Source organism: Diospyros lotus, chromosome 6 (genome assembly GCF_014633365.1).
Source record: "Diospyros lotus cultivar Yz01 chromosome 6, ASM1463336v1, whole genome shotgun sequence".
Lineage (NCBI taxonomy): Eukaryota > Viridiplantae > Streptophyta > Magnoliopsida > Ericales > Ebenaceae > Diospyros > Diospyros lotus.
The window spans coordinates 14,510,732-14,571,679 of NC_068343.1; the positions used below are offsets into that span (position 1 = coordinate 14,510,732).

The 60,948-nt window shown below is 34.7% G+C and overlaps 4 protein-coding genes across 5 annotated transcripts; 1 reads left to right on the top strand and 3 right to left on the bottom strand.

The window, feature by feature from the left end:
- Window positions 1-6,019: 6,019 nt before the first annotated feature.
- On the bottom strand, window positions 6,020-8,819 carry LOC127805009 (putative pentatricopeptide repeat-containing protein At1g09680). The gene has a single exon (XM_052342164.1). The coding sequence runs from the start codon at window positions 8,718-8,720 to the stop codon at window positions 6,882-6,884; it is 1,839 nt and encodes a 612-aa protein (XP_052198124.1). The 5' UTR covers window positions 8,721-8,819; the 3' UTR covers window positions 6,020-6,881.
- A 1,082-nt stretch (window positions 8,820-9,901) lies between these two features.
- LOC127804316 (uncharacterized) lies at window positions 9,902-10,743 on the bottom strand. The gene has a single exon (XM_052341172.1). It carries the CDS (start codon window positions 10,724-10,726, stop codon window positions 10,118-10,120), a length of 609 nt encoding a protein of 202 aa, XP_052197132.1. The 5' UTR covers window positions 10,727-10,743; the 3' UTR covers window positions 9,902-10,117.
- Window positions 10,744-40,357: 29,614 nt separating this feature from the next.
- On the top strand, window positions 40,358-43,249 carry LOC127803818 (uncharacterized). 2 transcript variants are annotated; one of them, XM_052340350.1, is made up of 3 exons: window positions 40,358-40,702; window positions 42,186-42,655; window positions 42,877-43,249. In XM_052340350.1, exons 2-3 carry the CDS (start codon window positions 42,212-42,214, stop codon window positions 43,027-43,029), a joined length of 597 nt encoding a protein of 198 aa, XP_052196310.1. In that variant the 5' UTR covers window positions 40,358-40,702; window positions 42,186-42,211; the 3' UTR covers window positions 43,030-43,249. The 2 variants fall into 2 exon arrangements, with proteins under 2 accessions (XP_052196310.1, XP_052196309.1); XM_052340349.1 differs by having other exon boundaries at window positions 40,358-40,574.
- Window positions 43,250-46,894: 3,645 nt separating this feature from the next.
- On the bottom strand, window positions 46,895-51,399 carry LOC127803817 (glutamine synthetase cytosolic isozyme). The gene is made up of 12 exons (XM_052340348.1): window positions 51,245-51,399; window positions 50,130-50,169; window positions 49,913-50,016; window positions 49,721-49,769; window positions 49,512-49,618; window positions 49,313-49,400; window positions 48,486-48,614; window positions 48,312-48,386; window positions 48,130-48,183; window positions 47,940-47,977; window positions 47,682-47,841; window positions 46,895-47,326 (listed from the first exon to the last, which is right to left on the bottom strand). Exons 1-12 carry the CDS (start codon window positions 51,316-51,318, stop codon window positions 47,174-47,176), a joined length of 1,071 nt encoding a protein of 356 aa, XP_052196308.1. The 5' UTR covers window positions 51,319-51,399; the 3' UTR covers window positions 46,895-47,173.
- Between the last annotated feature and the right edge of the window lie 9,549 nt (window positions 51,400-60,948).

A 60,948-nucleotide genomic window follows, 5' to 3' on the forward strand; every position in this document is an offset into this window, starting at 1 on the left:
TTTAATGGAAGATAAATAACGATGATATGACAGTTTATATGACTGTATTTGTTGAGTGTTCGTATTACATATTAAGTGTTTATCTGAAAAAAAATAAAACAATACCCAACAAATACATTCCACATGAAGTGACACATCACATACATTTTTATTAAATATAAATAGTATTACTTTTTAAAGAGTAATAATAATTAAAAATCTTTCCTTTTTTTTTTTTTAATATCTGTGGCGTGCCACTTGTCGCCAAACTACAAAAATGTGCAAAAAGTTGGTTCCCTTTTTATGCGGGAATCTTCTTCTTATTGTACCTCAATTATAAGATTAATTACTTGAAAACTTCATCATTTATTTTAAATCTGTCTTTTTTTATTATTATTATATCGTAAAAGTATTAAAAGTGTGAAGAGTCATTCTTCACGAATCTCTCTCATCAGAAACAACTGGCCGGAAGCTCTGAATCAATTATATGCTTTAACTTTATAATTCTCAAATCTTAATTAGTCTATATATTGCCTGGAACTCTTAATTTATGGTTAATTAGTTTGGGTATTTCAAGGCACGACGGGATCTAAGTCAAAAAGTTGAAATAAAAATGCAATTAATTAAACAATCTCAAGGAGGAGTCCTCTTTTTGTTTTTGCTTGTATTTTTTAGGATTCAAAACAGTAAAATGATCAGATCATGCAACTTCAAATTAATTCTACGTACGTACACTCCCTTTCTTTGCTGTTTTATTTCTGAATAAATTATTTTCCAGACCTTCTGTGCCTTAATTTATTGGCTACCATATCTTTTGTGATCATTTAGAAAACCTTATAGTCAGCATTTTTTTGTTTATACGTCCCTTAATTATATTTGACTAAAAATAAAATATATATATATATATAAAAAAAAAACAATCACCGATGGACAACCATTAGCATGGTCAGCTATAATCCCATTGCTATTTTAGAGTGCGAAGGAAGAAGCAAAAGTTGCATTCGATCAATGGTGAGGCAATCGAAGAAAGAAAGAGACAATATTTTTGCCTCTGGTTTGAAGCATCCACATTTAAAAGCAACTAAAGAAAGATAAAAGGTATATATGGGGATGATATATATATATATATAATAATATGGAGCTACTATGTTCTAAAATTTTATTTAGATACTTAAATTTGTATATTAATATTTAATATTTTATATTATATTAATATAAATAAAAACAGTCAAAATATTAAACTTTAGTAGCTAGGGAGAAAGGCTAATTTGTTCTTTTTTTTTTTTGGGTGGGGGGCGGAATGGGAACGGTGCGTGTGAGGAACATAAATGACGATGATCCATAACTCTCATCGATCGATCTAAGGTGTCTAAAACAAATATACATATAAAATTTATGAATTATGATGAAGAAGTCAGTCCACTGTACTTGGCATAAGAAGATGGATATCTTTCTTTGCCCCAGCACATGAAACCCCATCAACCGTGTCCCCCCCCTCCCTCAGGAGAGCCACCATTGAATTTGATAAACCCTCGTCATCCACTGTTGGAACCCTCCTAATCAAGCAACTCCAACTAATATAAATATATATATATATATCGACCGGTGATTCTCTTTCTCACAAAATTGACGAGTTAATGTTTGATTTAAAGCCACGTAATAATAATTAACTTTTTCATGTTTGAATGTTTGAGTGACTATTTTATATAACATATAGTTTAAAATTTTAAAAATAAAGAATATATATTATTTTTTTAAAGGAAAAAAAAAAAAGTTACAAGAGGGAATGGGACAGAGATTTGGTTGGGAGTGGGGCACGCGGCGGTTGGATGCGTGCAATATCTGGAAGAGAAGCCATGGGGATGCTTTCCGACCTTAGCAGAAATGGACTCTTAATATATATATATATACATATATATTCCCGACACTCAATGATTAAGGTTGTCTTGTCTTCTAGTCTTCTTCCCCGCGCGGCTAGGGTTAGGGCTAGGGCTAGGGCTAATAAAACCATCTTCTTCTTCTTTTGGGTTTTCTTCTTATATATATTATATTAATAATTAAAAGGATTTAACCACAAACTTTCCATGCACGTGCCGTATTGTCGTGTGTCCGTATGTGTGTTCTTCATCATTTGAAAATTATTGTCGTCTTTTGTCACGTCATATCACCCACCACCCCTGGCCTCTTCTAATGTACAACTAACCAACACAAAATTTAATGTACTAATTACCATCTACAGGCAAAAATCTTGCTTTTCCCTCTCTCCAGATGTATACTACGTACTGGCACTGCACAGCCGCCCGCCCCTTCCAAGAATAATTCTTCATTTCCACAAGTACGCGATGCATGATTTATTTTATTGTGTGTCTGAGGAGTTTTTATTATGAGTAGATAAGATATCATCTACGTACGTACCTCTCTTGTTTTTATATATGGGTTAAAAGTGAACTAATAATAATTAATATTATTAAAATTTTAATAGAGATTAGTGTAGAACCAATAATCTAACTTAATGGATGAGATGAGACATGACTTGAGAGATTAATTAGGTTTATATATATATATATACTTTTTTAAAAAAAAAAATGAAGGCAAATATCGAATAAAACCCGGTGCACAGGACAGGAGAAATATTAATTAGCTAACGAAGGAAGACAAGATCGAGGAGGAGAATGAAGCCAAAATTATAAACCAAACGATGACAAGATATATATATAAAAGAGGAGGAGAAGTAGTAGTAAGCATGCAAAAGTGGATTGATGCTAGCTAGCTAGCTAATCGTTAAAGGTGAAGAGAATTATGAAGAAAAGCTAATTCCCTATCTGGAAGGCATTACGCATTACGCTTTCTTTGCCCTGCATGCAACTTGTGATACTAGCTAGCTAGTCCTCCTTGTCCTTATCAAATCTTTATTATTAAAAGTCTTTAACTACTGCCACACTCTCCCCATGACTTTCTTTCCTTCTCAAATTGATGCATATATATGTTTCTACATTTCTTAAATAATATTTACAAGTACTGAAGCTAAAATAATATTTCTTTTTAATTAGTGCAATATATTTTTAAGCCAAATTAAATTATGTATCATAATTAATAATAAATACAATTCTTTTTTTCTTAACACAAGCTGTAATCTAATTTGTAAAATATATATTTAGAAACAAAACCATTTTCGTAGATTCTATCTGCTATAATTAACACCAGCTGTAGACTGTGGACTGTGGACTGTAGACTGTAGCGGAAAAGAAGAAACAAAGCGAACCCAGATCGGAGACCGAAGAAAAGAACAAGAACAAACAAAACCAGCTGGCGGTGAAAGAAAAAGAGGAATAAAAAAAGGTAAAAAGCGCCGATCGAGAAGCGATGCTTGCCGATCGGGCACGGCGGCTGCATGCCGTGGCGGCGGCGACATAGTATAGTCACCATTTGCACACTCGCCGAATCTCACTTCCTGCAAAACATATATACATACGTATGCTTTGCTTTCCCTTCCACACCAACCATCTTTTCGGGATTCTTCTCTTTTATTACTTTTAATTTGCATCTGAAACTAATCTTATTATTCTTCTTAAGTATTCTCTTCGGCAATATAAACGTGGTTTTCACACTTGTTTGCTTCAAAATTTTCTGTCCAATTTGAATTAAATATCATTATTATTGAGATAAAAAAATTAGCATTTGTTAAACTGAACTCTGGAAGAAGAAAATTTACTCCGAAGGGGGATGGGATGGGGGGACCTTCCACACGTTGTCCAACATCATAACTATATATATATATATATATATATATAGAGAGAGAGAGAGAGAGAGAGATGGTCCCCTGCAGAAGCCGCGTTCTTGGTGGACAGCCCATGCCTTGCTCATGTATGTCCTAGTGTTTAGGGGTTGTTTGGTTGGTGAGAAAATCTCCCAAAAGCACATATATAGATACACGGATACAAGATACTGGCTTTCAAACAGCCATCTCACCAGTCACCTTTGTCGTCGTCCATCCGTCCTTGCTCTTCTTCCCTTGTTTCTTTTAGATATTTTGGGGCTCTTCTGGAACAACGTTCCTGCTTGGTACACGAGACTCTTCTTATTATGATTATTATTATTAATATTATTATTATTATTTACCCTCTCGGTCCAAGTACTTGGCCCCATGTTATTATTATTGTATGAATAAATGATTTAGAAACTCAGTTGATAGAGTGAATTGAGAAACCTATTTCATAAAAAATAAAAAAAAATGGTTTTATATTAATTTTTAGAATCACAATATATAATGCACAGACAAGTATTAAAATAAAGGAATAGAAAAGGCGTGCTAAATTAGGTGAGTTGGGGGAAAACCAAAGCCATATAAGAAATGAAGACTTAAGATAGCCTACCAAGCGCCCACCACTGTCACACTGTGGAAAAGGAGGGCCAGGCCACAGCTAACAGCTTTCAGCTTAATTTGTCAGTGGCAACTTTTGGGATGTAACACTGCTGGATTCCACACTTTGCAGTGCGAAATAAACCCCTCTTAATTTGTCATTTTATACATATGTACATGTTGGGATGGGATGGGAATGCTAACGCAGCTGAACCCATCACCAATCCCTTTTTTCCATGCATTTGTCCATTTCATTTGTATGCCAACCAATCCACTCCACTCTATTCCTCTTTCCATTTCTAGCTGGTTTTAGATTTAGGTAAAAGTTCACGATTGTGATGTGCCACGCACCATGCACTCCTACTGCCGACCGTTAATGGTGCGTCCTTGGTTGTCTTTATATTTTTATTTTTACGAAATGTTAATATATATATATATATTAATTGTGAATATAAATATGTCACAAATGTTGAATTTATATTTGTTGTCGAAGAGGAGGATACTCGGCTCCTCTCCTCCCTTCAACTGCTCGAGGGTGGGGGCAACTCATGGGAGAATTCGTTGGTTCCATGACAAATATTATCAACATAAAACCCTTGAATGTTATATCTTAAAATTATTTGATAGGTATTTCAAAGTCAAGATGAGAAATTATGAGGTTTTAGAAGTGGACTCTTGCGTGAATATTAATATATAGGCTCATTGAACTTTACTCCAAATTAATTTACTTTTTTAATTAATTTTCTAATCCTAATTGTTTTAAGCTTTAATTTTGGACTTCAGGCTTTTCTTTTTCCCTTTATAATTAGAGTTTGCTATAATTCCTAATCTATATATGTACAAGTGTGGATTCTTTTCGTCTGCTCCAACCTATAATCACAATCTCAGTCAATCTGACAAGCCCATAGGAGTTGAGCTCGGCCCATCCCCATTATAACTCATTCCAAACAAATCAGTATATGCTATCTGTCTCCACGGACAAGTGTCCATCCAACCCAGTTCGGACAGCTTACATGCATTCACCTGTACGTAAACGTACTAAATGGGAACATACTTGCTACAAAGTTGTGACATCTCTTAATGTTGAATACTGTTCAAAGGTTTGATGAATCCCCAGGCCCACTCTGGTTGGGGAAGGGTCAATGCCCATTGACTAGTGCTACGGTTGGAGTGGGGATCAATTTTAGCCCGAATCAGACAAGATTGATATTTAACATCCCTACCCCAATAGTATACATAATATATATATATATATATATATAATTGAATACATTTACATATATATTCATATATTCTTAAGAATTAACCTAACCCAAGTAATTATTAACACAATCACCAATTGGTTTACAAGGTTATCTTACGGCTCGCGCTGTAAAGCAGTTCATGTTGTAATTAGTTTACTATTGTAGAACAGTTACTGCTTGTAAACTTGCCAGCTGTTGAAGCAAAATTCTTGTAAGCTGCAAGGAGTAAATTTATTGCATGCAGTTGCAGCCAAGTGCACCCCTCTCCCTAGGCGGGGATCGGCTGGAGCCTGGATAGGGGTTTGGGAAGAAAAATTCTGTCTTGGTCTGGATCGGGGGCCAGGTATCGGAATCGGGGTCGGGTACCAGATGGATAAAACCCACCTGGCCCTGTTACCAATCCTAGAAGTCACCAACACTAAATCAATCATCGATCTTTGTGATTCAACAGGTTCAAATTATAAAAATAACTTCTTCATAAAAATGCAAGGAAAAATTGTGTATAATTACCGTTTCTTAACCCTTGCAAAACGAAAAATCTCTTACTATGGGCGCCCTATCCATCATCCAAAGGCTCCTGAACTTAGAATTCCAACTGATACCTGGCAGTAGCCCATCCAATCAACAGGCACCTCCAAGGTTGCAAAACTATGAATCTTGTTTGAACAATTTGATAAGTATTTTAACCTTCGAACACAACCCACAAACCACGACCATGTGCATGTATAGTCTGCGTTTGCATGCATCAAGATCAGCCAACATTGTGAACATTAACTTGTTCTCTGAACAGCCCCGTATATCTTGTGTTATAAACACATGTCCCAGTCTTCAGAGTTGCTAGGAACATCCTCATTTCCTTGAAATTCTGTAAAATCACCCCAGGCAATGCAAATCTCCAGATCGCAGCCTCCCAACACTAGCTCGAGGACTTTCAAGGCTTGTGTCTCTATGGGCATTGAAGGGTTCCAGAACTAGGTGCAAACCAAAAATCGGTGTCATTTCAGCAACTTGAAAAAACATCTTTGTGAATCCCTTTAAGAGAATCCTACAAGCAACAATGAAATTGCCCTTAAACATCTACCATGACCTTCCCAGCAGCATCAAGTTCCTCTCCAAAACCAGGGGTTGTTATTTCGAAATGGCCCTTAAACATATACCAAACATTCTTATACAAGTTTTAACTAATAGTTCAGATCCAACCATCCAATGTCTCCATAAACTACTTTTGAATGTTTGAATTTGCAAGGAAGATAGCCAACACATCTGAGGCTTTTAGCCCTGTAGATATATCACAAGTTTTATCTCTTAGAATAATGACCTTTTGAGGTTTTATTGAACCTACCAAGTAGTGATATATAAGCAGCATAATCAAGAACTAGCCCTTTCTCATTGCGTAGTTCATCAAAGTCCTCCGCTTTTCCATGCTTGCTATGCCCTTCCAGTAAAATGTTGTATGTAATATCGTCTGGAGCCACTCCAAGATTAAGCATTGCATCTAAAAGCATATTAGCATTTTTCATCTGGCCTTGCTTGCATAGCCCGTTCATAAGCACATTATAGGTTGCAACATCAGGGATGCGCCCATTACTCTGCATCTCCTTTAGCAACTTGAAACCCATTTTTATATCACCCTTCTTACAGAACACATCGATGACCATGGTAAATGTAGCATCATCGGGCCTCATCCCCGCCACCAACATCTCCCTTAGTGTCCTTTCTGCATCAATAACTAGTCCCTCTCCACAAAACCCGGAAATAAGAGCGGTGAAAGCCACGTTATCTAGCTCGATCCCTTCCTTAACCATTTCCTTCCGCACCTCCAACGCCGAATCCAGATCTCCCTCTTTGCAGAATCCGTCAATAAGTGTAGTGAAGGTGATCTTATCAGGCTTCAAACCCTTCCTAGTCATCATGTCAACAAGGTTTCTGGCATCACTCAACTGTCCATTCTTGCATAGGCCATTGAGAAGGGTGTTGTACATAATTAAATCAGGTTTCACACCTTTCCTCAACATCTCATGATACATTTCCACAGCAAAGCCAACCCTTCCATGCCTGCAGTTCCCATCAATTAAAGTAGTAAAAATAACATCATTTGGCACCAATCCTCTGTCACACATTTCATCAAACAGTTGGTTTGCATCATCTAACCTACTATCCTTGCAAAATCCGTTAATCAAGACACTGTAAGTATAGGCATCGGGAGAAACATTTATGTCCTCCATAACCCTTTTTAACCTAAACCCTTCCTCCAAATTCCCCAATTTTCTGTAACCATTTATCAACGTATTGAAACTAACAGCACTAGGCCTCAAACCCCACTTCCCAATTTGATCAAAAATCAACTGGGCTTCTTTCATTTTACCTTCTTTGCACAAGCTGTGCATCAGAATGTTAAAGTTGCACACTTTAGGAGGGTACCCACAATCCAAAATCTCCGAGTAGAACGCCCAAGCTGCCGCAGGCGAATTCGACTTCATCAACAGGTCAAGAAGACGGCCACAGGCTTGAAACGGGACGCCAATTCGGTGCTTGCGGACCAAACGGAAGCACTGAATCGCGTCAGAGACAAAGCCAGAATCAACGTAAGCGTTCATGAGAGCATCGAACACGAAATTGGATTGGTGGGTGGCTGTGGCTTCGAGAAACGACGCGAAAACGGAAGCAGCGGAGTCCTTCCCCTTTCGAGAGACGACGAATCGGATGAGATCCTGAGCCTGGGAGTGCAATTGACGGGCGGAGAGGAAGGAGGCCATAGCGCAGTAAGAGTGGAGGGTGTGGCGGAAGGGGGGCCGAGAAGAGAGCCATGTGAAGAAGGAGAGGAGAGAAAGCGGGTGGAGAGAGTGGGGGTTGAGGTTGATCAGATGGACGACGTGACGGGGTTTGATGGAGGGAATTAGCTTCCTGAGAGAGGCGTCGAGGGGCCTTGCTGGGGCGCTTTTGATGGCGTGAGAGATGGTGGCGAGGATCGGGTCCTCCTCTTCTTGGGGGCGGCGATATGGCGGCGGCGGCGGCGTGTACCACGGGGGGACTCTGACGGTGATGGTCGAGAAGGGGTGGCTCCTCCAAGTTCCTATGGGGAATCTGAGGATAGCCCATGGTGGCTTTCTTGCGCTGGGATTTGGCACGGCCATCATTTCATCACCGTCACTTCATTCGTCCATTTATTCATCATATCAAACCAAGCAGCAGCAGCAGCAGCTAGCCCATGGATCTTACTTGATAAATTGACCGCGTTGATAAACACAATATACTAGGCAAGGTAGGTAATACTATGTAACTGATTTAAATAAATATTAAATGTTAAAATTTATTAAAAGCTTACTAAATTCTAATAAAAATATTAGGAAATGTTTTCCTAAAGGCAATAGTATTAGTGGACAAACACCTGCTTGTTTTCCGTCTTCAAAAATTATTTAGAAGAAAGAATTACAAAAAATTATTTTTATATTTTTCTTTTCCTTACTCCACTCATCACCAACGACTAATAACTTAGTTTTGTTTTCGAATTGTAGTCTTTAATACCATCAACAGCAAAATGGAGGTAGTAAATTTGTTATTGATTCACAGAAAACGCGACATTGTATTGTTGCGCTACACAAGGGGTCACAGGTCTTCATCTGAGACTTTTCTCGAATTGTCGGGTTTAAGTGGGGCCCATTGGTTTATAGGAGAGGGTAACCTTCGCTCCAAAGGCACTGCTAGGCAGCACCTCCTCGATTTCCAACATTAAAGAAAAAAAAATTGGTATTGATACAATAATAAAATGACATTATACAAGCATGCGACGTAGACTGTAGCAGGTGCTAAATTTCCCTAGTGCTGCAACACATGGGACTCTCAAACTTCATTTGGCAGTCCAACAAATTGGTGTGGGCTGAGAGCCCCCTACTCTAGTGTGACATTGTATTTTCTTCTGTATGATTCCAAGCATATATTGCTGGAAATCGGAATAGCTAGCTAGGGTCCAGTTTTAAACATCACTAATGAATGCTGTCGCTACCCAAGCAAATGCCACTGTCTATTTGAAAATGGTTGCGTCTCTGTCTCAGTATTGCAATACCTAACCAAATGCCAGCCCTGCATTATTTCTGCCCCTGTATTACTTCATTCCATCTGATCCATCTAATTCTTATTAATGACTATATCATTTTTTACTATCTTTCTGAATATCCTTTACGTGTATGTATTGTATGTGTGCATCCCTAAGCAAATTTTTTATCAGCTATTATTTTTATAAATTAAACTATATTATTTAGAATCTAAGAGAAGAGCAACTAAAGTTTATAAGAGTTAGCTCCAGACCAAATAATTTAATGCTTGAATAACCCATTGTTTCTATTCAAATCCGAAGCTAGATTAAAAATCAATACCATAAATAGAAATAGGCTTATGGTAACGGTATAGCACACAAGGGTGGTTCAAATTTACAAGGAGAACAATGGACTGCTAACAGCCCACAGACTACAGATTCAAGTTCCGTGCCATGACCAAATTTAGTACGCACCCAACGACCATAACCTATACAGTATGGTCAATTGATCGATTTGGCATGGGCCGCCCGTGCCCTGCAGCTGCCCTCACCCACCACCGCCACACCCTTCTCCGGCAGCCTCCCGCCTCCTCCACCCAACTCCACCACATCATTCCTTGACCCACAAGTCACCCTATGGCTCAGCCACGACAGTCCTTTATTTCTCTTCCCGTACTTCTTCTTGCTTCCCTCGCTTCCCGGCGGCGACGAAACCCTCCGGCAATCCTCACGCCAGCCACCATAGTATTCGGTACTACTGGCCTCTATATAGTGATCGAGCTGCCGGGAGATCCTCTCGATCTCGTATTCGTCAAGAAGATCGGAGCTATCTTCAGCTTGGGTTGGAGGTAACAAAGCACTGGGCGGTCTTGACTCGTTGTGGATTGCTGCTTGTGCTTCTCTAATGGCTTCCAACCTGTACCTGGATGGCCGAGGAGAGCGAAGAGTCCTTTCGAGATTGTACTTCATCGGCCTTCCGTCGGAGCCTGATCCCCGTTGATACCATGCCCAGGTGGCCGCTTTGGAGGGGGCCGATTCCTCGATGCTTGCTCTAGGTTTCAGGCTGTGCATGAGCTTCGTTTGGAGGAGGGGAGAGGTTGAAGATGACATGAATTTTATTGGAAATCCACTTAGCTATATTACTATGGACTGACTTCCAATCTATGTTAATTAATTATGTATGTATGTATGTATGTATGTATGTATGTATGTATGTATGTATGTATGTATGTATAACGCATATTCTCAACCCCCCAATCTTTCCAAATCTAGTGAAGAGCTGGGAAGTAAACCAGGATTTTAGATACACAATTATTATATTAAAATAAAAAGACATTATAGTAATAATATTATCTTAAAAGTTTGAAGAAAGGAAATCGTATTCTCTCAAACTTTTGTTATTAAACTGAAGAAGATAAGAATGAGAATGTCACTTACCCAAAAAAAAAAAAAAAGATAAATGAGCTTGCACTGATAATTTGTTAACTAAAACACATCTTATATAGTGGGTTTTTCTTAATTGGTAAATCCACAATTAGTCACCTACGTAATTAATATAATCGTCTGTATCAAACTTGAAATTTTAACCCCAATAATTAGGTCACATAAACAATATATCCACTGGTGTGGCTCATTTCCTATTTCCTATTGTACTCTATCGAGCATTATATATACAACAACTCACTCATTATTGATTGCGCATGGGCAAGGCTCCATGTACGTTGCGATCAAAATTATTGCCCCCCACCAGATCGAGAGATGTTGCCACATTTTACTACTAAAGTTAAAAATTCATAATAATTAAATGTATTTAAAAGAATTTACATAAATAAGAGCTTACCCTTCTCATTATCGCTTGGTAACATTTCATTAATTTGAGCCGCCCATCAAATTCTTCTACTCATTTGAATGTCTCAATGCACAAAATAATTTATGGGGCCTTGAGAAGTTACACTCCACAAAATTGAATCCAAATACGCAGAAGACAAAAATTATTAAGTTATTTTTAATAATAATAATATGTTTATATCAGGCGCCAATGACGAGTCATGACACATGTCGTCTTCTTTAGATTAATTTTAATTTTGAAAGACCACTAACTATCCACAGCTAATTATTAATTATCAAAAAAATCTAAAGGTCATATCTTTATCTAGCTAGCACATCCCCCTCTATCAATAATTATTGATGATTAGAAATCAATAATATTTTTACCTGACTCATCTTATACCAGAAAAATTTTAAACGGACATTGCATTTTTATCTAAATATAAATTTTCTCTTAGTTCAAAATAATTTAGTCTCACAATATGAAAGATGATAATTCTAAATAACTCACTCTTCTCTCTTATATAAGGGCGTAGAACTCTCACAGGTAAACAAAATAGTCCTAAGCATTTAATACATTTTATTGTTCATTTTATTACATTAATTTTGAATGTCAAAGATTATATCAAAGAAATTAACTTTTTTTTTCTTTTACAGATGCTTAATTCGAGAGAGAGTTACGGTGATTGCTCTCAAATTCTTTCATCAAAAGTAATATTTTATCAATAAATTATCTTTTTTTTGTCATTTCAATTTTGATATTAGCAGGATAATTATGTTATTTATCATTTTATTTACCAACAATATTCTTTCTAGTCTTTAAATTTTTTATAAGATTAAAATTATCTTTTTATTTTATTAAATATCATTAAAATATTATAAAATAAGCATTAAATGATTTTCTATCTAAATGGATTCTAGTCATTTAGCAAAATTCATATTTTATTTAAAATTTAAGATGAAAAGAAACTGATAATTTTATAGTGAAAAATTACCGTAATAATCTTACTTTAATGACATTCAATATACAAAACTCATACATTCATTCATGTCAAGTTTCTTTTATAGGAATCATATTAGATGTACATCATTTTTGTACATCTTGAGTTACACAAAAGGATATTATGACTAAAATACTCTTAATTTTCATGCGCCTCACGCGCCTCTATATGCCTCATGAGGGACATTTTTATCGTTAATACACCTTTTTATAGTCTAATGTGTACACAAAGGTATACCAATAATATTATTCTTTTTATAAAGAGGTTTTCCAATTGTGTATATTTTATGTGGAAAGGTATACCATACGATGGCTTCTTGATGGGCTGCAATCTCATCTTTACACGTGGTTGTGTTTGTGTGTGTGTATTATACTATATATATATATATATGTATGTATGGGGTAAGGTTGCTTGTCATGTTGTGGGAGTCCCAATAGCAATATTAAATCAATTCTGGAGGTGGGCCAATTGCACTGGTGATCAGCTGCTCTACCCGAAAAGAAAAATGTCATTAAGCATGCATGACAAATTCAATCCGTCCTTGGTTAACAGAGATTAGTAGTATTGGTAGTCTAAGTTGGAATACCTTTTAAAGTTGAGGGAGTGTTTGATATATATATAACTTTAACTTGTAACTTGGGAGAGCGAGCATTCATGAATTGAGGAGGATGAGGGTGACTTTTAAACATTGGGAGACTGAGTGCGGCAGCAATGAACCATCATCACATAACATTCACACGAAAACCATACCCACCGACTTAAACAGCTAGCGACATTTCAACCCCCCCCTTAATATTATTCCTCCGATTAATCCATTCTTATAAGATACCACCACGCTGCATTTTGGTTCAAAAAATTGTCATCTTTGGCTTTTGATCCCCCTCCGCCTCAAATGTTACAGATTTTATCTTTTTATGTCACTGAGTTACGTGACACAGGCCAGATCTACAGTGAGGCCCAAGAGCAGGGCCAGATCTATGTGTGAGCCCAAGGACAGCTCACAACAAAAATTAAATTTATAAAATAATTTTTCTGATTATGTAGTATTAGCCCAGCCCAAAGTCACTCCAGCCCACCCTTCTCTTCTCCTTTCTCTCTCGACCTCCCTCTTGCTCACAGCTCACCCTCGCTGCCTCCTCTTCTCTTACTCGCTCGTCACGGTTACCCTCACTCTTTGCCTCTCTCTTGCTTTCGCTCGCCCTCGCTGTCTCTCGCCCTCGCTATCTGCCTCTCTTTCTCTCGCTCACCCTCCGGCTCTTGCTGCCTTTCTCTTGCTCTCGCCCCTGCTGCCTCTCGCCCTCGCCCCTACGCTCACTCGGCCAGTCAGCCTCGCCCTCTAACTCGCTACCCTGGCCCCTACCTTTAATTCAGCCATTCAGGTCTTCGTTTTACCCCCCCCCCCCAAACATCCAGATTTGCTTCATTCGAGCCTAGGTATGTTTTTTCTTCTTTCAGTTCTTTGATTCTTTCGATTAACAACTAAATCTCAATAGTTTTTCTATTTTTTGCCCATATTTTTTTTACTTGTTTATGCTTGATTTGTTGTTGAAATCGCTGCCTTTTTTCAGTAAGTTTTAAATAGGTGATTTTGTTGTGTCTGCTTGCCTATTTGACTACTGCATTTAGCTAGTAACTTAGGAATTGGTGTGGCTGGAAGTCTAGAATTTGTTATTGCGAATTTGTTATTGAATATTTGAATTGACAATAATAGATGTAGATTCTGTTGTAGGTAAATTTTTTGTTTCAAAATCTCATTAAGCACAAGTTTAATGAAAATTTATTGTACTAACCTTTTGGTTACATAAAAATTTTATTACATTAACTTTTTAAATTTCAGCCCCTCCCAACCTAAATTCCTAGATCTGCCCCTGTCCAAGAGACACTCAAAATTCTGTTAATTTAGGAGGCTCATAATTCTAGGAAATAAATTGATCATTTTGCCCCTACATTAAAGTGACCATTTTATTCCTGTATAAATTCTCTCCTCTCCTCCCCCCCCCAAAAAAAAAAAAAAAATTCTGGATAACGCATAACATCTCTCTCTTGCAATCTATCCCACTTTCACTCCCAAGAACACTTATGTAAATTGCTAATTTTGTAAAATTCAATTGTTTAATCTTAGATCCAACCATACTTTTACTATAAAAATGGCATCGATTTATAAAAAGATAAGTCTTTTAATTTTTTCAGCACAGATCCATAATATATACATATGTACGCGTGGTTTGAATTAAGCCAAAAGTTTAAGCTTAGATCTATGAAAATTCAATCGTTTGATCTTGTTAATTTTTTAGTATGTTGCTCAATAGGGATAAGGGTGTCAAGTGATTGCCTTTGATTCTCGAAAACCACCGGTCACGGTGGCCAGTGGCATCTGCCGGTGAGATCTTCTTTCTTGAGCTATTTATATTTTTTTTATTTTTTATAGGATACATATATATATCTTGGTAAATTAGAAGCTCTGGTAATAAATAACTAGGATTTTATGCATTCATTAGTTCAAAAAAAAAATTATTCACCAACGACAAATATTGAGAGTAAATTTTTTGCCTGAAATTAATTAAAAAATTAAAAACTTTGTGAATATGACGATCATGTTCAGAGTTCAAGAACCCAGAAATGCACATAGGGCATGCATAGGTGATTCTCTTTAGTATGTCAAAAAAGTAAGAATTTATATTTTATTATTATATATTTTGGTGTCATATTTTTTATTATTGGGCCAAATACATGTAAGTATTTCAATATATATTATTTTTTAACCTTTTAAATATTTATTTTGATGTACTTTAGAATGCTGCAATTCTAAACTCAGTTATTAACTATTATGGATTGGTTATGTTGTTGAGAATAAAATGCTTCAACAACTTAGATTATATAAACTTGATTGATATTTTTGCTCCCGAAGGAAAGTAATTTTTAATTGATCATTTACAAAAATCTTGATTTTATTCTTTGATATGATATGAATATTTATTTTTTTAATATTTTATTATAAAAAAATAAAATTTAAATGCACATTACAATTCGAAGAACTTATTTTTATATTTCGAATTAAATCCCCAAAATATCAAGTACGCCACTTACGTGACATTGATTGTTCTAAATCCGAAACTGCTATAGTAAACATTAATGTTAACCTATTTGATGTCGATTTCAATTTTTATAAGCCATCTTATCATGTGTTAAAATCTAATTAAAAACAGTAATATTAAGTTGACATTAGTTACGTAATTAACAACATTTTTTCATGTATTACTAATTATTTTTTAAAAATTAAAAAAAATTCTAATATTTAAAAATTGCAAAAACTTTTATGTACGTAGCAACAAAATTTTATAATTTGTAAAAAGTAAGTAATAATTTAAGAAAAAATATTATTAATTTTGTAAATGCGAAAATATTAAAAGCGGGCGATGAGAGTACTCCCCTTCTTCTCCGCTCTCTTGTTGTGGAAGCCAAAAGGTAGGGAAGTATTAATTTATTATTATTATTATTTTATAGATTTATTTAAATTATTTCGCTATTGATCATCACTACAAAATGGTAGCGATGTCTACTTAATTATATATTTTAAATGTCTAAAAAAAATTGAATTTATTTAAATTCTCCCAAAATTTATAATTTGAAAGGCACGTATGTAATCTCCTGTATCTCTTTTTCTTTGACATTAATTTTCACTAAAAAAAATAGATTTATATGCTCAAAAATGATATTCAATGAAATTATCGAAAAAAATAAAATTATAAAAAAATAAATATGGGTGTTATAAAGTTTGAGAGGGTGTATTGAATCTATTTGACTTTCATCCAAAACATTTATGTGATTAAACAGTATCGTTCGTTCATTATGAAGGTGACAATTGTTTACTGCCAAGTATAAAATATTAAATAAAATAAAAAAATTGGAAGCCACGTTTCTCTTATTTTAAGATTTTAAATGCTTGTGAGGGTTGAGGGTTATTAAATTATTATTATTACTATTTTCTAACCCCAAGTATTTTTGTTAATTACGGAAGAGTTGTTCAGATTTATATTATTATTACGTTAATATTCTTAACAAGTTTTTATAAAATAAACATTTAACCCCTCTGAGACAGAGAGACTGCAGAATTGCACCTTTAAAAATTGGAGGTCATTTCTGCAACTAAAAATTGAAGAGCTGCTTCCACGGCTTTTGGGACCATCTCTTTTAAAAATAGTAATGATTTTCTTTATTAAAGAGAATCGTAAGATGACCAATTTATCATTCACTCCCTTTTCTCTCTCCTTTAGTTAAAAAAAAATAAATAAACCCAAAATCTACAGTATTTTTTATTTTATTTTTTTATTTAGTTTTAAAGATGAAAAAGAGAAACAGACAAACTCTTGTGTCATCAACCTCATGTTGTTGACTATTGAATGAACTTAGATTTAGATTTTTGATGGAAAAAGAGAATAAATTTATCTTCGTCAAACCATTGTTGCTGTCTCTCTGCTAAATTATCATCAACATTTCACAATTCAAATCATTTTAAATCTAAAATTTGAAATGAATTAGATCATTTATAATCTAGAATAACAAAATTGATGCCTCCAATAGATAAAGAGGAGCAAAGGAATCCTATTGCCCTTGCTAGTAAAAAACAACAAAGGAGAAATTAACAGATAAGAGACTTGAAAAAATAAAAAAATATATATCTTTAAATATAAGAATATTTTAATCAATTATTAATATTTAACTCATGTTGACAAATGGTAGGAGTGAATGGAAACATAGCATTAAATGTCTAGGCCACTTCTTTTATTTTTTTAAATATCAAAGATATCATGATTTTTTTTTTCACTTTTCATTATGATTAAATTTAATTTTGGAGACCATGCAAGGAGGATTATGCCGAGCAGATAATGAATTCTAAAAATGTTTAGATCGATGAAGGCTGACCATGCGTGTCTAATCTGTACTCGATTGATTTTCAAAGTAAATCTCACACGCAAGTGACTAGCGCTGATTGAGGCTATAACAAGACAAGGGGTGTTTGGCTTAACTTAATAAGTTAGTGGTCTATACATTATTTGTTAAAATAAGTAAGATAAATTTATATTAAGATAATTTATTTATAAAATGTAAGATAATTTATTCGAAGAGAAAAGAGAAATAAATTTATTTGAAAAGTTTAAGATAAGAAATTATATTATTTTTTTAAATAAATTTAATAAATATAATAAAAAATACTTTTATCCGAAATATTTTCTACATCTCACTTTTTTCACTCTATATCTTGATTAACAAATACTACCTTAACTTATAAATTATCTAACTTTTTTTATTACACATTTGTTAAAATTTAATAACTTAAACGTTGCCAAGTCTATAAGCTATTTTAGTAGCGTTTTCAAAAAATTACTCTCATCTTTTTCAAATAAACTTTTGGTATCTTATTTCATTAACCAAGTAAAAGACAAATTTGTCCTCACACAACTTCCTAATTTTCAATCTACACATCTCACTGTCTTCGCTGTCACCGCCTCCCTTTAACTCCTCATCATTGCCATCGCCTCCCTTCAACTTTGATAGCCGCCTCCAAACCATCCCCATTGACCGTCGCGAGCCTCCATCGTCGCCTCTTGCATGTCCGTCGCCATTGTTCGCCTCCTTCATGTCCATTGCCATTGTCCGCCACCCGTGTCTTTATCGACACCGCTTCCTCCTCTATTGGTCACTTGTGTGTGTGTGTACGTAACATATATATTGTATTAATATGTTTTTTCAATAACCCAAAAAACAAAATTGTCCAATAAAGGAATATAGATCATAACGTATAATGAACCCAACAAGATGTTGGATTCCAAGTCCCAATATTTTCTCAGTTCATCTGTTGGTTTCAAACCCCATTGTTAGCAATGGGGCTGGAGTATATATTACACCATCAATAACAACTGGGTTCTGTTCTGAACCCATCATTGGTGAGTTTTTTCATTTTTTATTATTGTATAATCAAAAAATAATTATAAGTTAAAATATATTTTTGAAAGTATTATATATAGATTTAGTTTAGAAATAAGATTACAAAAACATATAAAAATATTTGTGTAATATTTTCGCTAATTTTTGCAATAATGTAATTGGAAAACTTTTAGAAATTAAAATATATTTTTTTGTAAAATTAAAGAAAATATTTTTTGTAATTCAAAAATATAATTTATAAAACAGAGAAAAAAAGATACGAGTGATAAAGTGGAAGACATGTATACATAATGAGAAAAAGTGCAAAGGAGAATTAGAGATAAAATAGTTAATTTATGATCCATTTTATTGTAAAAAGGAAACATTAAGCGTTACCTTATTTTGAAAGTTTTTGAGATTTTAAACATTCCCAAATTACCTTCAAAATTTCAACATTTATAAATAAAGATACAACATTTGCGCAAGAGCCCTATAAATCTTAGAATTTTAAGATTTAATTCCTATTATGTGTAAGATTTTTGTAAAATATTTTTATTCAATTTTTATTAACTTATATTTGTATTTATATTTGTTATATATATAACTTTAAATATAAACACTTTAATGATAACTAGTTCTTGACCGTGCGATGCACATGATACAATATTTAACAAAAAATATGTATAAAATAATAGTTCAAAATATGAAATGTACATTATAGCAAATTTAATATAATATATGAATTAGTGAAGAAACAACAATTTTATTTTATTGTGATTAAAGTAAATTTTGGAATACTTCTTTATATACAACATTTGTGGTCAAAGTTGTCAAAGTTGTTTGTTCATTCTCTTCATCACATATTAGCATCTTTAAGCCAATGTGTAATATCTCAAAATTTTGGATATGGAAATAAATATCAATTTCTGTATTTGAGGATTTAAGGTATTAAGATAATAATAATAATGATAATAGGGATAATAATATAACCATAATAATACTAAAAGAGTAAATGAAATTAATTTAATTTAAATGAAATTAATTAATGTGTTATATTTTTGTGTGGTTGTGCGTGAGTGCTTAGAGGTTAAGTAAAGTGGCCATTTCTTCAAAATGGAAAACAGAGAAGAAATAGAGAGAGAGAGAGGAAGCAGTGTGAGAGGGAGAGCTCGTGAGGGAGCTGGGGGCCGAGGGATCAGGTGAGAGAGAGAGAGAGCTTAGCCGAGAGGGAGTGTAAGCACCCCCGCCCGGATATCCCCAACCACCCGGACTACCCGAACGGGAGCGCCTACGGGAGGAGAAAAGTAGTAAATACAAGACAAAGACCACCCCGGCATGCATGCACAAAAAAATAAGAACAGCGAAAGTAAAGCTCAAGACATGCATGCACTATGGGTACCCCGCTAACACAGCGGTCACAAGATAAATAAATAAACTCAAACTCCTGTGCCGGCATACACGAGACTCAAGGAAAGACCTGGCACAATACGGAATGACAGAGTAAACCTTACTCAGACATCAGAGTTAACAGGGATTGATAGAACTGCCTGTACACCATACCGACTCGGCCGCTAGACGCTGATTCCCTTGCTCGAACCCACGCTGGCGCTACCTGGAATGATGGAAAGCAAAGTGAGTCGAGAGACTCAGCAAGCATAAAGAAAAGAAAGGCTGTAGGCTGAGCATAACCAGAAAACTCTTCCCAAAATAAACCCCCAGGTACACACAAAGCGTGAGACGCTACAACACGGCAGAATAGCATAATAAAACACATACCGGTCCTTGGGGCCCACACAAGACACACGGCACCCAAGTCCCATACCAACCTGCCGCTGCCCTGAAAGGCAACAAATATCTCCACAAACCTGCGCGCGCGATCCCGGGCCGGTACTCCCGTCGCCCGTCCCTGTCGGTACTCCCGACAACCGAGCCATAAGCTCCCTCTGAACGGTACTCCTGTCCGAGAACTAATAACTACCAGTAGCCATGCAATGCACATAACAATGGAATGACGTAGTGAGCATCAACGTGATACACCGGCGCCCATACATCCAAGTATCAGGCCATGCTCCGCCCACATAGTAAACTACACGCGATGCATATGCCCGTGTTGGATGCAACCTAACCAAGCTAGCATGTCCGTGTCTAAGCATACTCAATAAATGAATATCCCAATATGCAACCCGTACCCATGTGCATATCAAATCATGGACAGTAATATAATAAATCTAAACGTGCAGAAAATCACATACTAGCAGAGCTAGTCAGCAGTGCTCGACACCAGTCAACGGCCAGTGACAAGGAGTGTCCACCCGATGGTCCACTTCAAGGCCGTACAATAGTCTACCCCAATGTCACCAACAACCGACCCCTGCCCTACTGCTTGATAGCTCTAACCGAACCATAAATAAACCCGAGAAAAACTGTAAATAAATCCAATAAAATCGTAAATAAACCCGCACGTCTAGGAATCTAGTTCCCAAGCTGGTTTAGCATCATTCCCAAAGGAATGGGGGGCGATACAAACCCCCGTAGACTCATAACAAATAAACTCTAAAAGTCCTGGATTTAATTTAAATTAAACCCAATGAATAATAGTTCAACAAATAAGACTAGGTGCTGAATTAAAGTAAGAAAGATGATAAAATACGAGAAACTATGAAGTCTCTCACGGGAATTAAAGAACACGAGGAGAGGGTTAGAAACTTGCCTTCACACCACTGTTTTCTCTTTTTCTTGCACTCCCACTGCAAAGTAAAGCGTTTAATAACTATTAATAAAATCCGTGGCTCACATTAATTAAATCTAACCGTGTAATATAAGTAATTAACCATCTAAAATCCCATGTAAGCGCACTATAATTAAAATCTCAACGAGTCTCATATTTATTTTAAATTAAATCACGCTAATAAAATCCTCGAAACTAGCTTGATAAATTAAATTTAAATCAACGACTCAAAATTCTATAATTAATAAACGAGCTGAAACAGACGAAGGGAGAGTATAAAATACGAGAAATCATAGGGTTTCTCGCGGGAATTAAAGATCAGGAGATGAGGGTTGAGAACTTGCCTGGAACTAGCTGATTCCGACCTCTCTCAAGCTCCCGAGGCAAATTAAATCATTTCCTAGCAAATAACACAACCGAGACTCAAATTAATTAATTTTAATCGCGTAAAATTTATAATTTAAACATGACATGCTTCGACTAATTTTTACCCACGTACCTGATCACTTCTCATGCCGAAAAATCCCAAAATTTCTTTATTTTTTTTTTCTTTTCTTTCTTCCTTTCCTTTTCTTCTTCTTCTTCCTTTCTTCCTCCTCTCCGCGCCCACTGTTCCTGCGCCTGGCTTCTTCTTATTTTCTTCTTTCTTTTCTTCTTCTTCCTTTCTTCTTTCATCTTCTTTTTTTCTTCTTCTTCTCTTCTTTTTCCTTTCTCCTTCTTTTCTTCCAGCGGCCGCTGCTGTTCATCATCTTCCCCACGCGCACGCTGCAATCGGCCATGGCCGCCGCTGGTCGCTGCTGCTTCGGTCGGCCATCTTCTCTCCCTCTCGAGCTCTATCTCTTTCTCTCGCAGCTTCTTCTTCACTCGGCCGCACCCCCTCCCCAATCTCCCAGCTCTCTCTCTCTCTCCTCTGCTCTTCTTTGCTTTCCATTTGACAAAATGGCCACTTGCTTAACCCCTACGCACACATGCACAGCCACAAAATTTTTAAACAAATTAATCAATTTAATTAATTAGATAAATTTAATTTACACTTATATTATTTTTGGGATATTACAGGGAGAGGGAGAGATGTAAAAGGAGGGAGAGGCTCGACGGCCATGGAAGCTGGCCAAGAGCTCCGCCATGGCAACCGAGCAAGCGGTGGCGGTGGCGGCGGCGGCGAAGCAGGGCAGCGGGCCAACAGGCGCACGGTGGCGCGCGGAGGCAGCAACGGAGGCCAGCGTGCAGGCGTGCGCGCCATGGGGAAGAAGAAGGAAGCAGCGGCCGCACGAGAAGAAGAAGAAGAAGAAGAAGAAAAGGAAAGAAGAAAGAAAACAAAAAGGAAAAGAAGGAAAGGAATGGAGAGGAAGAAGCAAGGCGCAGGAGCAGGGGGCGTGGGAAGGAGAAGAAAAGAGGAAGAAGAAGAAAGAAACAAAAAGAAATGAAATGAAAGAAAAGAAAAATAAGGGAAAAATAAAGGACTTTTGGGATTTTTCGGCATGGAAAGTGATCAGGTACGTGGGTAAAAATTAGTAGAAGCGAGATATGTTTAAATTATAAATTTTACGCAATTAGAATTAATTAATTTAAGTCTCAGTTGTGTTATTTGCTAGGAAATGTTTTAATTAGCATCGGGAGCACAAGAGAGACTGAAAGCAGCCGATTTCAGGTAAACTCTTAACCCTCTCTTCCTGTTCTTTAATTTCTGTGAGAGACTCCGTGTTTTCTCGTATTTTATCCTCTCCCTTACTCTAATTCGGCACCTAGCATTATTTATTAAATTATTATTCATTTATTTTAATTTAAATTAAATCTGGAACTTCTAGAGTTTTATTTGTTGTGTGCCTACGAGGGTTTGTACTGCCCTCATTCCTTTCGGAATGATGCTGAACCCAGCTTGGGGACTAGGTTCCTAGACGTGCGGGTTTATTTTTAGTTTTCTCGTGTTAATTATGTTCGGTTAGAGCTATCGAGCAGTGGGGCAGGGGTCGGCTGTTTGGTGACGTTGGGGTGGACTATTGTACGGCCCTGAAGTGGACCGTCAGGCAGACACTCCTAGTCACTGACCGTTGACCGGTGCCTGGCACTGCTGACTAGCTCTTCCGGTATGTGATTTACTGCATGATTAGATATATTATATTACTGTTCATCATTTGATATGCACATGAGTACGGGATGCATGTTGGGATATTCATTTACTGAGTATGCTTGGACACGAACATTCTAGCATGATTAGGTTGCATCCAGCACGGGCATATGCGTCGCGTGTGGTTTACTATGTGGGCGGAGCATGGCCTGATGCCTAGATGTATGGGCGCCAGTGTATCATGTTGATGCTCATTACGCCATTGCATTTTTATGTGTATTTGTATGGTTATTGGTAGTTATTAGTTTTCGGACGGGAGGACTGTTCCGAGGGAGCCCATGGCTCGGGTGTCGGAAGTATCGACACGGACACACGGGTGATGGGAGCACCGACCCAGGACAGCGCGCGCAGGTTTGTGGAGATTTATGTTGCCTTTCAGAGCAGCGGCAAGTTGGTATAGTACTTGGATGCCATGTGTCTTGTGTGGGCCCCAAGGACCAGTATGTGCTTTCATTATGCTATACTATTGTGTTGTAGCGTCTCATGGCTTGCGTGTGCTTGGGGGTTGGTGTTCTGGGGAAGTTTATTGGATTTATACAGCCTTCAACCTTTCTTTTTTTATGCTTGCTGAGTCTCTCGACTCACTTTGCTTTCCATCATTCCAGGTAGTGAGCGTGGGCCATGCCAAGGGAGTCAATTTTTGCAACAGAGTCGGTATGGTGTATAGGCAGTCCCGCCAATCCCCATCAACTCTGATGTCTGAGTAGGATTTACTCTATTATTTTGTACTGTGCCAGGTCTTTCCTCGAGTCTCGTGTATATCGGCACAGGAATCTGTGTTCATTTATTTATCATGTGACCGTTGTATTAGCGGGATACCCGTAGTGCATGCATGTGTTTAGCTTCGCTTCCGCTGTTCTTATTTTCGTATATGCATGTCAGGGTGGTTTTTGTCTCGTGTTTAATTCTTTCTCCTTCTGTAAATACTCTCGTTTGGGCAGTCCGGGTGGGTTGGAATATCCGGGCGGGAGTGCTTACACATTGCATCTTGTGACTCTTGATATTGCAACGTATAGTTGGTCATTTATCTGTTTGAAGAATTAATATTTAAACCATCATTAACTATATTTATCTATTATTTAATGTGTCTAAGATATATTTTTTTATTTTTTAATTCCTAAATATTTATCTGTTATATTCAATAAATTGAATAATTTATTTTTTGATGCATTAGAACTGTTGTATTCAATAAATTGAATAATGCATTTTTTGATGCATTAGAAACTATTGTATTCAATAAATTGAATAAATCATTATTGAATAATTCATTTTTTGGTGCTTGCAACTTGTTGTATTCAATAATTTGAATGTAGGCACATTCGGTAATATTTATCTGGTTGAAGAATTAACATTGAAACCATTATTAACCATATTTATCTGTTGTTTAATGTGTATAAGATATATTTTTTTATTTTTTAAATCCTAAATATTTATATGTTGTATTTAATAAATTAAATAATTTATTTTTTGATGCATTGGAAGTATTATATTCAATAAATTGAATAATTCATTTTTTTGATGCATTGAAACCTGTTGTATTCAATAAATTGAATAAATTATTATTGAATATTTCATTTTTTGGTGCATTGGAACTTGCTGTATTCAATAAATTAAATGTAGACACATTCGGTAATATTTATCTACTTGAATAATTAACATTTAAGCTATCATTAACCATATTTATCTGTTATTTAATGTGCATAATATATTTTTTTATTTTTTTATTCTAAATATTTATCTATTTATTTAATAAATTAAATAAATTATTTTTTATTGCATTGAAACTGTTGTATTCAATAAATTAAATAAATTATTATTGAATAATTCATTTTTTGCTGCATTAGAACCTGTTATATTCAATAAATTGAATGTAAGCACATTCGATAATATTTATCTGCTTGAATAATTAATGTTGAAACCATAATTACTTTTTAATTTCTAAATATTTATTTGTTGTATTTAATAAATTAAATAATTTATTTTTTGATGCATTGGAACTGTTGTATATAATAAATAAATTGAATAATTCATTTTTTGGTGCATTAGAACATGTTGTATTCAATAAATTAAACAAATCATTATTGAATAATTCATTTTTTGATGTATTGAAACCTGTTGTATTCAATAAATTGAATAAATCATTATTGAATAATTCATTTTTTAGTGCATTGAAACTTGATGTATTCAATAAATTGAATGTAGATACATTCGGTAATATTTATCTGTTTAAAGAATTAACATTTAAACCATCATTAACCATATTTATATGCTATTTAATGTGTCTAAGATATATTTTTTTATTTTTTAATTGCTAAATATTTGTCTGTTGTATTCAATAAATTGAATAATTTATTTTTTGATGCATTGAAACCTGTTTATTTAATAAATTGAATAAATTATTATTAAATAATTTATTTTTTGGTACATTGAAATCTGCTGTATTCAATAAATTGAATGTAGGTAGAGTAATAGTTTGGGGAAGAAAAATAAATTAGCATAGTCAACTTTTTAAGTCTCAGCCTTCCTAGTTTTAATTGATAGTTGTACATTCGGTAATATTTACCTGCTTGAAGAATTAATGTTAAAACCATCACTAACCATATTTATCAGTTGTTTAATGTGTTTAAGATATATTTTTTTATTTTTTTATTCCTAAATATTTATCTGTTATATTCAATAAATTGAATAATTTATTTTTTGATGCATTACAACTGTTGTATTCAATAAATTGAATAATTCGTTTTTTGGTGCATTGGAACCTGGTGTATTCAATAAATTGAATAATTCATTTTTTGGTACATTGATATCTGCTATATTCAATAAACTGAATGTTGAGCTTTGAAAAAAAAAAAAATTTAACACAATCAACTTATTAAGTCGCCGTCTTCCTAGTTTTAATTGATAGTTGTACATTTGGTAATATTTATTTGCTTGAAGAATTAACGTTGAAATCATTATTAATCATATTTAGCAAACTGAATAAATTTCAAAAGCTTTTATCACTATTTAATATGTCTAAAATATATATTTTTTATTTTTTAATTCTTAAATATTTATCTGCTATATTCAATAAATTGAATAATTTATTTTTTGATGCATTGAAACTGTTGTATTAACTAAATTGAATAATTTATTTTTTAGTGCATTGGAACCTATTGTATTCAATAAATTAAATGTAGGCAAAGTAATAGTTTGTGAAAAAAATAATAAATTAACACAGTTTAAGATGAAAACTGTATTAACAACGGCTATCTGACTTTATATATACTAGTGTTCACCCGTGCGTAGCATGGGAGGTGTAATCACAATAAATTTAAAAATTAAATTTTAATTAATATTAAAAAATTCATATATTAATCTTAAAAATATAATATCTTAAATTTTAATTAGTATTGAAAAACTCATGCATTACTCTTGCATTAAATTAAAGGTAATGATTGACTAATTATTAAAGTAAAATTATTTATTATATTAAATATTTATTTATAAATTATAAATATAAATATAAATTAAAACTCCTAAATGTGAGAAAGTATGGATTTTTCAATACTAATTAAAAATTTACTCAAAATTTTTAATTTCTAATCTTGAAATTTAATTTTTGTAATGATAACAAAACTTTTAAAATATGAATTTTAACTTATTTTTCTTTCACTATATATTAATTTTTTCCGTTGTCCTGCAAATGTGATATGTTAAATCTAAATTAACATTGAAAAATCCATACATTAATATTTATTTTTTAATAATTGAGGAATTAATCAAAAATAATATTATAATTTTTTTTATTAATGATATTTATAAAAAAATATTTATTTTTAATTCATTGAGAAATTATATATCTATACATGGCATAATTAATAATTTAAATTGTCTATTCAAATTTTTTATTAATAATATTTATTTAATTGATAATGAAAAATTCCAAAATACTTTATAGGATGTCTCCAATAGCTTTGGAATAATAAGTACTAAATGTAAATTATTTTTATTTTATACAAATAAATAATTTTCTATGACTTAATTAATAGTTTAAGTTGTCTATTTATATTCTTCAAAAATAATATTTATTTTTTATTGATTGATGGATTAATTGAGGAATTAATCCAAAATAATATTATAAATATTTTTAATTAATTGATGAGAAGATTAATTGACTTAAAATTAAATTATAAATAAATATTATAAATAGTATTGGAAACCATGCTTAATTTTTTACTTTAATTATTAATTTTTACTATTTTTAATTTAATGCAAATTTTAGAGATAAAAAATACTTTTGCAGACTACTGGAGAAAAAAAATACTTGGCAAACTACTTAATGACTAAATATTTATATATACATAATAATGCATTAAAAAATCCATGCTTAGAAGTTAACTAACTAAATATTTAAACGGGTGAATAAATAATATATATATTATATATTGTTTTTAATAATTTTCTAGCAAGTAAGCCGAAAAGACTATGGAAAATCAATATAAAAGTGATCTTCTAGCTACATCTTGAGTAATTTCCTTGGTGTGTATTCATTCTTCCAGATTAAAAATTACTTATGTGCATATATATATTCAACTATTTAATTGTGTCTACAATAAATTATTTACTAATTAAATATTTAATATACACATAATAATACATTGAAAAACCCATTTTAATATCCTGAAATTTGAAAAAAAAAATAATTATTAATTTTAGTATTTGAAGTGAATATTTGTGATTTAAAGAAATTTAAAAAAAATATTAAATTTATTATATTTTTAAATGAAGAAGTGATCGAAAGTTTGTAGGATTCCTGGACTTAGATTATTAAGTATTTAAGATAAATTAAATATTATAAAAAATAATATATATAAAATAAAATAACTAAATAATTAAATTAAAGAAGAGATTACAAATTGGAGCAAGTTGGTGTGCGTGATATACTCTCAAAATCAGTAAGTAAACTATATACACATATATAATATTATCATATATATTATATGGCATAATATATATATATATATATAATATTATGTAAGCATGTGGGCAATATGGTGCCACGTCCAGCCTCTGCAATTTATCCAATCAAGTAAAATGGGATGTTGGCATGGGGACGTGGGAATAGCTTGGGCACCAAGATTTGCCCTCCCAATTTAAAGGCTATTTTGGCCAGAACGCTGGCGTAAAACAGAGAGGAAAATGTGGGAGAAGAAGAGGGGCTCGGGCAGCGCGAGAAGAGCGAGAAAAAAAAGAGAAAATTGGGGAGAAAATTAATGAATTTTGAGATTATTTTGTGATTAAATTAGTTAGGTAAATGCGTAAAATTATTATAAGTATTATATGTTTAAATCAAGAATTTTATATGATTAGATTTGATTAATATAGGTCGTAAATTTATTATTTTTGTTAAACATTTTACTTCGTAGCAGGAATACGAGAGAAGCTACGATCAACTATCTATAGACAAGCTCCTAACCCTTTTCCTCATATTCTTTATTTCCTGCTAGAGTCTTTGTTACTTTTCATATTTTAAACCCTTCCTCACCATGACTCGGTTCCACGTATTAATAATAATAATTCGCGTAATAATCACCCTATGATTTATATTTTATTAATGAGTTTATTGTTAATGAGATGAGCTAAGCAATGACATCTTAGTGTCTTTCATTTCGACCGTTATGGACCTTCGTATCGCTCCGCTTTCCTTGGGAATAATACCGAACCTATTGGGATTAGGTTCTTAGAAAATGGATGTGGTCAAGATTATGGGGTTATGTTAATAATTTAATATGAATGTGGAGATGGTTTCCTGAGTATGAAAAGAGATGAGAATGTGAATGACATAATAGTGTCTATATTGTCATGAACAAAGTGTGCGAAATGATAAGTATAAAGTATAAAAGTTTAGTGTTGCCTATATGTGTGTTTTAAGGGTATGGGGTACAAAGCCACTGACTATCGACCGTGAGTCGTGGTAGTTAATAGCTGGATGTATGGGCGCTAGTCATCGACTGTTACGATAAGCGCTAGACGGGTCAGAAGAGGTAGTACTGCCAGATTCCTACCTTGGTTTGTGCATATCATGATGTGTGTGCTGCATAGGGGCTGGGTTGCACTCTCTAATGGGACATGCTTTGTGTGTGATGGGATGTGTGAGCATCTGCATGACCCGGTTGGTCTAAGAGCTAACTTAGGTTCTTTAGGTGAGCCGGTGTATTTAGAGGTATATTGCATGTGTGAATTCTTATGTGGGCATAGCATGGCCTGATGCTTGGTTTATGGGGGCCTTGTCATCACGTTTATGTTACAGAAGCCATTGCATTTCTTATTTGTTGCACTAGATGGTGAGAATGTGCGGTTTTAAGTGTTGAGTAGAGGTGGTGGACGTGGCCACGGTAAGACATTCGGGTGAGACCCATGGCGGCATGGTTCACGGCAAGACCGAGAGTTAGAGTCCCATGGCAACAACAAGATCGAGGGTTAAAGTCCCACGTCAACGGCAAGATAAGACGATAGTGACAAGGAAATGGACGTGTAAGGGAAATGGAATGGTAGCCTATAGAAGGCTGCCAACAGGTTTGTATGTGGGACTTGGGTGCCAATGTGTGTTTGATGTGGGCCTCAATGACCATTTATGTGAAGTTTATTATATGTTTATGCATATGAAAATAAGGCAGGTATTGGGCATGGCATGACATGACGTTGCATTGGCATGAATTGCATGGGATGTTATCTGAAGAGTTTTGTCTGTACCCTACAGTCTTTTTTTCTAGAGTTTGCTGAGTCTTGTGACTTACGTTTGCTTTTCATCATTCCAAGTAAGAGTATCCTGAGACCGCAGGTGCGTACGGCGGAGTTAGGTCCAAATAGTCGAGTCATGATAGCAAGTGCAGAGCTTTCCCGAACCTAGATCCTGGATGTCGTGTGCCTGGGTCAGAGTAATGCTTTTATGTTTTGAGTCAAGTGTATGATATATAAGCCCAGGTGGGTCCAAGTGGAGAGTGGTTATGTAAAAATGATTATGAGGTATTATATGATAAAAAGATTATGATTTTACTAAGAGTTATAGTTGTGTTGTTGTTTGGTATCATTTAAGTAATAACCCTCTCACGGATCCTTTATGCGCACGGAGGCTCCTGGAGGTGGGCCGTTACACCCATGATTAGTATTAAAAAACTCATGTATTGGAAATTTTATTATTAATTTTATAGTAATTATTAATTACTCCTTTTAGTAATAATAATTTAATTATAATTAATGCAAGTTTGGGGGAATTTTTTTTTGCAGACTATCCTATTTTTATAATAATAATAATAACAATAATAATAATATAAAAATAAAGATAATTTAATTATTATTAATATAAGTTTTGGGAGAAAAATTTCTTTTGCAGACTATCTTACTTTATTATGTGTACATTAACTAAATATTTAATATACACAAAAATAATGTATTGATGAACCCATAATTAGTATTGAAAAACTCATGTATTGGAAAATTTATTATTAATTTTATAGTAATTAATATTTTAGTAATTAATGCAAGTTTTGAAGGGAAACTCTTTGCCAGACTATCATACTTTTATATATATAAAAATAAGATTTTATTTAATGGATAATTTTCTGTGACTTAATTAATATTTTAAGTGTCTATTCATATTTTTCATAAATAATATTTATTTTTTATTGATATACAGATTAATTAAATATTTAATATTCACATAATAATGTATTAGAAAACCCATATTAACATTAAAAAACTCATGTATTTAAAATTCATTATTAATTTTACAATAATTAATACTTATTATTTCAAAGCAATTAGAAAATTTAAATTATTAATGTAAGTTTTGGGCATAAAGATACAGATATTATATATTATTATATTATATAATGATAAGATAATTTTTTGTGATTTAATTAATATTTGAAATGTCTATTCATATTCCTCATAAATAATATTTATTTTTGACTGATTGGTGGATTAATTAAATATTTAATATTCACATAATAATGTATTGAAAAATTCATGATTAGTATTGAAAAATGCATATATTTAAAATTTATTATTAATTTTATAATAATTAGTACTTATTATTTTTAAACAATTGAAAATTTTAAGGTATTAATGCAAATTACTAAATGCAATAAGTACTAAATGCAAATTATTAATGCAAGTTTTGGGTGGAAATTTTTTTTTTTTCAAACTATCTTACTTTTATATATATAAAAATACTATATATTATTATATTATATAAAAATAAGATAATTTTCTATGACTTAATTAATATTTTAAGTATCTATTCATATTCATCATAAATAGTATTTATTTTTAATTGATTGATGGATTAATTAAATATTTAAAATTTATTATTAATTTTACAGTAATTAGTACTTATTATTTCAAAATAATTAAAAATTTTAAATTATTAATGTAAATTACTAAATATAAATTATTAATACAATAAATACTAAATGCAAATTATTAATATAAGTTTTGGAGGAAATTTTTTTTTGCTAAACTATCCTACTTTTATATATATATAAATATTAACAACTTAACCTACAATTGTGCTTGTTTTATGCACTTCTCTCCTGGTTGGAAAACTAATTTATAAAACTTAAACGATGCTTTCTATAATAAGGGTAAATCTTAAAGGGTTTAAAGGTAATTTACGATTTTTCACATCCTCGCCGTAACTGTTTGGGTAATTCTATTTGCAACTATAGAATTTGCTCTTTGTAACCATTCTAACTAAAATATTTAATTTTACTATTTGCAGCCACACTTATTCCTTTTTGCAACCATTTACATGCTAAATATACCTTCCACACACTCAACCCTCAAAAACTACACCCACGCGCATCAAACCCTATTCTTCTCCTCCTCATTCTCCTTCTTCTTCTTCTGTGACAGTGCCACCGACTTAGCCTCGCCCACTTTGTTTGCCTCATCCAGCCTGTTGGAGTCCCCCAAATCGCATAAATAGGTAAACATTTTGATTCATATTGTTTATTGTTCATTTTGATTCGGCAGACTTGGGCGTTTGAGGGATGGGTTCCCCCGAACCTTGAGATTCGGGGGAACCCTCGAATCTCAGTGTTCGGGGGAAAAAATTTCCCCCGAACTGGGTTTGTTGGGGGAAAAGATATGTTCGGGGAAAAAATTTTTGGGGAGCCTCAACCCCCGAAACTTTTTCTTTGGGGAAAAATTTTTCCCCCGAACAACAATGTTCGGGGGGGTGCGAGTTCCCCCGAACCTATTGTTTGGGTAACCCCAACCCCTGAAACTTGCCTAATTAATTTTTTTAATTAATCTTGTGTTTTAGAAAAATATTAATAATTTGTGTGTTATATTGTATAGATATGGTACGCGGCAGAAGAAATGAAGAAGAACGAGCTCTTGCTTTTTCCTCTCGATAGCATCCCACTGCATCGAGGAGAGGAAGAAGAGTAGAGGGTACTAGTGAGCCACTAGATGTATCAGAACCAGTAGATCCATCTCTTTCAGAGCCACATGCCTCACCATCTGTTGCCATTGCTGCTGATGCTACTGAGGCTAGTCAGCAAGAGCAACCATCCGATCACGATGATATTTCTATTGGACCATTACCTGGAGGCCTCGAGGATCCATCCATTCTGAAAAGCTTTAAAAATCACGTTGCGTTTGCAATATGGTCAGGAGAGGTAAGTTATATTATTTTTTTGTTACACCAATGTTATTATTATAATTGAAATAATTAAGTATTTTTTTATTATATTTTTTTATTTTAACAGGAAAGAGGTGTATTAAAATGTAGAAGTCATGGATTAAAAATTCCCGAATGGCCATTAAATAATCAACGTGTTCGTGATATCGTTATGGCCTTTAGTTTATCACCTTTGATAGATTGCATGTATCGTTTTATAAATCCTACGATTGTGTCAGCATTTACAAAAAGATGGCAGCCAAAGACGAATACATTTCATTTACCATTTGGAGAGCTGAGTATAACATTATATGATGTGTCATCTATTTTGAAGATTCCAGTCACTGGAAGGCCCGTATCTATCCCTTATCATTTGAGTGGTAACGAAGCTCGTGATTTATTATCTAGTTTACTTGGGATTTCAATAGATATAGCAGCCCAACAGATAGCAGAAAATAGAGGACCATTTGTAAAGTTAGATTGGTTAAGAAAAACATTCATGAATGTACCAGATTCAGTTTCCAACGAAGAAATCCAACATGTCAGTAGAGCATATCTGTTATTTTTATTAGGCTGTAGCTTATTTGTAGATAAGAGCGGTACATTAATTCCAGTGGCCTATTTGACATTGTTGGATGATTTGAGTATGATTGGTAGTTATGCATGGAGAGCTGCATGCCTAGCATATTTATATAGACAGCTTGGCATTGCGAGTAGACGAGAGGTGAAGAGCATCAGTGGATATCTTACTTTACTCGAGGTAATTATTTTAATTTCATAACTCTATGTATGTACATATATTTAACATATATTAATAATTATTTATATGAAATTTACAGGCATGGGTATATGAACATTTTCAATTTAGTAGAAATAAATATAATTTGTTATATAGTTATGAACAACCACGGGCTCTTCGTTGGTTACCTGTTCGTGATAATGATACTTTACAATCTGTGAGGGAGCAGATTGATGATTTATCACCAGACGAGGTATTTTATTTTCGTGTTATGATTTTATAAATTAATTAATATATTCTAAAATTAATGTTTACATTAAAAAAAACACTTGCAGGTAATTTGGATGCCGTATTGGAGGGCTCGTGCACATCACCCATTACCAGAGATTACATTTTTCTCGGGTTGTTTGAAATGTGGAAGTATTATCGAACCATACCATCCTGAGAGGATATTACGACAGTTTGGGTATGTACAAACTATTCCTCCACCTCCATTATCACCTATTGAAGCTAAGCGGGGTGCAGGTACGGCATCATATTGAGTAATTTATGCATTATTGACGATAGTTGGAATCGGTGGGATATTCATTTATTACCACCACATCGACGTGGTAGACCTTGTGAATTTTCGTGGCACTTTACATATGAATACTTACCGTGGTATGGATTTATTACTCATGCATTGATACAAAATCCTGAACGTAGATCAGGGTTCGATAGAGGTGGCCAAGATCTACTTAGTCTTGCTAAAGCAGTAAGATTTTAAGTTTATGTTTAAGTTATTATTGAATATAGTTTATTTAAATAAAAAACATTGATATATTTTTTTTTCCAGCGTAATGATGTTGCATTACGTGCTCTCAATCTTACCATGTCAAGTGTTGAACCCGTATCCTCAGATGCATGGAGAGAGACGTGTATCCACGTAAACCGTATTCTATCATCTTCTACAAGCTTCAATCCATCGCCCCCGTGTGATGCTGCCGGACCCTCCACATCTCGTACTTCTCAACCCCCCAATCAAGATGAGCAAGACTAATTCAAGCATGATGAGTATGTCTAATTCAAGCACGAGTAGGATGGAACATTGAATCAATTAATTATTTTTATTAGTACTTTTATTGGCTGTATTTCTAAAATGGATCAAGTTATTTAAGTGATTTGTAATAATATTTTATTGTTAGTTTTAATTTAATGTAATTTTATCTAATTTTTCTTTCTCTTTTATATTTAACTAAACAAATTAAATTTTAAGCGGTTGAAGACAAAAAAACAAAAGAAAATATGAATTTTGATGTAACTTTTAAAAAAATTTAAGAAAACTCAAATTAAAACAACTAAAAAAATTATAAATATAAATGTTGATTTAACTTTTAAAATTACTAAAATTAAAGGAACAAAACAAATTAAAAGTAAAGAAATATAAATTTAATATAATGTAACTTAAAAAATATAAATTTAATATACTTAAAAATGCTGGCAGAGAGGTATCGACGTGCAGCCTTCGGGAATTACTCGAATTCCAGAATCTCTCGCTTCGGTGATTGGGGATGGCCCCGAATCCTTAACTTCGAGATTTTCAAATACTTTTGAATTTATGAGTTCGGTGATTGAGAATTTTCCAGAACCCTCGAGTTCGGAATTTACAAATCCTCCCGAATCTCTAGATTCGGTGATTGAGGATGACCTCGAACTTAGAGGTTTAAGAATGCTGCGGGTTCCCGAATCACAGGATTCGGATATATCGACTCCCCCCGAATATTGAAGTTCGGGAGAGTTTTAATTTAATTTTCTGTTAAAATTAAAGCAATGGAAAAGAAATTAAAACAAAATGAATATAAATTTTGATGTAATTTCAAAAAAATTAAATAAACTAAATTAAAGCAACTGAAACATATCAATGGTACTTGCATACAAATCACATTTTATAAAAACATCACATATTTAATACACAATAACAACTATAACTAATACAATTATAATTTTATAAAAATAAAACTTGATAAACAAATTACCACATAATTTTCTTATCAATCACTTAAATCAATAACATTACATTCATATTTTTGTCAACCATCACTTAAATCAATAATATCTTTAGTTGCCACATTTTTGTTAATCATAGACAAAAATGCTTCAATTCTAGCTATATATGGTGTTTCCCATTCTCGTGCACTATCAGCTCGATATCTATGCCACTTGAGTGCAACAGGAGGTATTGGCAAGTTTGGTTTAAGAAACACCTAAAAAATAATAATAACATGTATTATCAATAACAATCTAATAACTATATAATAATCCAAATACACAACATAATAACAAATAAGAATACCTGAACAAAATGACAATCATTCACAAAACCAATACTAATAATTCTGTGTTGTAGTGATAGAGGAGGTACTGATCTCAGCGGAAGATAGGTAAGACATTGAAGTCTAGACAAATGGATCAAGACCACATTATACTTTGAAGCGATCAAATGTCCCATGTCAGGTAATGTCATCCAGTGCTGGGAGGTGCAACAGACTCAAAGCAAGAGAGTGCATGCATTAACTCATTTACACGCATATTAGATCCATATAATTGTGAATATTCAGCACGAAAAACATGTAACTCTTCAATTAGGTTAAGACGAATATCTCCCCAATTTTGCTCACTCATGCCAAGTAATGCCGCAATGGCACGAAACCCACAATGTCCATCAGAATCTACATTCACAATATTGTGTATGAAATATTGTACGTTTGGTGGAAAAAAATCATCATAACCTCACAATCTATATTTCACATTCACACGAGATTTTGAATGCTTACATTCCTTCCCTATCTTACTTGAACTCTGTATTACTGGGGTTGTATTATCATGAGAAGACTGTACTATTTCAAAATAAGATGGATCACGCTTGGTAGAATTATCAAAGTGATATTTTTTCTTTGAGGATGGCTTACCTTTTGTTTTAACTTTAACACTTGGCGCCATCAATGAAGTTGTAGCAGGATCAACTAATTCTCTCAACTTTTGTTTCAATACCAATTTACCTGCCTCTGATTCTAATTGAAACTTCTTATATATGGTATCTATCTCTGGCTCAATCATCAGTAGAGATGAGATATCTTCATCACAACTAGTCTGCATCAAATGTAACTTTCTCTAATAAGAATGCACAACTGATAAGGGAATTGGTCGTCCTTGAATGATGAACTCTGCAATTTCATGTGCACAAGGCAAACCATGTGTACTTCTTATCACACATCCACATGAAATCTTATCCACCCCAATTTTCTGAGCTATCTGTGTTTCCTTTAACACCATATTCATTGCATTTCTAGAGATAATACCCCGTAATTCTCTGAAAATTTATGGTTTGAAATTATGTTGCACCAATGTTAAGCTCTTCTCAAACGATCCTTTGATCTCAGTATGCTATAACTCAATAAGAGAGTTGATGATTGTCCATGATGACTCAAAATCACCTTGAGATGATCCAAGATGTCTTTTCAGCTTCGCATGCGCACTCTCAGCCCTTGAACAAAATCATATTGATATATCAGATATCGTAATTTTTGAGTATATTATAATATAAATAATAAGTAAAAATATATAAGATCTGAGTTTTATAAATAGTACCTGTTAGTAGTAACATTCCCAAAATGCATTATCTTATTTGTCCACGCTGCAACAAACTTTTCCTTATAATTATTCAACCATGCATTTATCACATAATCAAGTGCATTGTCATATATATGATACTCAACTGTTAAGTCATGAAGCCGACGTTCATATTCATTCTCAGTTGAGGCAAACATAACAAGCTGCCAACCTAATATAAACTTCTCCCATGTCTCTTTTCTATCGAAGAACTTCTTACAATTAGCGAGTACATTTTTTGATATATGCTACCTGCACAATAAAGTGGTAGCATTTGGAAACACTTTATGTATTGTATTTATCAATGCTAATTCTCTGTCCGTAACAACTACTCTCGAAAATATATTAGATCCCATCAAACTCTGCAATCTTTCCATTGCCCATGTATAGTTATCCTCGTATTCATGATCCATGAATGCAAATGCAACAGGAAAAGTCAATTCAGTTGATGTTACACCAACAATCTGAAGCAGTGGATATCTGTACCTATTAGTTTTGTATGTACAATCCATTATTAAAACATGGGGGAATACCTTTAATAACTCTATAGCCATCGGATGAGCCCAAAATAAATCTGTAATACAATCTGTTGATCTCTCACATCTATGCCATTCCACATAATTACATTCTCCTAATTTCTTCATCAACTGTTGCATTTGTGATCGACCACCTTTCTCTATAAGTCTATATCTTTGACGTGCATTATATATAGTTTTGATAGTAGTTGTGTTTCTATGGTCCTGTACCTTTATAGCCATCAAAATATTTCTAGGCTTCACAAGATTATTAGACATTGTATTCAATATTTTTTTCTCTTCTTCTGTAAGTCGCCCTGCATATGAATGACTCTCAAGTTGAGTTGATGGTGCATGATTGTGAAATCCACATGTAATCTTCAACTTCCATTTTTCGTCTAAAACTTTGAGGCCAACTAATTGAAATGGACAATCACATTTCTTTGAACCCGTACACTTACGTTTTAATTCTTCCCCTGATTTTTCTCTCTTTTTTGATGGTCTATATTTTTCACCTCTTTCGCAAGCAAAACGAACTCTAAATGGCCTTCCGGGACCTCCACATTCAGAACCCTTTATCATGATAACAATTCCATTTTCTTTTCCAACTTGTCTAACCCATCCAATAAGTTCTTCTTTACTGCTAAACAACTGATAAAAAAATAGAATTCAAATATTGTTCAAATAATAATGAAATAAAAATTTAATAAAAATGTATGATACCTCATTGGTAGTAAATGGTTCAATAGCATCAAATGACTGTTGAAATGAAAAAAAATTATGTAAATAGAAAACATAAATAATTTAAAAACATTGTTCACATAATAACTAAATGAAAAGTTTAATAATGTATGATACCTGATTGTTGGTAAACGATTCAACAGCTGACTGATGAAATATGAACAAAAAATAAAAATTATGTAAATAAAAAATATAAATAATTTAAAGTAATGAAATATCCGAATTATTAGATTCGGGGTTACTTGACTCCCCCGAACCGAAGGATTCGGGGCATCATCGAGTTCCCGAATCCTTCGGTTCGGATACTCAAGGAGTCCCCGAATCGAAGGATTCGGGGCACATTGATTCCCCCCGAGGATTTGGGGTATCCTTCAGAGTTTCCTAACTTTTGCTTATAAATAAATTTAGAAATACAACAAATTTTCAAATACCTCATGTATTTCATCATCTTCTTTCTCGCCAGAACATGAATAGTTATTATCTTCTTTGTAAAACTCCGTAAACATTTGTTTATGATAATCTTCCATGCTTAACTTGCCTATCACGAGCTGAACTGTGCTTAGCAATTTTTCGTGTTGAGTGAGTAATAGTTGTTCTGTAATGCTTGTTGTATGTTGAATAACAATGGCTGCGCGGCGTGGGTGAGTAAAAGTGTTCAGATATGGTGATATAGTGAATAAAGTGGCTGTAACGACGATGGGTGAGAAATTGCGTACACGCGCGCTTGAAAGAGTAAATGCTGAGTGGTTGAACATACAGCATTTATTAAGGGTAAATATGAGATTTTATGTGAGGATTTTTTAGAAATATTAAAAATAGGTTACGGAGAGCAAAATTGATGGTTGTAAATAGAATTTCCCTAACTGTTTTGTTCATCCGGTAAACTAAGAGGCTATTTAGGTTATTGTTTTTTTTTTAATGACTTATAAGCTAGCGTAAAATTTAAAAGTTGAAAAACATTTAAATTAATAATATATTTAAATAAATATTTTTTAGATTATTTTTTATATAATTATATATTTAATTTTAAAAAATGCTAATTTATTAAAAATTAATAAAAATATTAAAATGAATAGGTTACTAAATAATACAAATAAATATATAAAATATTATTTTTTAATAAAAATAAATTATAAATTAATATCCAACTTATAAAATTTTTACTATTAGATATTGATAAATTATATATAATTATTAAAAAATATATTAATATAATATTTTATGTTATAATTTAAATTTAATTTATAAAAATATTAAATATATTAATATAATAGATATATAACGTTAAATATATATGTTAAATAGATATATAATGTTAAAGCTAATATATATATGTTATATACATATATAGTGAAAGATGAATGACAACAATGAAAAGAAATAACGGTGAAAGTAACGGAGGAGGAGATAGAGGTGACAACAACGGGTGATGAAAGAAGAAGATCCAGGAAACGATAGAGATTCAAGAGGTGGCAATAGACACAACAAAAGATGGTAATGGACGCAGAAGAAAGAGATTCAAGGGATAAAGTTGGGCTAGCATTGGCTTGGCAATGATGATAGTCAACAATTGAGGAGAGATGGAAAAGATTGAAGAAGTGCAAATATTTGAGTTGTTTTAGAGTAAATTTGTAATTTAATTAGTGAACGAAATAAGCTACCATCGGCTTATTTTAAAAAATTAAGAGGTAATTTATTGAAAATACTGTTAAAATAACTTATAAACTCCATCTCTTAGAATTTTAACAAACATATAATAAAATAAATTGTTTAGCGTTTAAATTGTTATTTCAACTTATAAGCAATCAAAACTGCAAACCAAACACTCCCTAATTTCAATCATAATTTCATCCTCACACTCAGAAAGGGTTTAGGGTTCAACCAATAATCCTAATTTCATGGTCACCGTTACAAACAGTTTAGGGTTCATCAAATAGCTCCTCATCAACTAGCCGTCGCAGTTGTCGATTGTTGTTGCCGTTGCCGGTCGACGCCGCCTCACTATTGGTTCTCGTCCTTTTTTGTAGTATTCTCAGGTTCTTTTACCCTACTTTTATTCTTGTGGCTGCTTGGCTCTAATGCCATGTCGCAAGAGCACTACAGTTCACATGTCCCTCCCATTTCCACAAATAGTTGATGCTTTGATCGACGGTCTGGTTTAGAGGTCCTTAGTGCGAGAATATCTTTTTTTTAACTTGCGTAATTTCAGTTCTGCACTCTAATACATGAACTTTGGTTCATAATCAGGCCAAGATTCAAGATTAACTACAACCACATTAGCATAAGAGTTGGGTAGAAGAGCTAACATTATAGTATGTGAATATGAAAACTATCTGATGATGTCACTATCTTGCTTAGATTTTCCACCCGTGAACAGTCATTTAGTAATTTTGATATGAGAAGAATATGAATGTGAATTTTTTGCGACTATAGAACCAGTCTATCTGATATGTCCTAGAATGATCTTCCGTTGCGGAGGCATGTGTCTTCTTGAGTATTTCTTCTAATTCTTTTTGTTCTATTGGGTGGGATAAAGATTTATGGTTATCATTGCTTATAATTTGGTTTTGGTGTCACTTTGGAGATCTTGCAGCAAGTGTCCCTCAACTGATTTAGCAATTGTGGTTTTATCTGATTTTTTTCTTGGAAGTTATATTTTTGACATTGAGAAAGTCAGATATACTTTCTTCTAGTTTTTTGCATCTGTTTTGTATCCTGCTTCTGCAACTAGTTCTGATTTACTCTGTTATATTTGTACGTGCATATTATAATGTGTTTTATGTGACAGACAAATATGAATGTACATTGATACATATAACATTACATATAGTTCGTATTAAAAATTATGCTGTTATATTGCGCTATAGCAGATTACAGAAACTGTGTGCGCGTGTCAATATAATTTATATTTCATCACATTTTATAATGTACTATACAGTAGGAGATTGATTGATTGATGGTATTCTAGGGTTTAAGGGGATTTGGCCACTGTTCGGACTTCACATGCCTCTTACCCTTTGATTGCTATCCCAGCTGCTCCTTGGGATGAAATGGTCCTGTGTAGAGCACCAAAATTTGGGATTGTTGTCTAGAGCCCCAAAATGCGAATTCAACCATGGGATATGGGCTTCAAATTATAGCACAATCTTGCCTCCTTATTCTTTGAGTCAAACATGACCAAGGAAACAGAGAGACAAGCATTCACACTACCTGTAAAGAACAGGGCAATTGTGGAATACAGCTAATGTTACAGTTACCCCCTTTTAGGTTTGGGTTTTATGACGGAAATTATTATGTCTTGTTGAGCAATGATATTTGATATATAATAATCTTTTGGCTTAACAATGGTGGAGAAACAACTTAATTTGGTCTGCTACTAACCCTTTCATTTTGGAATTCCATAGGCATAGGGGATACTTCAGCAGCTTTGGATCCATCCCCCAATAAGAGACTAGTAACTCTAATTTCACAAAAAAAGTTAGGATTCATGATGACAACAAAGAAATTTTCATGCATAAGCATGGTGGTGTAATGGTTTTCAATGAATGAAGACTATGTCATTTGTATCATTGTCAATGAGCTATGGGTTGCTGTAATTGGTTAATCTGTTAACTGGGCGCAGCATCTGTTTCTGAATTGTATTACAGGTGAAATTTGAATTTGTTACTTCATCATGAATTCATCAGAAGCAGAGTTTGCAGCATTTCATGAGAGGGTGAGTCGGACAGTTTACATGGACAATCTTTCACCTCGGGTCACTGAAGTTGTCTTGAGAACTGCACTCAATCAGTTTGGAAATGTCAAGCAAGTTCATTTCATCCCGAACTACACACACCCAGGCAATGTAGTGCATTGTGCCTTGGTGGAGATGGAGAATTCAAAGCAGGTTAAGCAAATTGTGTTGGGGATGGCTAATTTGCCATTCATGATGTCAGGGATGCCAAGACCTGTCCGAGCACGTGCTGCTGAAGCGAAGATGTTTGATGATCGTCCAAGAAAACGTGGGAGAAAGATTACTTTCCGGTGGTTGGACCAGCAGGACCCTGATTTCCAGGTTGCCAAGAAGCTCAAGGATCTGGCAAGGAAACATGCTGCTGAAGCTTCATTCATGCTTAAGGTAAATTCTAGTTATCCTTTATCCTCCCTTGAAATTAAGGTTTTTCAATGGAAAAAAAGAAATAAAATAATAATTTATTTACATGTCTACAATAACATTTATATTTATTTCCTTGGAGATTTCCTACTTGCAAAAGTAGAATGCTCAGAGCATCTTATTCTCTATGGACCCTTCTTCGAAGTTGAATTACTTTGTAATTCTTTACTTGATGTATTGTTCAGCGACAACTGGCTATAGAAGAGAAGATTGCAAACCAACAATCAGAAACCCTGAAGGCAAATTACAAGAAATATGAGCTGATAGATGGCGTCATCCGTGATGGAACTGCTTTCCACTTGGCACAATGTTATAACACCAGAATCTTTGAGGATTAATAGGATTCACGGTAAGCTTTTACTGTCTATAGGTACTAGTCAAGAAGTAACATGTTTGTACAGAAGTGAGATGGACTGTAGACTCTTGCAACTTGGGTAACTATGTCTCTTCATTTTGATCATCAATTTGGACGATCAGAGTGAATCTTTTGTGGTGAATCTGTATGTTGTTACCGTAAGATTGAAGAGGCAAGGGTTGAAAAGAAGCTTTGAAGATGGCTATGTGGTTTTTTCTGTAAATAGATGGCTATGTGGTTACAATGCTGGATTTTGTAGGAACAGTGAACTGATATTAGCTTACGTCTTGAGATGCATTTTGACATGTGACAGTTGATTAGTGTATCTTGAGCTTAACATGTAAGCTGGAACTGCATGCTATGGTATTCTACCATGTGGAAAGGCATGCCATAGGTTTCTTGTTCGAGTAGCCACGATTACAGAGTAGAGTTTGCAAGTAAATCCTTAAACCTTGTGGATGAAGATTGGACGTGGAAGAAAAAGACAAATCTGGTTATTAGTGCGTATTGTGTTGTATACTTAGGCCGAGAGGAGGGCAACCACTGTGTATAAACTCGATAAACATGAGTGCAAATGAAATGTCCAGAATTAGCACAAGTCATGGCCTTAAGGTGCTAAAAGATTAGAAAACCCAATAGTTATAAAACAGATTTCTTAAGGTGCTAAAAGATTAGAAAACCCAAGAGTTGGAAAACAGAGTTCTTCAGAAAATATGATTGACTACAGTACTGACAGTCGAGTAAATTGGACGATTCGATATGTTTTGAGGGACTAGGTGTTCAAATTTTGATATGGTTATCAGTATTGGATGTGTGTGGGGGGGAGGGGGGTGTTAGGTTGGGTTCTAATAAGCGGTCCTAGGACAATGAAAAATCTATTTTGTCCTGGCCATCACAATTTCAATAAATAGACAAAATAAGCCTTGCATTTGGGCAACCATTTTCCAACATCTATCATTATCCTATGCACTGTTCAAGTGATTAAATTTGGGAATAAAACATTTAAGCTTAGGTTCATAATGAGAACAAGTGCTCCTACAGGCTACAGGTTGTTTAGACAAAGCAAGAGAATAATCAATCAGCACCTTTAGCCCTAGGTAGGTGCATGTTTTGAGGTTAAGGGATTAGGTTTGTTGGATGGTAGTGAAGTATTAGGTATTATTGGTTATGAAGGCTGGACACCAAACTAAGGGGAACCTAAATTAAGCTCACGCGGGTTTTATTTTTTGGTAGATAACTCAAGAGCTTAATATTATGCTCTAATTGGCTTTAAAATGGATTTTTTGGAAATTTAACGTCTTAGATTTCAAGGTTCAGTGTTAAATTTGAAGTTAAATTACGCTTGAATTTATTGTAATTTGTAAGTCATTTATAAGGAAATCATTAGATTTTCTTTTGTTTTTTTTTTACACAAAAGCCCCCCCTTTTCTTTAACTTGAACCATATGCAATAAAACCCTTCAATATTTGAAGTTCTCTCTCCCTGCCTCCCTTTCTCTCTCTTTTCTTCCCCCCTTTATTGAAAAAAAAATTATATTTTATTTTAGGATTTAAGATTTAAAAAATAAAGAATATAGAAAGAAAGAGAGGAATAAAATGATAATTTTATATTTTTTAACAGCAGGAAAAATCATTGTAATTTTTCTCAAAGTAGCTGAGATGAGATGATCTTGTAAATTTAGGCTAAACAATCTTGTGGGAAGTTAATGTAATTTACTCAAATTTTTATTATAATTTATATGATTTGTAAAAAATGCCTTCCCCTTAATGTTAATGTAATTTGGCATTATTCCTTTTTCTAATTGGTTTCAAAATTAAAAAAAATATAATAATTTCTAAAACGGTAGCCAAAATTTAAAAATTAATTTTTAATAAATTTAAAATAAAATTTACCCCTCATAGATTTAAAAGTGTGTTAAGTGGCTTTAATTATTCTATAATTAAAAAAATTTATACAATAATACTAACATAAATTTATGATGAAAATAAAATAAAAAAATTAAACAAAAATTATCCATATATTATCAAAATGATAGACGGGTATTTATATAATAGAGATATACTTTTTTTGAATTTCTAAAATTATTACTATGTTTTTTAATATTTAAAAATAAAAGGTAAAAACAAACAAAAAATTTGACCCACAGTTCTTATAAAAAAAATTAATTAATTGTCAATTTTCAGCATAAATCAAACGGATTTTCTAACTTATTCCCAATTTAATCAGTTCCATCCAATTTTCATAACACTATTATGAATATTAGTAAGTTTACCGGTCACAAATTCACTCTTGTTACTTCATGTTGAATCTATAATCATGACCTAACAAATAAATAAATCTACAATCATGATTAGAATTTATATATATATATATATATATGTATATAAAATAAGAAAAGGAAATTGACAGATTCAGTTTACCCATCAAAATAATTTAAGAAACAATTAATTTTAATCAATTATAACTAGTGATCAATACCTACTCATTCAACACAAATATAGTAATTGTCAGTAAATTACATTTGTCACATTACGTGGGTAGCACATAAAATCAAACCCACAGTAACTTCTCAAATTCATTGAGTGTTTTAATAAATTTTAAAGTGTTTTAGTAATTATTTTTTAGCATTTAACAATGTCAATGAAGTAAAGAAAAATTTATATCAAATTTTTAATAATAAAAAATAAACTTTTTCCAATCACTGTCCAATCAAACACCCTAGATTATTTTAAGTCCTTGACATAGGTGATGTGAACAAAGCAGCCAATCGTGCTCAGCAAGCAGTGACCAATTCCACAACTTTTGTCTTTTTTCCCTTTTTTTCGTGGTTGCTTTATGAATTATTTGGCGTTTTAAAGGCCCAAGAAGTAGAATCAGTAAAGATAATGGTGATACCATAGCATTGTTTGTGACTTCTTTGTTCCGGAGGCTCTCTTTCTTAAATGTGGGCTCACAATTGGAATTATTTGAAGATTCTGAAAGCTAACGACGGAACTCAAATCATATTGGCATTCAATAAATTTTTAATATTTATTTGCACCAATCACGCATTACCACTGAATTTTCCTCAGTGGATTGCTGTAGCAAGATGCAATCAACAATAAAAATTAGCCTGGCATGCAAAAGAAGTGATTATGCCTTGGACTTGACTTTTAGGAAAAGAAAAGGGTTAGAGAAAGAAAGCAGCTTAAGACGGTGGTGATGGAGGATTAGTCTAGTCTAGTGTTCTTCCACTACAATTGATGGAAGATTCATCCTTCTGCATTTTGTTGCCTATGATCAAATCCTTTAGTCTCTCATCTCAATGGGCCATAGGCCAATGCAACCTTATCCTTACCTTTTTCTTTCTTTTTTTTTTTTTATTGTTCCATGGACATATCCTTTCTTCACTTTGTCAATTAATGGAATAATCTTTTCACATGTGAATTCTGACATCGCACCCCTATCAAAATAGTCTCTTTGCAGAGACTACACTCAAATATAATCTATAAAACTGAATGACTCAACGCACTGATAAAGTGGTAACAACATAGACTCTAAATATGATAATCAGGACATACTGATAGACCTTTTATTCCATGTATCCGAATGCCCCCATGTTCCTAAATAACAGGAAACAGCTTCTGCTGAACAAGCTGATGCGCTTCTCCGGATGCCTTGAAAAGATTGTGCTTACATGAGCATTTCAACAAGGACAAGGCTTTTTATGGCCACCTCATGCTTTGTAAAGATTTTTTTACGGCTTCCTATCTTTTGAACTAGAATGAAGCAACCTTATCATGCTACCAGAACTCACAATCAGATATCATGAGAAGTCGACCAGAAGTGTTATCAACAATAAAATAAAATGGTATCAAGAAAATCAAGCCCTTCATATAGTCATTAATATAAGACGGTAACATTTATTCAAGACACGGGGGTAAAAGCAGAAGGCAAGTAAACCAACTTGCAAGGCAAAAGCCTGGTTTCAAAGAAATGAAAAGATGGGAGCTACTAAAATTGAAATAGATGGGAGCTACTAAAATTGAAATAGATAAGAGGGAGAGATGGTTCTGAAATACAACTTTTTGCCAAACCGTCATGAAACAGCAGGCATAATCTCAAATTGGGGGTGTCTAAATAGAAATTCATGGCTTCCACAGAATGGTGGTCTCTGCAATCATGGAGGTGACAGTGTACGGGTCCATGTTCGAAGCAGGCCTACGATCCTCAAAATACCCTTTCCCGGCTTTCTCTGTGTCTCTGCCAACCCGGATAGATGCACCTCGGTTTGCCACACCCTGTTTTACCAGAAAAGGCAATGAAAAAAGAGCAGATCAGTATAAAAAAATACATTAAGGTAACGAAATCCTTGCAATCGTGAAACAAAACTCTTTGGCCTATCATGAAATTTTCAAAAAAAAAAAAAAAAGAACATCAAAGTTGGACTCAGTAAAACATGTAGCTTTGATTTCAAAAGAACACGAAAAAACTAAAAATAGGCTGGCAAATAAGCTAGCAGTGGAACCGTTTCGAATAAATTCACCAATTATTTTCCATATAAGCTTGGGTGAGAGATCAATCAAAACCATACACAAAGGATGCAACGATCACAATATATATCATCCCATGAAGCTTATTCAAGACATCATTTACCCATAAGAATGTGTTGATGTCAGCAGTCTCATGTCGTCCGGTGAGGCGGCGCTCATTGCCTTCACCGTAAGCAGCGATGTGCTCCTTGTGCTTCAACCCAAGCTTCTCAATGGCCTTTTTAATGACCTCAAAACCTCCATCCCCCCTCATTGAATTCGTGCTGAAATCAGTATTAAAATTCATTAGGACACGGATGGTGTGGGAAAAAGACAAGCAAGCAAAAATATTGGAACTAGCTCCGGCATTGTCATACAGTACCTGTAGTTTGTATGGGCACCAGCTCCATTCCAATCACCCTGACATGCAGAAATTTCCCAGTGAGAACTAAAACTAGAATAACGACAATAGCAATACGGATAGAAAGAAAATGCAAATCATTGTATTTAACAAAGTATTGAGATCAGCTTTCCAATAATCTCAAAGAACGTAATTTTATAGTAAATCAAACCTGAATCGGTTTGGGATCAAAGGAAAGGGCAATCCCAGCAATCTCAGTGATCCTCTGTCCAAAGAAGTAAAAAGAAGTTTAGGACAACCTCCACTAGACCAGCCTTTTACAAGTAGTACATAAAAAATAAATTAAATATAAATTGTAATAGTGGCAGTGAGCATTTCAACAAAGTACATTACCTCTAGGATGTAACGAGCAACCCATAATTCATCTCCGGCTGAGATGCCAACAGATGGTCCAACTTGAAACTCCCACTGTAATATGAGAAAATTTGAGTTTAAAATAAATACAACATTGCCAAGCAACTCAAATTAGAGAAAAAGAACAGGACACATCTCAGATATTATTTTTACCTGGCCCGGCATCACTTCACCGTTGATGCCGCTTATGTTAATGCCTGCATAAAGGCAGGCCTTGTAATGTGCGTCAACAACATCGCGCCCAAAAGATTTGTCAGCCCCAACTCCACAGTAGTAGGGTCCCTGTATCACAATAACAAATGTTCTAATGAAATACTACTATGTATATTTAATTAGAAATAGAAATATTAATCAGACTGTACAGGATATAAAAATACCATTTTCACACAAAATAGCAAACATAAATGCAGTTCGGGAACCATGAAGCATTAGGTTCATCATGGTAAAAAAGAATAATAGAAAACGAGGAAGAAAATGGAGAAACAAGAACTTTGCAGACCTATTTGAATAGAAGGGGACGAAAAGAAGAGGAAGGAATTTGAAAGTGTGAGAAGCAATGGATGTATGTTAAAAAAGAAACTTAAAATAAACTACCTAAATTCTGTGTTGAGATGATATTATACGCTATTGTTAAACTATACAATACAAAGGTCGAATTGAATTTTGATTAAGAGAGAAGGTGCACAATAAGAGCTTCTACAGAAATTAAGAGAAGAAAACAGGAGTCATTTTTCCAAATGGCCATAAATAGAGTGCAACAAATGAAATTAAATACTCAACTAGAGTAGCCAAGAATGTGGGAATTCAAAGACTTCCCAGGAATAAAACAAAACATAAATAAATATATATATATACATATAAATTAATCAGATAATGCATAAAGGTAAACAAACTTCCAAATAGGGTCATAACCAGTCAAACAAATACAAAACTCTAAAGAAGGAATAAGTTTCATATTCAGACGAGGATCAGTTCGTCACCTGAGGTCCCGGATAACCACCAACTGGCCACCCAATCGGCCAATTAACATCTTTTTGCAACAATGTGTACTCTTGTTCAATACCATACCTATTTTACAAAGTAAATCTCCAAGTAAATTACAGACCCTCAAAAATAGACAAGCAGCCAACAATGAGAATAAATTATAGCCCATTTCAAAGGGCTTCAAGTATTAATTACCAGGGCTCTTTGGAAGCAACCTCAGGGTGGCTAAAAACCTTTGCTGCGGCGTAGCGCTTGTTTGTTGGAATTGGCTCACCAGCTGGGGTGTAAGTGTCACACATGACCTAAGACAACAATGCAAAACATAAATGCTTTTATCATTTTGTTCAGGGCATTATAAACCACGCCACACCCTAATGAACTAGATCTTAAAAATCCTAACTTACCAGTATATTTTTGCCCCTCCTAAATGGATCCCTAAAAATTGCTTGAGGGCTGTTTCATTACAACAATGGATTAGAAAAGTGTTGAGTCCGTCACATTTACAAAGACCCCAAGCAGAGTGATACATGATACGACCATATAAGTGCAAATTAAGGAAGACGGAAGGAAAAGAAAATGGGAAGGAATTAACATACTATAGGATCACTTCACTGTCTTGCCCAGGAGCTTGTCCTGTGCTAGATCCGTCATAGTTCCACTTGGGAAGCTCGCTAGGATGACTAACAGGTCCAGGAAGAGTCTATATATCACCACCAAAAGAAAATATTAGAGACAACACTAAACCAAACCTAGGAGACATATAGTAACCCCAACACCAGAAACTTCTCTTTTGCAAAGGAAATGCGCAATTACCTTAGCCTTGCTTCTGACGTCCATTCCAGAGCCGCCAATCCTGTTAAGCAGTTTCAAGACAGATTTTCGAAGTATAAGATTCCCAAAATCAAACAGCACCAGTAAAAAGGAAGGTGAACTTGTAAAAAAAGGAACTACCAGTAGTTAGACTACACAATAAAGATCATTGCGAAAGTAAATTAAGTAAGTACACGATCAATGAATAACTAAGGGAATAAGACAATCGCATATACACCACGAAACTCAAATCAAACTGGATCTCCATGTAAACGAGAGAAAAAGGTAATTATGAACTGAGGATCCAAAACGATAAGGAAACGAATATGGAGTTTCCAAATCAATTCATTCAAAGAGTGATTCGTAGTGAGGAAAAACTATTATCGCCAGTAGATTCCGTTTACAACTGTAACAGTAGATACAAATTCCAAAAATGGGATTTTCAAAACAAGTGGCAGATCACGGGAAAGAAAAAACACCAGGTGAACAAAGAGCAATAAGTATGAAAAAAAAACGAGAAGGAAAACACAAAGTTGAGATCTAGTAAACAGAAATCGGTAATCACAAGATAGAAATAAAAAAACGAAGAAATCCAATGAGTACTGAAACCTTATGAGCCTTTTTTTACCACACAAAAAAAAAAATAATAAAATAAACCGGAACTTGAAACGGCAGGTGCTATGGGGACGAGAGCAATACTTCAGGATGCCACGTTTCGATCTTGGATTTATCAAGGGATTCATCTTTTTGTGGTCAACTACACTAAAAGAGGAACGGGGATTTCGGATGAATACTTATTCTTTTCGCTTCTTCTGCTTCATTTCCTTTTCCGTTTCCGGTTCCGCTCCGGGCAGATACCGAACATCCACAAACACTCGTCGGAAGAAAAAAATAATAAAAAAGCTTACACAAGGTTGATGTTACATCAAAGAACTCGGCGATCCAGAGAAAGGTAAGCCTTAAATCATCATAGAAACCTCCAGGAACAACAAACGGAGGATCAAATACAAAACTGAAGACAGTCGGAAGAAAGCAAACCTATGAGTAAAGAAACATAGAAAATCCCGAAACAGTGACCAGAAAAAGGCACCAAAAGGTCAGGAAAAGAAAAAACTCACCATATGTACTCGGCTATCACCTTATCGGTGGTCTCGGAGAGGTTGAGGTTGATGAGATCTGAAAGCAGAGACATCGTTCCCTCTCTCTATGAACGTCTCTGCGTCTATGAATAGAAGCGTGGCCAGAGAGAATGGGTTGATTTTATAGAGCGGTCTCGCCTCGGCGGCGAAGACTTCACATCACATGGTATATAATATAATATAAAAAAATAGTGTCTAATTAAAGCGCCCTATATTTATATATATATATATATTTTTATAAAATGAAATTGACTTTTCTTTTTCAAAATGTCACCACTTTTTTACGATATAAATAAATAAATACGATAGGCGGAGATATTGCGGCGGTTGTTGAGTGGTGGTAATGGATGGAATCATTTTGAAATATTAATTAGAGCATCCTCCACCCAACCCATTAATCCAGTTTTTCAATATTGCTTTTAAAAAGGTAGTTCTATAATATTAAAATGAATATTTCATTTTATTATACCTAATAGAGAAACTGAAAATGGAATGGGAATGGGAATTAAAGCCTGACTTGTTAGATGGAAGTTGGACGGGCCTCAATCAGATAAAATTTCTTTTCATAAATAAATTTAAATTTAAATTTTAAAAAGATAAAATTATAACTTATAACATAATCTGATAATGGACTCCAAAATTAAAATTCACTAAGCATGTTATGTTACAAATTGAGAATTTATATTTTAAAATTTTAAATAACTCTCAGAATCATCTAAAAATAAAATTTTAGACATTCATAATTTTTATTTTTTATTTACACGTATAATATATTTTAATACAAAAATACAATATGAACCAAAAATCAACACCTTTTTATGTACGGGAGTGATGGTATGAGAATGCCTAGTCAAAGGTAAGGTGCGAAAGTTGCGAATATATGAACATGGAGGGGGGTAGGTGTATTTGAGAAACTTTTACCAACTAACCTAACCCCGACTCCCAACTTTTACATAGTATATTGGACTTGACGATTTAAAAAATAATAGTTAATTAAAAATTTTACATGAATTACATCAAATATTCAACTTTAAGTGTATATATTTATTGAGATAGAACTAACCAAGAAAAAAATTATTTATATCTAAAAAGTAAGTATTATAAATATGTATTATCTGAGATAATATATATGAGATAATATATATTAAATGCTCCTTAACTATTGGGTGTATCATTAACAAAAAAAAAAAAAAAAATTATACAAAATCACATAATTTTTTATTATTTATGAAGGGTATTGTCTGCAGCAAAAATAAATTTACTTAATCATGAAAGAGTAAATAATTTTGTTCACAACACATGTAAATTTGTTTAAAAGTGAACTACAAAATTACGTTTTTCTTAAATACTTTTTATTAAAGTGAGAAATTGATTATACTGGATCGATCACCTTAGTCTACCTCGAAGCAAGTACCTGTAAGGGAGGGACTTTAATCCCCTAAGAGAACTCCGATGCTCAAGTCAGTAGAAAAAAATACCCAAAATGGAAAGTAACTCAGTAGTCAAATGTCCATACCTATAGAAATTAACCTCTATTTAAAGATGGCGTAGAGTTTACTCTGAAGAGTTAGGATAACCTTCGAAAAAGACATTGGAGAGAATCTCGATTGATCAAATCAATCTCGTTCAAAATTAAATATGGGATGAAGATCCGGAGGACACGTGGTGCTTCCTGAGGCAGACACGTGGCGGCACCAAACTTGTAATCTTCGAGGGTAATATAGTAAATTTGCCCTTAGTAAAATATCCCCTCACCACTTGCCCCCCCAACTCCTTAAGCTGTGAGGGTGGGGAGTTCGGGTAACTAAAGGAGTAGTCCTCCAAGTTTTTCTACTCTTCTGCAAAAAAGAGTTTTACAAAAAATGGGATTAATGATCTCAATTATTGGTTCGCTTCCCAACTCAAAGTCCCTTCATCCTTCTCATGGCTCTCAAAGAACTCTATAAAAAGGGATTTGGACATGGTCCCCTTCTCATTATTGGAGTGAAAGCATTCTTAGAGTAAAAGGTAAGAGGTATCTCTCTCTCTCTTCTTCCATTTTTTTTTCTTATTTTATTTCTTTTTATTTTATTTTATATATATAATTTTTTGGGTAGCCGAGACCAGCGGTCTCGGCCTTGCTGGCGAAGGCCTCAAGCTTGCACGGGTTCCAATTGAAGCTTAATCCCTCTAAGTGCGCTTTTGGTGTCTCTGTAGGGACTGGTACATCGTGCATCATCATGGGATCAAGGTGAATCCTGAAAAGATTAAAGCAATACTAGAAATGCCGACCCCAAGAAGCATTAAGGAGGTCCAGTTGCTCATGGGAAGGATAGCGGCTCTAGAGAGATTTCTCTCCCGGTCGACAAAAAAAGGCCTTCATTTCTTCAAAGCCCTATCCAGGACCAAGGAGTTTGTTTGGGAGGTCAAGTGCCAAGAGGCCTTCAACGAGCTTAAGTCATGTTTGGCCTCACTACCAATCCTCACCAAGCCAAGGATGGGCAAGCCGCTATACCTCTACTTGGCCGTAGCAGAGAAGGCAGTGAGCTCAATACTAGTACGCGAAGAGAATAAGAAGCAGAGGCCAGTATACTACACGAGCAAAGGATTGTCTGGCCTCTGCTTCTTATTCTCTTCGCGCACTAGTATTGAGCTCACAGCCTCCTCTGCTACGGCCAAGTAGAGGTATAGCGGCTCGCTTATCCTTGGCTTGGTGAGGACTGGCGGTGAGGCCAAACATGGCTTAAGCTCGTTGAAGGCCTCCTGGCACTTGACGTCCCAGACAAACTCCTTAGTCCTGGATAGGGCTTTGAAGAAAATGAGGCCCTTTTTTGCCGACCAAGAGAGAAATCTCCCTAGAGCCGCTATCCTTCCCGTGAGCTGTTGGACCTCCTTAATGCTTCTTGGGGTCGGCATTTCTAGTATCACTTTAATCTTCTCGGGATTCACCTTGATCCTACAATGATGCACGATGTACTCGAGGAACTTCCCTGCAGAGACACCAAAAGCGCACTTAGAGGGATTAAGCTTCAATTGGAACCTGCGCAAGGTTTTGAAACACTTTCCAAGTTTGTCGGATGCTCCTCTGCCAGTAGGCTTTTTACTAGCATGTTATCCACATGGACCTCCATGTTGCGTCCTAACTGGTCCTGAAAGAGCCTATTTACAAGCAATTGATATGTAGCTCCTGCATTCTTTAAGTCGAAAGGCATAACAGTATAACAATAAGTGCCCCAATCCGTAATAAATGTTCTCTTCTCTGATCCTCTTTATGCAACAGGATCTGATGATATCCCTGAAAATCATCTAAAAACTCATAAGGTGGCATCTGGCCGTGCCATTAATTAAGGCATCGATCCAAGGAAGTTGGTAACTATCTTTTGGACAAGCCTTGTTAAGGTCAGTGAAATCAATACATAACCTCCACTTACCTTTCCCCTTAGGGACCAAAACCACATTGGCAAGCCACTCTGGATAATCGACATCCCGAATATATCATGCTGCAATCAATTTTTCCACCTCGGTCTCTATAGCCCTTACCCTACCTAGGGTAAAATTTCTCTTTTTTTATATGACAAGTCGGTACCCCCGCTTCACTCCCAAACGGTGCATCATTACTTTCAGGTTTATGCCAGGAATGTTGTGGACCGATCATGCGAAAATATCTGCATATTGGCGAAGAAGGGATACAATCCGGGCCCGAATAGGGTCTTTCAATTGGGCGCTCACCCTTACGCATCTATCGAGTCGATCCAGGGCCAATGGTACCTCCACGAGCTCATCCACCGGCTCAGCAGTCTTCGGGTCCTCTAGACCCTCTAGCAAAAAACTAACCATGGCAGGAGGGGAGATTCCAACCTCCCTCACCTTGGGGCCCTGTCCTCATCCTAAATCTTCCTGGGGTTCTAATTGCTCTTGCACGATACCCCTAACTATGTTGATGGATGCCATGTAGCACTCCTGGGCAGACCTTAGGTCTCCTCTGACTTCGCCAACCCTCGCAGTAGTAGGGAACTTAAGCACCATGTGGTAAGTGCTCGGCACAACCCGTAGAGCATTTAACCCTGATCTCCCTAAGATCATATTGTAGGCTCAGGGGACCTCTGCTACCAAAATGTCTAACATGACCTAGGCAGACCTAGAACCCTTTCCAAGAGTTAACGAGAGTTGAAACATACCGTCCACATACACCACTTCCCCGTCGAATCCAATCAAAGGGACACGAGCTGGCTTCAACTGTTCCATCTTGTATCCCATGCCTAAGAAGGCATGTCAATATAAAACCTCATATGAGCTCCCCGAGTCCACGAGGATCCATCGAAGCTCCGATTTTCCTAACTTTGCTGTGATGACTAGCGGATCATTAGAAATCGGATACCAGGGCAAGTTGTTGTCCGTAAAGAAGATAACGTCCCCTGGTCAAGCCCTTTTAACTCCACCGTTTCGATGCAGATTAGAGCTTTTTCCCGACTTCTTGCTTGGCACCATCCCAGCCGCTAAAGTGTGAAAAATTAAATGTTATGGAGGATTCCCCTCCCTCTGGTGACTCTCTCTCCTGGGTGGAGTTCTGGTCCTGCGCCTTTCCTAGGATTTACCACATTTACGAGGAGGGCTCTTTGATCTCCGACGTTCGCGCATTTGTGGCTCAGTGTCCTTAGCTACGAACCTCCTTATGAAATCCCGATTGATGAGCTCCTGAATCTCCTCTTTCAGGTGATGGCACTCCTCCGTGTCATATCCATGATCTCGATGGAATCGACAATACTTGTCTTTACTCATTTTGTTAGCCGGGGCCTTCATAGGTCTCGATTTTTTCAAGTAATCCTTATTCTCAATTGTAGCCAGGATTTCTGCCCGAGGGGTATTAAGCAAGGTGAACCTGACCTGACTCCATCGGGGGCCCGACCTTTCCCCCCGTCGACCTGGTTTATCTTCCGGTTTCTGCTCCCTATTCTGACTTTTCTTTTCTTTCTTGTCCAAGTATTCAATTCTCTTGGCCCGCATTACCTCCTCGGCATTAATGTACTTGGTGGCTCGGCTCAGGATCTCCGTGAACGTTTAGAGAGGCCTCTTAGCCAGCAACTGGGTAAAGGGCCAGTCCTCAAGGCATTCTAAAAGGCCACCATGGCAATACTCTGATCGAGATTCTCAATGCTCAATACCTCTATATTAAATCTAGCCACAAAATCTGTTAATGACTCCCCTTGATTCTGCTTGAGATTCACAAGGTTCATAGTTGACCTTCAGTGCCTTCGGAAGGGAGCGAAATGTGCCAAGAACTTGTTCCAAAGCTTTTCGAAGTTAGCAATCGACCGGTGTGCTAAGCTTGAATACCAAGCCCATGCATGTCCTTCCAAAGTGGTCAGGAATACTCTACACCACATAGCATCAAGTGCCGCCTAAACCATCATGTGAGAGGCAAAGAGATTCAAGTGGTCAGCAGGGTCGGTTGTGCCTCTATATGGCTTGATGGCTAGGATTCAGAGGCGCTCTGATGGAATAATTGCTATGATCGCCCTACTTAATGGCTAATTGGAAACAATGTCATATGGCTCTTCCTTCCTCCATCTCAACTCTGCAACCTCCCTCTCCAAATGTCGCAAACGCCTTTCTCGTCGAGCCCCTCCGGCTCAGGCATAATCGGGACTAGAGGACTCCTTCTCCTCTAAGCTCGACCTCCCATACTTGCCACGCCTGGAGGGTCCACTCCGTCTTTCGTTCCTTCCCAGCACGGGGGGATCCGCCACCTTGAAATTCTATTTGACTAGAGCGACGGTTTCCCTGGTGCCGACTATCGTGGTTGGAGTGCCCCTCTTGTCTCACCTCCGAAGGATGTTATTGGGTCAAAAAAGTGTTGAGTAATTCCGTCAAGCATTGGACTTGTCCCTCTAACTAGGAAACACGATCTTGTGATGGCAAGGGATCTGGGGGATGACCCCCTATGGGTCCACTCTCCGGTGGTTGGTGTTGACTCTGATCTGGGACATGTTGGGTACTAGCAACTTGCAGTGGATGGATTTCTTCTTGTCGCCATAACGAGGGGAACTTGAGCTCGTCTAAGGTACTCAACGAACAGGAGCAGATAGAGCAATCAGCCCCACGGTGGGCGCCAATAATGATACTGAACCGATTATCGAGATCTGCCTCGAAGCAAGTACTTACAAGGGAGGGGCTTTAATCCCCCAGGAGAACTCCGACACTCAAGTCAATAGAATAAGATACCCAATGGAAAGTAACTTAGTAATCAGATGTCCATACCTGTAGAAGTTGACCTTTATTTAAAGATGGCGTAAAGCTTACTCTAAAAAGATAGGATAACCTTCGAAAAAGACGTTGGAGAGAATCTCGGTTGACCGAGTCAATCTCATTCAAAATCAAATATGGGATGAAGATCCGGAGGACACATGGCACTTCCTGAGGCAGGCACGTGGCGGCACCAGGTTGGTAATCTCCGAGGGTAGTATAGTAAATTTGCCCTTAGTAAAATATCCCCTCACCAGTAACATAAAGTTATAATACTTTTTGAATCAAAATATAGAATAATTAAAATAAGGTTGGAAATGCATTGTGCCCTTATGGCACAGGTCAAGTGGCTAGCCCATGATAAGTTAGGATTTCTACTATTTGATCATAGGTTTGACTCATTGCCCTGTCCAGTGAGGTAAAACTTTCACGATTTCACCTGTGATTTAATTGCTGTGCCAAAATTGAGAGCACTAGCGCCGGGGAACAGCATAAGGGCGATAATTCCAAGATAAGGTTGGAAGTATAAGCGTCATTTTTTCTTATCTGTAAGACTAATATATATTTAAATTAAAGATGAGAGAGATAAATATATCTAATATCTAAAAAAAACTCAGATAAAAAGTCACTTAACTTCTTTTTCAAATACATTAAAAAAAATAAAAGTCTAAAAATACTTTTCATATCTTATATTTTTTTATCTATATCTTAATTAACAAATACTACCTGAAAATAGTGAGTCTTATTATTTTTTGATGTATTTTTAATTTAAAGTAAAGGATTCCTTACTAAATATTAATTTTTTTTTTTTTGTAAGTGAGAGATTCATAAAACAAAAAAACCAACGCCGAATCGACTACAAACCAAGGCCAAAGCATATCATGGACTAATCAAAAAAATCAGGGGCAAGAACACAACAATGATCACCGTTTAGGGCAAAAGAAGAAAAAATAAATTAGGATAAGAAAAATATAGGAAGAAGCAAAATAAAAGACATTATGTACAGAAAATAAACAAAAGCCTAAGTGTGATCGAAAGCAGCAATTCATCTCGAAAGACTAAGCCTATTGTGCTGATCAGGAGCAAAAAAACTGAAAACAAAGCGAGCCACAACCAGAAAAGCTGCATCGAACACAAGACATCAGAGGGAATGAGGCTGAACAAGAGACTCTAGGATCACAGAAGCCAGGTCTCAACAGCAAGCAAGCAGCAACTCAATAGACGGTTTGAATCGAAAAATCTGGTCCCTCGAAAGCTGCTAAACATGATGAAAAGCATAGCTCTGAATAGACGGTCTGAATCAAAGAGTCGTCAAGCGAGCCTTACAGTGCAATGAATCTAATGAGCTAATTGAGAGGCATCTCTCTTGATCATGAAAGCACGTGTTATTGCGCTCCCTCCAGATAAAATACTACATATTAAAATTTGAAGCACTTTAATGTAGGGGTGTTCAAAAAAATCAGTATATCGCGAAAACCGGCCAAACCAAACCAAACCGAACCGGTCGATTTTTTTTTTTTTTTTTGCGGTCCAAAAAGGTTTGGTGGTTGTACAAACCGCACGGTTTGCAGTTTGTATGGTTGGCGGTTTGGTTTAAAACCAAACTGCCCAGAAAAATATACAAAAAAATATAAAAAAATATATTATTATAAAAATCACCCCTACAACCCTTATTATTATAAAAATCACCTTATATTTTTATAATAATATATAACTATTATAATTGCCAAAAATTATAATAGTTTATAATAATATATAATTATTCTTTCCAATATTTTTATAATATATTATATGTTATCAATAGTTATTTTCAAACCGTGGTAAACTGCACCAAACCAGACCGCAAATGCGGTGCGGTTTGGCCGCACCCAAACCAGACCGCGGTCTAGTTTGATCAGAAAATCACACTAGCGGTTTTACTTGCTGAAAATGGTTTAGACCAGTCAAACCACACCGTGAACGCCCCTACTTTAATGTGTGTTCTTTTTTAGAAGCTTCATATGTATTAAAGTATTTTTTTTTTTTTAGGTTAAGTTATTAAAGTAAAATTATTATTAATCAAACACTACTTTTTAAATTATTTAATAAAAAACAAATCTACTTTATTGAATGGCATTTAGCCATAATAAACGATATTTTTACAAAATTTAAGGATTGTTATTATACATACCCTTATCAGAAGTCAAAGATATTAATCATCGAGGTATGAAGGATCTTACCAAACTTTTGTATTCTAAAATTTCCTTTAACCTAAATTTAACAAAATACTGAATATATAAGACTTAAAAATTTCATAAAAAAATGTATAATTTTTTAAAAAGTATATAAATTTCATAAAAAAAACTTAAAAATTCAAAAATAATTAAATTTCATAAAAAAATAACTAATAAAAACTATGATAACAAGAATTCAAATGAAAAACAACAAAAACTTTATTAAATTCATAAATGTCGTTTATAAACTATCAAATGAGATCTTAAACAATAAGTGACAAAATAAATTTTATTAATTTTTAAATATTTTTTTAATGAAATTTTAAAGTTTTTTTTATGAAATTTATGTATTTTTTATTATTTTTAAGTCTTTTTTTAAAATGTATGTTTTTTTTTATCAATTTTTCTTTTGAGAGACCAATGTCAAATTTTGTAATTGTTGATAGACTAAATATTATTTTTTTAATTATTAAATATTCAAATATCATATTTATGTATTAAGACTAATAGGATATATCTTAATGACGAGGTGTTCACTTGCAAAAACGAACATGCAAGCACTAACATCCCTCGTAGTGAGAATTTAAAATAATAATTTTTAATAATTAAAATATTAAATTTGAATATTTTACCTATTAAAAATTAAATATTATATTTTTTAATTATTAGAGGTGAGACATATATTAATCCTTACCATGGTGAATCAATTGAGAAATGGCTAAAGGCATACCCAACCCCTCACCTTTTATCATTTAACTATTTTGCTCCCTTAACTTAAATAAGAATCTATTAGCCCCCTCAACATTCAATTTTAGACTTATTATACGCTTCAACTATTAATTTTGTACTAATTACATACCTTAGCTCAGTAAGTATTGGGCATTAGTTACACGTGTGGTCTGATGTGGGCCCCCCATTGACCAAGCCAATGGGAGCGTGCCACGTTTCTGGCTTTGTCAGAGAGGAAGAGAGCGGTCAGCCGGCCGCCAGCAGATAGCCGCCTGAAACGACCTAGGAGAAAAACGACTGCTAGTGATGAAGGAGGAAGACAACCGCCTGTACCGCTGCCCACCCACCTTCTAACTATTGGACCAACCTACGCTGCCACGCCGCTGCTCACCCAACCCAATCGAAGCCATCACTAGCCCTGTGAACACCAATCGACGCCATGACGACCCAGATCTGCCCACCGGCCCCCTTGACTGCAACCGCCACTGCCATCGCCGACCCTATTGACTCCAATCGCCG

What these genes read in the sequence shown, in the direction of transcription:
- LOC127805009 (XM_052342164.1), bottom strand. Translation starts at nt 8,720, where the DNA reads ATGATGGCCGTGCCAAATCCCAGCGCAAGAAAGCCACCATGGGCTATC.
- LOC127804316 (XM_052341172.1), bottom strand. Translation starts at nt 10,726, where the DNA reads ATGTCATCTTCAACCTCTCCCCTCCTCCAAACGAAGCTCATGCACAGC.
- LOC127803818 (XM_052340350.1), top strand. Translation starts at nt 42,212, where the DNA reads ATGAATTCATCAGAAGCAGAGTTTGCAGCATTTCATGAGAGGGTGAGT. An exon ending in AAGCTTCATTCATGCTTAAG is followed by an intron (nt 42,656 to 42,876) that starts GTAAATTCTAGT and finishes TGTATTGTTCAG; the next exon opens with CGACAACTGGCTATAGAAGA.
- LOC127803817 (XM_052340348.1), bottom strand. Translation starts at nt 51,318, where the DNA reads ATGTCTCTGCTTTCAGATCTCATCAACCTCAACCTCTCCGAGACCACC. An exon ending in TTGCTCGTTACATCCTAGAG is followed by an intron (nt 48,184 to 48,311) that starts GTAATGTACTTT and finishes TTCTTTGGACAG; the next exon opens with AGGATCACTGAGATTGCTGG. An exon ending in ACATCAACACATTCTTATGG is followed by an intron (nt 47,327 to 47,681) that starts GTAAATGATGTC and finishes CTGGTAAAACAG; the next exon opens with GGTGTGGCAAACCGAGGTGC.